Source organism: Trifolium pratense, linkage group LG7, assembly GCF_020283565.1.
Source record: "Trifolium pratense cultivar HEN17-A07 linkage group LG7, ARS_RC_1.1, whole genome shotgun sequence".
Classification (NCBI taxonomy): Eukaryota; Viridiplantae; Streptophyta; class Magnoliopsida; order Fabales; family Fabaceae; genus Trifolium; species Trifolium pratense.
In genome coordinates, this window is record NC_060065.1 from 28,236,541 (window position 1) to 28,288,660 (window position 52,120).

The 52,120-nt window shown below is 36.7% G+C and overlaps 5 protein-coding genes and 2 long non-coding RNA genes across 15 annotated transcripts; 2 read left to right on the forward strand and 5 right to left on the reverse strand.

Annotated features, from left to right (window-relative positions):
* Positions 1-11,396: 11,396 nt before the first annotated feature.
* LOC123898116 lies at positions 11,397-19,708 on the reverse strand. 9 transcript variants are annotated; one of them, XR_006805253.1, is made up of 5 exons: positions 19,408-19,708; positions 19,200-19,330; positions 19,009-19,121; positions 18,752-18,923; positions 11,397-11,609 (listed from the first exon to the last, which is right to left on the reverse strand). It is a non-coding gene; the product is annotated as an uncharacterized LOC123898116 (long non-coding RNA). The 9 variants fall into 9 exon arrangements; XR_006805259.1 differs by lacking the exon at positions 11,397-11,609 and adding exons at positions 15,127-15,183; positions 17,667-17,740 and having other exon boundaries at positions 19,200-19,708; XR_006805256.1 differs by having other exon boundaries at positions 18,752-18,888; positions 19,200-19,708.
* A 2,573-nt stretch (positions 19,709-22,281) lies between these two features.
* LOC123898160 (protein POLLEN DEFECTIVE IN GUIDANCE 1-like) lies at positions 22,282-28,501 on the forward strand. The gene is made up of 11 exons (XM_045949054.1): positions 22,282-23,074; positions 23,384-23,535; positions 23,797-23,900; positions 24,355-24,443; positions 24,562-24,635; positions 25,289-25,439; positions 25,556-25,723; positions 26,758-26,855; positions 26,975-27,097; positions 27,690-27,758; positions 27,859-28,501. The coding sequence occupies exons 1-11, from the start codon at positions 22,471-22,473 to the stop codon at positions 28,063-28,065; spliced, it is 1,839 nt and encodes a 612-aa protein (XP_045805010.1). The 5' UTR covers positions 22,282-22,470; the 3' UTR covers positions 28,066-28,501.
* A 416-nt stretch (positions 28,502-28,917) lies between these two features.
* LOC123898161 (phenylacetaldehyde oxime monooxygenase CYP71AN24-like) lies at positions 28,918-31,087 on the reverse strand. Its single transcript, XM_045949055.1, has 2 exons — positions 29,824-31,087; positions 28,918-29,541 (listed from the first exon to the last, which is right to left on the reverse strand). Exons 1-2 carry the CDS (start codon positions 30,760-30,762, stop codon positions 28,918-28,920), a joined length of 1,563 nt encoding a protein of 520 aa, XP_045805011.1. The 5' UTR covers positions 30,763-31,087.
* Positions 31,088-32,961: 1,874 nt separating this feature from the next.
* On the reverse strand, positions 32,962-34,530 carry LOC123898128. Its single transcript, XM_045949016.1, has 2 exons — positions 34,065-34,530; positions 32,962-33,985 (listed from the first exon to the last, which is right to left on the reverse strand). The coding sequence occupies exons 1-2, from the start codon at positions 34,410-34,412 to the stop codon at positions 33,377-33,379; spliced, it is 957 nt and encodes a 318-aa protein (XP_045804972.1). The 5' UTR covers positions 34,413-34,530; the 3' UTR covers positions 32,962-33,376.
* A 38-nt stretch (positions 34,531-34,568) lies between these two features.
* On the reverse strand, positions 34,569-35,953 carry LOC123896180. Its single transcript, XM_045946602.1, has 3 exons — positions 35,441-35,953; positions 35,122-35,347; positions 34,569-35,038 (listed from the first exon to the last, which is right to left on the reverse strand). The coding sequence occupies exons 1-3, from the start codon at positions 35,951-35,953 to the stop codon at positions 34,569-34,571; spliced, it is 1,209 nt and encodes a 402-aa protein (XP_045802558.1).
* A 7,849-nt stretch (positions 35,954-43,802) lies between these two features.
* Positions 43,803-45,962, forward strand: LOC123900145. The gene is made up of 3 exons (XR_006805810.1): positions 43,803-43,949; positions 45,236-45,290; positions 45,908-45,962. It is a non-coding gene; the product is annotated as an uncharacterized LOC123900145 (long non-coding RNA).
* A 2,401-nt stretch (positions 45,963-48,363) lies between these two features.
* LOC123896181 (high mobility group protein B1-like) lies at positions 48,364-48,893 on the reverse strand. The gene is made up of 2 exons (XM_045946603.1): positions 48,672-48,893; positions 48,364-48,480 (listed from the first exon to the last, which is right to left on the reverse strand). The coding sequence occupies exons 1-2, from the start codon at positions 48,891-48,893 to the stop codon at positions 48,364-48,366; spliced, it is 339 nt and encodes a 112-aa protein (XP_045802559.1).
* Between the last annotated feature and the right edge of the window lie 3,227 nt (positions 48,894-52,120).

Here is a 52,120-nt window from a genome sequence, read left to right on the forward strand (position 1 = left end):
ATGACCTCCTATTACTCATTCTATGCACGTTCTTCAACGGCTAACTTTCTTATTTCTAATCATTCTAAGACGTTACTACTCACTTAGCTTCATCTCAACCTCCAAGACTCTACGTTCTCGTTCAACATGTGACGTCAATTGTCCGGTCATTATCCAAATCCAATCACTTTTTCTTCGACAAGCCTCTCACAAAATCCTTCGAATCGTTATCCTACTTCCATCTTCGAATAAACTCGATTATTCATACAATCCTTACTTCCAATGATTCAACAATCATACTCATCCTATCACAATGCCTCTTAATTCCATTCTCATCTACTTTAAAACCTACTTCCCTTCATCGATTAATTAACACCAACAGTTCACTAATCTTCACATCTCTTTCTCTAAGCTTTTCAAATCTCTTCTGAAAATCACTTCACACACTAGACTTAGAACTCCAAATTGTTCAACCAATTCAACCTACTACCATATGCACGACTCACGTAAAACATCTTACTCAAGCATCTGCTACAACATCCGATCCACTTGGATGACAAGTTACTTCAAATCATCATCCTCTCAAGAATCCTAATCACTTCTTCTTCCTCATATTCGACTCCTTTCAATCAAACAGGTACTTCAACTTTGGTCCACAAAACACGCCTCCATACTTTTAGTGCAACACACGATCTCCAACCGTTCCGAATACTCTTCATCTCACTTAACCAATCTCACTAACGCCCCTACGGTGAAACACTTGGTCTGACGACTTCTCTTCTAGTAGTTTCTCACAACTTGTTGCTCCCATTCATTCCACTTCGAGCAACGTCACCACTTCCTGAATATTCTGCTTCAAGAACATCCCTACTCAACCCATCTTCTCACGTTCGAAACATCTCAGAGGTATATAACCTTCCCCCCCACTTATCTCAAACTCACCTACACTCTTCCACTAGAACTCTCGGTGCTTACACCTATCCGTTCTATCACCTTTACGCATATTCTTCCCAAGAAGAAACTAGTATCGACATCGTTTACACGCATGTCGCATACAAGGGACAAAACCCAACCCACGATACCTAAACACTTACACAAAATCATGCAAGCATCTAAGTAATCTATACTTCCCTCACTTCTCAAAGTTAGGAAATCAAAACAACACAAGAAAAATGAACATTGCAAAGCAATAATTCATATTCACATTTATTCTAGTCCTAACAAACACAAGAAGACAATAATCTCACATTCAATAAACTTAGGACAAGACATAAACAAAATAAAATTCTTGTCTGGCTCCCTCACTTAGCAAAAGCTAGCGAGCTCCCGGCGAGACAAGTCAGAACTTTCTCAGGATTTAGTGAGACTTAGCGAGATTCAGCGAGGTTCATTCTTCGCCAAGCGAGCACATCCAAAAATCTGGGTGCTCTGCTACGGTTTTGAACTTACGCTCACTAAACTCTCGTTTTCTCGACTCACTGATCCACAAAATCTATAACTTCAAGCACATAACATCATTATAGACTTGAAAGTACAATTAGAATCATGCATCAATAAGCACAACATAGAATTATGAGATCTTCATGTTTTTATTCATAAAACGCATAGCAATTCAAGTTCCTAGTAATCATCTAGCACATGTTATAAACAAACATATAACAACACACACTAGGATTCACTAACATCCTACTCTTCTCACTATTTTGAAAATTTAATTTTCACTTACTCAAAGAAAATAACTCTATATTTTCACCAAAATCTTCATCATCAAGAAATATCATTAGTTTTTCTTTTAAAATTATTTCAAATCATCACCACATGCAGTTTTATATCATGTCGGATCGTCACATCCAGTTTTATATCATGCCGGATCATCACATGCAGTTTTATATCATCCCAGATCATCACATGCAGTTTTATATCATGCCGGATCGTCAACAATTAACAAATAAGCATCAATCAACCAAGTTTAAACTACACAAATGTTAAACTCTAAGCATATACAACTATTATAAACATAGAAGTATAACACTCACACAACTACTCACAAAAAGAATGGATAATCTAATCCAATTCACATCACTCATAGTTCCTAAACGAACAACATGAATGATTTCACAAAACAAACAACATAAAATTGTTAGACAAACACGACTGACGCACAATACTCACTTGGTCTGACTGCACAGACCTGCTCTGATCGACACATAACCCACACAGTCCGAAGACAACGGGGCTCTGATACCAATTGTAACACCCAAACCCGTTATTTAATAAAATTCTACCATGATAAATCTTTTTCAAAATACGCGGCGGAAAATCAAAGTTTGTTATTATAAAAGTCATGGTTCGAGCATTACATTCTTCAACCAAAATAATACTAATGTAGTTAATTAGTAAAAATGTTTGTTTATACAAAATAATCCTCTTTATTGAAAGATACAGTTTTACAAATAAATACAAGAATGTCATAAAGACTCTATACTCTAAGTACACCCTTTTCCCGTGTCACAATCAGAGCGGAGCTTCACCGACGACTCGACATCGATAACCACAAAACTTGTGAATCTGGACCCCCAACGGTCCAGCACATAACACATAAAAGAGAGTTAGACAACATACTCAAAATATACAAGTGTAAGTAAATTATACTTAAACACTTCATCAACATTCATGCATATTCATATATCATGCATATACTTCATCAATCTCATTTAATTATAAACTACAAGAAGTTATAATCAAATATCAAACATAATCCTCAAGAACTTGAAGCCAATTACATTTATAATCATCGGACAATCAACACATACAACAAGTCTAATACACATAGACAATTATCACATATTCCAAACATATGTGTCACATATCAAACATCAAATAATGTACACATATCCTAATGCAATCTAATGCCACAATCTTCATGCTATGTCCCCTAGACATATCTAATGCATGTGGTACCATCGTCTTTATTAGAGTATCTCACCTCTAATATTCGTCTTTATCGGATAAATATAATCCGATATCCGTCTTTATTGGAATATCCAATATACATCAACAATTCATGAATGCATGTATGTAATTCATGAATTCACACTCACACAATTAGCATTTTGCTCGTCATTTAAAATGTGGAACACTATCTGACATTTCGTCTTTATTAAGATAACACTATACCTTAATATACTTCTTTATCGAATAACATATAATTCGATATACTTCTTTATTAGAATAACATACTCTAATATCCTTCTTTATTAAGTTGATTAACACCTTAATATACTTCTTTGACATTTAAACAAACATCATCAATAATCATCTTCCAAAACAAGATACACACACATAATCCAATTGCATACATCATCACAAAAGCATAAGATTAAGTCGTATTCCCAACACATATTCATGACCATCACAATCATATTTATTCTCTAAGATTACTCAATTAATCTCATATAATATGTTCATTATCCATATTATAAGCATATATGTGTATTACAACAATTAACATACATAATATAACATGTTAGAACCCTCAAAGCCATTCAAATTTCAAAACAGCAAAGTGCTGTGCTGGCACGGTGGCTTAGCGAGCTGTAGCGAACGGTTCGTTAAGCGAAGGCCTAGCGAGCATCAGCGAACCACACCAGTGGGACACTGGCTCCTGGCGAGCCATAGCGAGCCGTAGCAAAGGGCTCCTGTCATGAATGCTCAAAACTCACGTTTTTCACTCCAAATCACCCAAAAATCCCATTTTTCATGTTATAAACCCCAAATGAGTTTGTATTCAAGTGCAACAAACATATCTAAACACAAAAGGACGGTTCATTTCACCGATCTACCATTTTTACTACGAAAAAGTAAAGATTTAACACTTTTACTCAAAACTCTCAAGAACACAAAGTTCTTGAGTTTAATCATCCATAAATCCCGTTTTTATCCATTAGATTCATTCATACATCATGATAAGAGCATGTTAAACATGTTATGAACCTTAGAATCGATTTCCATTAAGAAAATTCATTCACAACTAAAACGAAAATGGGGTGGAGGAAGTTCGGGTGAGGAGAAATCGACATTCTCCCCTTCCTCGTATCACCCACGAATATGAAATCTACTCTCTTACCTTAGATTCGACGAAAGCTCGACGATTGCTCTTGATCTCTCTTGCTCAAGCATGCCCTAGCTCTCCTCTTGCTCTCCCTTCTCTGTACTTCTCCCAAAAACAAGAAAAATGAACTCTTTCTCTCTCTAAGGGCTTCATATAGCGCCCCCCATCTTAAGTCCAAGGCTCATTGGGCCTCAAGCCCAATAGCTTGGCCCAACTCGCGTTAACTCTCACTAACTCGCGCGTTAACTAAAACTCTCGATAATTAACTTAAAGTTACTATCTTACTTAAAAGCCATGTCACCAAATAAATAAACACTTACATGGTGAATAATAAATTTGGGTCGTTACAGCTTTCGTTTTAATTTAAATCTCATATATTGATTGATATTTTAATCTAAATAATATGTCTCTATTTTAATTGTTTTAGATGTTATTGCACATGTGATTGAAAGAAGTGAATTCAACATTATTATAATATAAAATACTGCATAACACCCGCCCGTGCGATGCACGGGTGTTATGCGGTATTTTATATTATAATGTTGAAAAATCATTTGTATAAATTGAAACAATAAGTATTATGAAGATTATAATAATAACATCAACAACAAAATAATAATAATAATAATAATAATAGTAAAAAAAGTGATGTAAATATAAGATAGATATTAAAGATGTGTTTATACATTTCGAAAAGATTACAATGGATCCTATTGCATCTACCAAAATAAGTTGGTAATCCATAAATTGTCATGTCAGTATAAAAACGGTTTGTGGTCACTGCTGTTCAAAAAAAGTGAGAAAACAACAAAATCAACAACAAACAGAAATAAAGAGCAATTTGATTGTAAAAGTTGTAAAATAAACAGGTAATTTTCACCTCTAAGTAGGGGCAAATTGGTTTTGAAAGAGCACAGAAACAAAGAGGGACAAAAGAGGAGAAAGTCGCCAAAGGACCGGTTGTGGGATGCAGAGGCGCGGTGGCTGTGCGTCGGAACAGAAGAGAGTGTTAGGCCTACTGTCGTATAAAAGAAATCTTTTGGTAATTCACCAAAAAAAAAATCTTTTGGTACCGTCTGAAATTTTTTGTGTACCCTGTGAATTTTCAAAAATACTCCTATCTATTAGTTAATTAGCAAATAATATTTGTTGTCTAAGTAGTAGATAGGTAAAAATATTCAATGGCAAGAAAGAACGGTCGAATCGAAGATATCACGCCCGCTTGAGAACCCTTGAAATTTATTTTTTTGCAAAATTATATTAGAGGTCCTTTATCTTATTTATTTGTAACACATCAATCCTTTATTTTTTTTTATCACATATAGGTCCTTATGTTTGTAAATGTGCACAAATTGGTCATTTTTTCCATTTTTTATTTAAAAAATATGACTTGACGTGTATTTTGATATAGTTTAATAAAGAAGATGATAAATAATATGAAAAAGATGATGAATGTTATAAAATCTGGTTTTTTTTTTAATTCTTAATAAAAAATTATTTTAAAAAATAAAATTTCCTACGTAGCTTGCCAACTCATATTTTAATTAATATAACAATCTCAATCACTATCATTGAATAACATTGATGAAATTGTTATGACTAACTGAAGACGACAGACTATGTGACCTTTTGCGTCTCAATTGTGGAAAGAAAGTGGAAGGAAATAAAATTACGGAAATCAATGAATGAACTTAGACTACTCTAGTCTAAGTTCATTCATCGATTTTCTTAATTTTCTAAAAACGGTTTTGGGTTATATATTATCAAGTTATCACTGCTGTTCAAAAAAATAAAAAAAATAAAAAAAAATCAAGTTATCACTTGAGTTTGGTCTAGATTATAGAATTTAAATAAAATATGATGATTTAGTGACAATTGTTTAAACAATTGTTTAGCAAAATATGATGATTTAATGACTATTTTCAACCATTATAGTGACTATTTGCTTCCATTAGTCCATACGTTTTTTTTCTTATATAAACATATAATCGAACAGTTTTTTTTATAGTGACTATTTGCTTCCATTAGTCCATATTAATGCATCATTACACATATAAATGTAGGTATGCAAAGTTGATCAATATGACAATAATGTAAGGAGAAATAATGTGACATTGTAAGTGGATGACATGGCTAAATGAAGAAATTTCATTGGTTTAAGTGGATTAGGGTTTACAGAACTAATAGGATAACTATCTAGGATTTATATATATAGATTATTTTGTTGTTGTTGATGACTTGATGTTGTTATTATAATTTTCATAATACTTATTGTTTCAATTTATACGAATGATTTTTCAACATTATAATATAAAAAATCCGCATAACACCCGTGCATCGCATGAGTGTGGGACTAGTAAGAACAAACAACTAAAGGATTAAAAGAACAATTGCTAAGCAGCAAAAAAAAGAATTTGAATTGGTAATTAGAAAGGAAATATGGGAAAAAGAAATTGTTCTTGAAAAATTGTAAAGGTGATTAAAGTTGAGGGAAAGGTACTTAAGAAGAGGAAGTCTGATTAATGTACCATAAAAAAGAATAGTCTGATTGATGTATCGTCAATAAAAAAATTTGGATAATCCTCTGTGAAATTTTTAAGTAAAATCCGACAAAAAATTAAATTCAGATTCTCTCAAACAATTCGTCTTTTTGTGAAATTTTTTATTAGTTAATTTATTTAATTTTTGGCATTAACCCTCTAATAGCTAGATAAAAAGGACTCTGGTAATTCATAGTTCAATCACAAGATAAAAACTCTAGTCCAAATTTCACCTAAAAATCGAAGTCAAATGTTCCCGAAAAATTCATCCTTTGGTTTTTATATACAAATTTTTTAAGATGAGGAAATGATATATGGGTTTATGAACCTTTAAACTTAAAGAACACTCATAAATAAAATTTATATTTACCCCGCTCTAAAAATACAAGTAGAACTTGATTTTTTATTTTTTTTTACAAAAAGTACAACTTGAATTTACAACCTATTTTTTTACCACTAAACTAAATCTTTATATTTCTAGAGATTTTTTGGGGATGCTATTCACATGAAGAATGTAAAATAATACTCCCTCCAGTCCCTTATATAATAAAACTTTTGTTTTATAGGTCAAATACATCGATCATTCTATGAATCTAAAAAGTAAATTTTTTCTTATATTAAGCAGACGCAGAGCCACATGTATCCGAGGGTGTGCAACTGCACACCCTGAACTTCTGGGAACTACACGTATAATCTCATATTTTTTGCATCTTGCACACTATGAAATTTTGATGTTGCACCCTGACCTAAGAGAATCACGAGAACAAAAGAAAAGAAGAAAAGAAATAAAGATGATGCACTAGTAAACATAGTTGCAGAGATGATGAAGATGATAGAGATGTAGACAAAGAGCAGAGGAAATAAAGAGAAAAGAAGGAAGCAGAGTGTGGCGGCCACTTTGTTTTAGAAGGATAGAGACAACGGTATATTATTTAGGTTTCCTATACCATTCTGGTTTCGACTTTTCATTATATATAGCCCAATTCCAATCTAGCCCAATTGCAGTTGAGTTTATAATCATATTATTTGGTCAGTAAATTTTCACCCAATTTTGGATATTTTTTTTTATCTTCTTTGACTCTAATAATCTCAAAGTTTCGTTATATATATTATTTTTTTTATCAGAAATAGTATTATACAATTACTTTATTCAAAAAAAGTATTAGTATACCAATACACTAAAGTTACTTCGTCTGATTTTGTCTACACTTTTTATTTATTTATAATTCTAGATTACATATAATAATTTTTGTAATATATAATAATAATTATTTTAAAAATAAAATAATTATTATTTATTAAAATTAAATGGCCTGCACCCCCTGGTCCAGGATCCTGGCTCCGCCACTGTTAAGAACCGAAGGGAGTATTTCACTTTTTTGTAAATCACCATTTTATCTTAAATAATTTGAGAATTTGAATCACCAAATAAACCAAATATTCACTATATGAAGAGGTGTCACATGTGACATCATAACTTGTCCATGTTGATGTCACCTCATACAAAACCTTAAACGCAAGTTTCATATTGGTTAAATACTAAATTTTAGGTAAATTCTAAAATGGAGCCCTGACACAAGTGGTCCATTATGAACCATGAATAAAAAATTATCCTAATGGTTGGAGGATGTGATGTCACATGATCTTATAGTACATCCTCACCATGCAATTATTTTTCTCCTCTCTCCACTATAATCCATTATTATATTATCAAATTACTTAGAAAAATGCAAAAAAAAAAAAAAATTAACATATATTTAATCAAAAATGTAACGTATTTTTTTGCAATAAAGAAAAAAAATGTAACTTTATCCGTTAAGAACACATGTTAGAGAATTCGTTTTGAAATTTTATCTTAAAAATTGTACATTATCCAAATATTAAAATTGTTTTCTCTTTGACAAAAACATAAGCAAAATTTATTTTTTGGTTCATTGCATAATTGATATATCCGGTCTATATTTTTTTTGTTACAAGAGAAAAAATCCAGTATATATTATTGATCATATACATCAATTATTCAACGAATCTAAAAAGAAATTGTTTATATTTGTCAAAGAGGGAGTATACCCTTAGGGTGAGTTTGATCCACTAAAAAAAAATAAGGAACTAGCTAGTCAATGACAACTTCTATTGTTTGAGATTGAACAAATTGAGGGCCAAATTGGACTAGACAAAAACTAAAATTTTGTCATTCACTTAATCACGTGGCAACGTTTTGTCCTCTGCATAAGTTATCTAAAACATCAAAATAATATTTTGTCCACCAATCATTGTACAAGACAAAATTTATTCAATACCTTAAACATTTATCTTATGTTATTCTATTGCGTACTGCTGTTTTGTCCAATATTTAAATTTTGCAGGACCAATTTAACCCATATTATTATTATTATTATTATTATTATTATTATTATTAAATATATATTTTTAGTCCCTACAAAATCACAAATTTTTATGTTTAGTCTCTCAACAAAATTATTCACTTTTAGTCCTTATAAAACCACGAGTTTTTAATTTTAGTCCCTAAAAAAAATCATTTCAGTACACAATTGCATTTTATAAGGACTAATTTGAGGGACTAAAATTATCAATTTTTTGTAAAAACTTTTAAAAATAGGGACTATTCTTACAAACTATAATATTATGGAGGAATAAAATTACCATTTTTTTTTTGTAAAATTTATTAAATGAATAAATTTGATTATAATTATCAATGACAATTATTTATCTAATTTTTATGTATAAGTTAAAAATTATAGTCCAGTGTATATTTTTAATAAAAAATTTAGAAATTTGATTAAGAATATTAAATAGAGTAACAATTAACTTTATTATTACTAGCGGCCAGACAAGGCGCTTTCTGCGCCTATCTGTGTCTATTATGTAAATTTATGACAAAAAAATAAATAAAAAAAGGCATGCATTATGTTATGGCGAGTTTGTTAACAAAATATTTTTGCTGCTAAAAATAAAGGTCAAGGGTACTGTTGATATCATGAAAAGTTCACACCAATTTTTTTTTATCCTCTTTATATATATATATATATATATATATATATATATATATATATATATATATATATATATATATATATATATATATATATATATATATATATATATATGTATTGATTATTAATAGTTACTAGTAAACTTGGTATAAATAATATTTATTTATTTATTTATGAAAAATATTGTTTATAATTCTATTTTTATATTCCTATTTTGATACGTATTTATCTTATATTTTCTATAATTTTTTGTATTGACTAAACTTTTTATAATCTTTTTATTGTTTTTGTTTTATTTATATTTTTATGCATAGATTCACATATAATTGATAAAATAGTAAAATTGATAGTAAACAATTTTAATATATTAAAAGTAGATAATATAATAATAATAATACAATAAGGTTAATTAGTATCAAATTTATCAAATTATCCTAAATATTCCTAAGCAAATTTCTAATTTATGTGTGATCCATGTTTTATACTTCCGCCGTTTCAAATTACTTGTAGTTTTGATAATAATAATAATAATAATAATAATAATAATAATAATAATAATACAATGACTTGTACGTATGCACGAGTTTTTAAACTAGTATATTAAAATTAATTACCACCAAAGTTACTACTTTATCCTTATTACTTTTAACAACGTTGTAAGTTTTATATTTTTTATTTTAATTTCACTATTTTTTTTTTTTTATAAAAAAATATAGAAAGATGTTATGCTTAAAAATAGGAACAAAACAAATTATAGATAAAAATAAAACAAAACAATTTATACATAAAATAGAAGAAAAAAACAATAAAACATAAAAAATTTAGCCAATAAAAAAATATAGAAAGATTATAGAAAAAATAAGAAAAAACAGCATATAAATAGGAATATAAAAAAAATCTACTGCTAATATATTAAAATTTATTACCACCAAAGTTCATAATTTATCGTTATTACTTTTAACCATGTTGCGAGTTTTATATCCTTCATTGTAATTTTAATAAAAAATATAAAATAAAAATATATAGAAACATAAATACAAAAAAAATGATATGCTTAAAAATAGGAAAAAAACAAATTATAGATAGAAACAAAACATAACGGTCTATACGCATAAAAATAGGAAAAAAAAAAACTATAAACACATTATAGAAAGTTTAGTCAATGCAAGAAAATATAGAAAAAATAAGAAGAAGCCGCATAAAAAAAAAGAATATAGAAATAATTAAAAAAATAATACTCTATAAAAAAATAAAAGAAACATAAAAAATATTTTTCATAAAAAAAAAACTGTGTTAAAAAAAAACATAAACAATATTACTATCAAGTTTACTACTAACCATTAATAATAATAAAATAAAGTTTTTTTTTTACTTAATATAATAAAGTTAATTAGCATCAAACATACTAAATTATCCCAAATATTCTCAATAAAATATATAATTTTTTATTAAAAATATGAACGAGACCATCATTTATCACTGAAACAAAAAAAAATTGAATAAATAAATCTACAAAAAACACAATAATTCAACTTATATTTTAGCCAAATAGGTCCTTTATCTTATATTTTTGTAACACTTTGGTCATTCAACTTTTTTTTGTAACATTTTGATCCTTTATCTTTTATTTGTAACACTTTGGTCATTTATCTTTTTTATTTGTAACACTTTAGTCATTTTTTGTGTAACACTTTGTTATAACACCCCATGTCAATTTATCTAGAATATCGACAAGAGTGTACATAACTGAATAGGAAACATTAAATTTTCATTACATATCGTCCGAATACATAAATAGGATTACAAAATCCAAGAGATTAATATTAAATTGAGCTAACAACTGAAAACATAAAGAAACTAAATCTTATACAAAATATAAGATAACATGACGTCAGCTCAACCATCATAATCCAAGTATCTGAACTCCATGCTCGCAGACCATAATATCTCGATCAACCTGTTTATCTGAAATCAAATAAGTGGGGGATGTAACACCCTCAACTAACTACCCTTAAAAACGTGATCTTAAAAACTTTTTAATGATAAGTAGCCGGAGCGCTACGGAAAAACATTTTTATAAAACGATCGTGCACACGACACGAAACGTCGCAGCGGAAAACATTAAGTAAAGGATTTTCAAAGCAATGAACAAAATAGTTCAAAAGATAAATCATTTACATAAAACATAAGTTAAGATGTTCACATCGATATACGACGGAATACAAACGATCCCCGACTCGATGTTACAACATACCAGAGCACTAATATACATCACAACCAAACTAACTTAACAAAACTATACAAAGGTAGCCTACACTAGCTCCTCACCAAAAGTGCTCCACACCAAAACGATCTACAGCTAAAGCTCGATCGAAACCTCGACCTGAATACCTGAACCCCCAAAGGTCCAGCACATAACAATTAGGTAGAGAGTTAGTAAACATAATCACATACATACGAATATAGAAACACACCTATATTCAACCTATCACGTATTACTAACTCACACACATGCCTCAATAAGCAATACACCAGATAACACATACTCACAAATACACAACCAGATAGTTTCACGTCGTTTCGGACAACACAAAGAATTCACATAACACATAACACCTAATTGCACATTTACTCAAATGCGACTAATGCCAAACATCAATGTCATGCCAACCTAGACACGACTAATGCATGTGGTACCATCTTCTTTATCAAGGAACTTACCATTGATATCCTTCTTTATTGGACAAGTCCAATATCCTTCTTTATCAGACAAGTCTGATATCCCTAAATAATGCATGAATTTATGAATGTCATGCATTTACCAAACATATGATAATCACTTAGCACGAAGCTACTGCTCACTACATGGATAACATAATCCATTAAACTTCTTTATCAGACAAACTGATATTCTTCTTTATCGGACAACCCGATATACAAAAACACATATACTTCTTTGACATTTTATATAAATGTCATCACACAACACGATTATTAAACATATAATAATTCAAAACCAAAACAAAACCATGATACAAGTGCCTAGATACACTTACAAACAATAACAAAAGTTGCAGGTTCAGTACTGTTCGCTAAGCGAAGCCGTAGCGAACAGGTAGCGAACTTATTCGCTAAGCGAAGCTCAGTTCGCTGTAGCGAACTACATCAGAGGATTACAGGTACATGGCGAACAGGTAGCGAACTTGTAGCGAACATGTTCGCTGCAGCGAACTCCTGGTCGCTAAGCGAACTATACCAGAAAAATATCTGTTCTTGAGTTTTCCAAAGGCGGTTTAACACTCAAATCCATCCAAAATACATTATAACATGTTATAAATGCATAACAAGTGATCAATCATGTATATACCATACATATATACATGTATTAACATTCACAAACACCAAAACACATCACACATACAAAATCATGCCAATTTCTTGCAAAATAAGCAAAGTTGCATAAACATGCAAAACCATCATCAAACATATACATATTCCCTCCTAGATGTTCATTAAGCATACTAAGATGAAAAGACATGTTTATGATAAAGAAACTTCACCCAAACCCCAAAGAAATTGGATGAGAGAGTTTAGGAATGGAGGCTAGACACCTCCCCTCTCTTGGATCACCCAAGCTTATGCTTAACCACTCTCACCTTAGATTGAATGATGATTCTTGGCCTCTAAATCTCTTCTCCTTGCTCGTGTTCTTCTTCTTGCTCTCCTAGGGTTTGCTCTTGCTTCTAAGCTTACAAACTCTAACTTCTCATGAAAAATGAATTGTGATACTATTCCTTGGTTTGACTTGCTACTTATACCACTCTCTATTGGTCATGAACCAAGCCCAATGGCTTAGGCCCATTAAGCCCTATCACACGCCCAAGCCCACTAACATGGCAAAGGTTTCGCTCACAAACTTATGTTCGCGATAAATAAATATAGGTCGCGTAAATAAATATTTAACACTAACCCAAAATATATGCAAATATATAAAATATCGATTTACTAAAAATCGGGTCGTTACAACTCTACCCCCCTTAAAAGAATTTCGCCCTCGAAATTTCCTAAGAGATAAAACAGAGAACGAACCCTCAACGCGGCATCTTCGGTTTCTTGCATACCGGACTCTTGTGACCTTCCTCGCCACAATTGAAACAAAACACTTTCACCCGACAAGCATCGGCCTTGTGCCCAAACTGTCCACAATTGAAACACTTGTCGCTTCTCCTCGGGCAATCATATGACATATGACCCCGCTCTCCACATTTGTAACAACTTCCACTTTCTTGCTTCTTCTTTCCACTTCCATTGCCCTTGTTCTCATACGGCTTACCACGATCCAAACCTTTCCCTTTCCTATCATTCAGAGCCTTATAGTAGTTGGTCTTGGCTTTGCTATCTTCATCACAAATCCTTGCCTTGGTCATAAGGGTCGGAAAATCCCTGATTTCAGAAAATCCAATCAAAAGCTTGATATCCGGACGAAGTCCACTCTCGAACTTGACACACTTATCCTCTTCGGCTTCCACCGTGTTGTAGTGCGGACTAAACACACACAAAGCTTCAAACTTAGCCGAATACTCGGCGACCGATAAATTTCCTTGCTTGAGCTCCATGAACTCGATCACTTTCTTATTCTTCACATCAGCCGGAAAGTACTTCCTTAAAAATTCCCTTTTGAAAGTTTCCCAAATGATGGCAACACCGTCCACTCCTATCCTGAGTCTCACATTCCTCCACCAAACAATTGCCTCCTCTCTAAGGGCATAAGTTCCCAAAGTAGTCTTGTTCTCCTCAGAACAACCCATTGCTTCAAAGATGATCTCAACCTCATCTAACCACTTGATAGCTCCCTCCGGGTTATAGCCTCCGGTAAACAGAGTCGGTTTATGCGACATAAACCTTTCCAATCTTTTCTCACTATCCCTTCCCGGGTCATTATCCCTTACCACCAATGTAGTCAAAGCAGTCAAAGCTTGTGCAATCTGAGCGTTGGTCCTAGCAGCAGCCATGATTCCTGAACGAATCACAACTCGACGTTAGAATGTATTAACAGTGTACCCAACACATGCTTCATACAAGAGAAAGAAAATCCTAATGGCTCACATGAACCGACCTGCTCTGATACCAACTATTGTAACACCCTCAGCTAACTACCCTTAAAAACGTGATCTTAAAAACTTTTTAATGATAAGTAGCCGGAGCGCTACGGAAAAACATTTTTATAAAACGATCGTGCACACGACACGAAACGTCGCAGCGGAAAACATTAAGTAAAGGATTTTCAAAGCAATGAACAAAATAGTTCAAAAGATAAATCATTTACATAAAACATAAGTTAAGATGTTCACATCGATATACGACGGAATACAAACGATCCCCGACTCGATGTTACAACATACCAGAGCACTAATATACATCACAACCAAACTAACTTAACAAAACTATACAAAGGTAGCCTACACTAGCTCCTCACCAAAAGTGCTCCACACCAAAACGATCTACAGCTAAAGCTCGATCGAAACCTCGACCTGAATACCTGAACCCCCAAAGGTCCAGCACATAACAATTAGGTAGAGAGTTAGTAAACATAATCACATACATACGAATATAGAAACGCACCTATATTCAACCTATCACGTATTACTAACTCACACACATGCCTCAATAAGCAATACACCAGATAACACATACTCACAAATACACAACCAGATAGTTTCACGTCGTTTCGGACAACACAAAGAATTCACATAACACATAACACCTAATTGCACATTTACTCAAATGCGACTAATGCCAAACATCAATGTCATGCCAACCTAGACACGACTAATGCATGTGGTACCATCTTCTTTATCAAGGAACTTACCATTGATATCCTTCTTTATTGGACAAGTCCAATATCCTTCTTTATCAGACAAGTCTGATATTCCTAAATAATGCATGAATTTATGAATGCCATGCATTTACCAAACATATGATAATCACTTAGCACAAAGCTACTGCTCACTACATGGATAACATAATCCATTAAACTTCTTTATCAGACAAACTGATATTCTTCTTTATTGGACAACCCGATATACAAAAACACATATACTTCTTTGACATTTTATATAAATGCCATCACACAACACGATTATTAAACATATAATAATTCAAAACCAAAACAAAACCATGATACAAGTGCCTAGATACACTTACAAACAATAACAAAAGTTGCAGGTTCAGTACTGTTCGCTAAGCGAAGCCGTATCGAACAGGTAGCGAACTTATTCGCTAAGCGAAGCTCAGTTCGCTGTAGCGAACTACATCAGAGGATTACAGGTACATGGCGAACAGGTAGCGAACTTGTAGCGAACATGTTCGCTGCAGCGAACTCCTGGTCGCTAAGCGAACTATACCAGAAAAATATCTGTTCTTGAGTTTTCCAAAGGCGGTTTAACACTCAAATCCATCCAAAATACATTATAACATGTTATAAATGCATAACAAGTGATCAATCATGTATATACCATACATATATACATGTATTAACATTCACAAACACCAAAACACATCACACATACAAAATCATGCCAATTTCTTGCAAAATAAGCAAAGTTGCATAAACATGCAAAACCATCATCAAACATATACATATTCCCTCCTAGATGTTCATTAAGCATACTAAGATGAAAAGACATGTTTATGATAAAGAAACTTCACCCAAACCCCAAAGAAATTGGATGAGAGAGTTTAGGAATGGAGGCTAGACACCTCCCCTCTCTTGGATCACCCAAGCTTATGCTTAACCACTCTCACCTTAGATTGAATGATGATTCTTGGCCTCTAAATCTCTTCTCCTTGCTCGTGTTCTTCTTCTTGCTCTCCTAGGGTTTGCTCTTGCTTCTAAGCTTACAAACTCTAACTTCTCATGAAAAATGAATTGTGATACTATTCCTTGGTTTGACTTGCTACTTATACCACTCTCTATTGGTCATGAACCAAGCCCAATGGCTTAGGCCCATTAAGCCCTATCACACGCCCAAGCCCACTAACATGGCAAAGGTTTCGCTCACAAACTTATGTTCGCGATAAATAAATATAGGTCGCGTAAATAAATATTTAACACTAACCCAAAATATATGCAAATATATAAAATATCGATTTACTAAAAATCGGGTCGTTACAGGGGATGGGAACAGTCACTTCGTCTCAGTGGATTCCTACTGCCCAGTTACTATTGGTGTCTACACCGGGGGCAACTGATGAACTAAAAGTTCCTTGATCCTGATTGTCAGTCTCTAACATAATTTCATAAACATAATAATACAAAGATGTAACACGAATTAATTATCTTGTTCATTTTAACATAACTAAGACACTCTGAGGTGAGCCGATCTCAGAGGCCTGACATATCCGTAGTCGATGATTATATGCATCGACACAACATGAAGTTCACAATCGTAACATGATTGGATTACTCGAATCCCATAACGTGGTACCAAAGTAACCACCATGATTAACCGACATTCATTAACTTAATAATCCTGATTTGTTATCATCAAGGTTGTCAGACTCGAGAGTCTACTCAGACTCGAAAAGGGTCGTAGACTCGACTCGTAGACTCAATTCGTAGACTCGTACGAGTTTATGGAAACCTAAAAATGAGTTTAAAAAGCCTATAAGTTACTCATAAATGACATATATAAATGACACACACACACACAAATATATATATATATATATATATATATATATATATATATATATATATATATATATATATATATATATATATATATATATATATATATATAATGGAACACCAATTAACATAAAATTCAATTTTCAAATAAAAATTCAAATTTCAAACTCCAAACAAACTTGTCAACAAAAAAACTCCATAATAAAACAAACAAAAAACTCCATAATAAAACAAACAAAATAGCAAAACTCCGGTAAAATATATATGATAATGACTTCAAAGATCAAAAGCTCCGATGACATCATCACCGCCAATATAATCATCACCATTACCTTCACCATCATCATCAAACTCTGCCCCAGATAAAACACATTCTTCGTCATTAACCAAAGTTGGATTGCTTGAACTTCCAATTAATTCAGCATTGCCGCCACCATTGCACAACATTGGTAATAATAACATCAGGTTCCTCAACATTGTTAGCAGTAACATCAACTTGCTCAACATTAACTTCAGTTTGCTCATTATTTTCTTCATCAAGGGTTTTCAATTTTATTTTTATTTTTTTTAATTTTGTGTTTTGGATGAGGATTTTTTAATAAAAAAAATTAATTTTTTTTTTAGAAAAATTTATAGACTCGTAAACTCGCCATAAACTCGCGAGTTTATATGAGTCTATGCGAGTCTATTCGAATCTAATCGAGTTTATCAAAAATCGATTCTATGAGCGATTCAATTCGTTTTTGCTTCCTAGATACGTAAACTCGTACGAGTTTAAGAGTCTACTCGCGATTTTGACAACCATGGTTATCATGCCCATGAATTCCCTCCCAGGGTATTTCTAGCTTGTCCTGATTTCCTGATATTTATAACTTAACGTGTAATTAACATTATAATCATTTCCTCTACTTACGGTGCTCATAGAAACTCTAGAAGGATTGGAAATATAAAATGAGTGATTTCACTATTTTAAAACTTTATGCAGGTTCTGATATGATGTTCTCGCTTAACGAGACATATGCTCGCTTAGTGAGCAATGATAATCAACCACCCTGACAGGCTCGCTACTGCTAACCCAAGTCAAAATGTTCAGATGTCAAAGCGAGCCACAATGAACAATCTCTCGCTTAGCGAGAATACCAGTTTAGCACATTGTTTTACGAAATTTCATGAATTATGCAGAAATCACCTACAATATCCTTTCCTACTAGCTATGCATACTGTTTATAGATTAAATAATCATAATGGAGTGGTACTTTGGGTTTAAGTCCCTCCCCTACACTAATTGATCCTAACTTATGTTATCATACAACAATTCATAATTTGGGGAACTATCATTCTATTGTTATCATGCATAATTTATTGGGAAACTAAAGTGCTAGGCTATACTAGAAGTTGAGCCTCTAAGGGAACCCACCTGAAATTGACGCTTGAACAGTACCACCGACATTTCCAAAACTCGCCGAAAAGCGGAATTTGCAACGAAACTACTTCAAACTTGTATGCAGATTTTTCTGCATAACTTCAGCATCAGAGTTCCAACTTCAAAAATACCTACTGACCACAATTCTCGTCCATAAATTATGAAACTGGGACCATAACGACTGTATTTGAGTTATCTTTCCATAGCAATCAGAATAAATCCAAACAGAGTTACAGAGAGAGATAATTTACCGTTTGAGTGCAGCCCAATCTCAAACACTTTCTGCATAAATTATGTGTTGAACTTTTCACTTCAAAAATTCGCAGAGACCTCATTTCTCCATTAAATCTCACTAGGCTGGTACCTAAATGACCGAGATTACGTTAGCTATCCAGAACATCAAGAATGGTTAAATTTGGACTAACACAGAGAGAGGTACGACCATTTTTAGTGAGGGTACATCCAGCATACGATTTTTCATAAATATTTCCAATCTTCTTGTTTCCTTGTTCCAACAACTCTCCTTAATTCCTCACAAGTGCTCCAAGACCAGAATTACAAACATGCATACACCTCAATGGTCAAAATCACAAATGGGTTTAGGGTTCATAAAAGGGAAAGAGGAATGAAACTGAAATTACTACTCTTACCTTAGAATTCCAATGGTCCATATCCTTATGATTGGATGAACAACACATGCAACTAAGAATTGAGAGTGAAATTGGAGTTGAGAGAGTGAGAGGATACGAGAGGCAGAGAGAAGTAGATGAAGGTGTTAAACGTTGCTCATTGCGTTCCTTGAACATCTAGCATTCTAATTGCAATGTTGGATTTGGTGTTAGGGAAAAGATTGGTTTATTGATGATGATGATGATGGTGGTGCTGATGAAGCGTAAGAGAGGAAAAGACATGAGGGAAATGTTTCTCTGAATTATTTTGTTTTTTGGAGTTTGAGAGAGAAATAGAAAGAATGAGCAAATGGCCGGTGGTGTGGCATATATAAAGATTTTTGTGAAAATTCCAACTATGCCCTTCACTTAATTCTTTAGTTATTTCTTCATACTTTGATCACTTGTTATTTAATTAACTCCAATAACCATCCTTAATTAATATTGCTTTATTAATTATAGTCGGAATGTTACAATTTTTGTCCTTATCTTATTTATTTATAAAAAATAAAGAACCTAAATGTTACAAATAAAAAATAATAAAGGACCATAGTGTTATAGAAAAAAGATAAAGGATCAAAGTATTACAAAAAAAATAAATAAAGGACCAAAATGTTACAAAAAAAAAGATAAAGGATCTGCAATGTAATTTTACCTATATTTTAACAATATTATATAACAATTTTTAAATATTACTAATAAATTTTCTACCTTAATATAATAACAAACTTAGATATCGAATAAAAGTTAATGGACTAGTGCGAATGCACAAGTCTTTAAACTGGTATATACACGAGACTATTTTCCTTATGACACGCCCGTTTCATAAAAAATATATATTTACACGAAACTATTATTTGCGACGGATACATAAAAATTTGAATAATTTGTCATTAATAATTATAATCGAATTTTTTCATTTAATAAGTTTTACAAAAATAGCACAATAGTTTCAAGTATATTTTGACAATATTATATAACAAAATTTTAAATATTTTATTGTAAATAAATTTTCTACCTTAATATAATGACAGACTTAGATGATCTGGTCTTTTTTCTGGGTTTCACCATCAATTTAATTTGATCCGGAGGTCAATTTTGACATCAAATAGTTTCAACTCATCCAAATCAAATGCAACTAGTATAATTTAAAAGAATTATTTTTTTGGAGTGTTTAAAAGAATTAATATTCCTTAAAAAAAAAGAATTAATATTATACCACAATAACATTTCTTTTCAATATTGATTTTATTCCTTTATTAAAAAAATATTTATTTTATTTTATTCCTAAATCTAAAAAAACTAGATCTGAGAAAAATACATTGAAACCCATATTCATCTTCAACCTCTTGTGTTCTTCATCATTTTTCAACGGAATAGAATATGTGCAAGAAACATACTCTAATCTGATTTTTTCGCAATTTTTTTCAACGGGGAAAGGGATTCACAAGCATCAATTTTAGAAGAAACAGAACTGAAAACGAAATCGAAAGTGTCTCCATGCTAGCTCTATAAATGGATGTCGGAACTGATTTTGTGTCTGGCGAATTGATGAATTTGGGGCTGGATTTTTTTCGGATTGATCTCTATTAACTCTGGATTGTTTTTATCTGACACTGTTTCAAACCTCTGATGTCTCCAGATGTTAGTTTTTTTGCTGCTAGCTGTCAGTTTTGATCGCAGATGCTATATCCTTGTGTTGGAGAAAAATTGGATTGAATTTTTTGTTGTTGTTGTTGTTGTTGTTGTTGTCGTTGATGATGATGAAGAGAAAGAAGAGGTTTTTTCTTAAGATATTTTGTTAACCCAAATGGATAATGTGATTTGGTTTGTAAAATTGATAAAGATGAGGGTGATGATGATAATGATGTTGTAGTTAGATTTATGAGGTTGAAGATAAGAAGAAAAAGATGAGTTGAGAATGATGATGATGAAAAACTCAGATCCGGAAATTTTGTATCTCCTTATTTTACATTTTTTTTTTCAGAATCATTTTTGTTTATTTCTTGATTTTTTTTACCCGTTATATGAATTTATAATTTTCTTTTTAATTATTTTTTTTACAAAATTATATTTATATACTAAGCCTTTTATTTTTTATGAGATAATTTGATTATAATGGAGAGAGAAGAGAAAAGTATCCTATGTTGAATATCCACCATTTGATATGAGATAATTTAATTAAACATGGTCCATATATATGGACCATTTGTGCTACATGTCCATGTTAGCATCATTTTATCTTTATGTTGTCAAACCAAAAAAACAAAACTAAATTTTCTAAAGAAAAAAAAAAGTGTTAGTTTTTAACTACGATGATTTTCTCAAATCTATAATTTTCTCGATATTTGTTATAATCACAAAACAAAATTATTCCAAATTTTATGGATATTGAACTCCACTCATTGGAATCCTAAAGTCAATTAACATCGATGAATGATTTCTTCTAATTTATAGACCCATCAAAATATTGGTTCATGATGGAGCTTTTTTTTTTTTCACCACTAAATTAGACCATCTCATCAAATTTTATCATGGTATGTAAAACACCAAATAAAACACACCCGTCTAACCAAAAATTGGATTTGTTAATCTCTTTGAGGGTAACAAAGTATAAATTTTTTTTTGATGTTATTGATATTTTTTTTTTATCACTAATTTAATCTAATTAAGAATAGGAAAATGCTAATCGGTGCTCCCGAGTACTAATTAAGGTAATTAAAGAGATTATCTTCAAACTTATTAAGTAAATATCTTAAAAATTTAAATTTTTATTTTTTGAATGTAATTTTTTTTTTTCTTTCCTTTTAGCACCGGTCAGCATGACCCTTGAGAATATACCAACCAATAAGGGGTAAAAAGCAAACAGTGGGATGGGAGAGCGCGAATGAAAGCTGGACTCGCAAACAACAAAAGTGATTGGATTCTTCTCATTCTCATCATCTCACAGAATCAATCACAACAATAATTCAATTCTCCAATCACATTTAATAAACCCCTTTTTTTTCACTTTCTCAACTCCATTATTTTTCTTCCTTTTTGCCCATGGCGTTTAGAACCGGCAACACAAAACTCTCCTTCGAGGTTCTCCGACGAACTTCAAACGTCGAACAAGATTCTCTCCTCCACCGTTCCAAATCGGATCCAATAACTCAAACCGATCGTAAGAAACGTAAGCACAAGAAGAAAAAGAAGCATCTCGATCCCGTTGATTCAATCGCCGATTCCAGCGATCCAAGCCACAAGATTGAATTGCCGCTCCAAAATGGATGTAACGGTTTCGAGCTTGATGCCATGAGGTATTGCGGTAATGGAGGAAGCGTTGTATGTGAGGAAGCGACTGAAGCGAGCCTTTGTGCTGTTACTGCGGCGCCGGAAACCGGTGCTTCTTTTCCGACGAGTGTTCGTGGTGGTGTGGAAGGGTTTAACTTCGGTAAATTGAGACAGAGGAATGTGAGTTTTGGAAGTTCTGATGATTTTGTTGCTTCTGTCGTGGGCGATGACGGTGGGATTGGGAAGGAGGACGATGGTGTGAAAACGAGTCCGGCGGTGGAGAAGCCAAAAAACGAGCCTGACAGAATTGTTCTTACGAAATCCGAAACCGTGGAATCTGTTGACTGGAAGCGGATAATGGAAGAAGATCCCAATTGTGAGTAGAAAATGCTCCTTTCTGCTCTGCATGCAACATTGCAACATGTTAGGAAATGTAAACTAATCTTGCTTAGCGTTTAAGTATTAACTTTAGAATCGTCCAATGGTTCAAACATTTGCATGTAAACTAAAATCCTTTGCCTGTTTCCAGCAGCTTATTTATGAACCAATACTAGTAAAATGGTCTCTTTGATGTCTTATGCGAAGCAATTTTTTGCTCAACTCTCTTACTTTGTCATTATAGTTTACCTTGTGCCGTGTGTGATATTTGGCACAATTAACCTTGTGGTATGTGTTTTGATGTCAGATGTGTTCACAGTAGATAAGTCACCTGTAGCATACTTCTTGGAGGAAATGTACAATGGAAATTCTTTACGAAGCACAACTACTCTCGGCAATGAAATAGAACGAGAGAAAGTTTATGACACTATCTTCCGCTTGCCATGGAGATGCGAATTGGTACATTACCTTTTCTCAAATTAAAGCAAAATAAATAAAAATGATTTTTGATTCTTGTTATATCATCTATGGACCTCTCTCTTTGTTTACTTTCCTGTACTTTTCCTTCAAATAATCAAAATAAATTCAGAAGTTTAGGGCAAAAGAAGTAAAAGTTAAACCTTCCACTTAAAGCGTAATAGCTAACTTATATTTGCATATTTCTGTCAAGGCATTCTACATTTTGTATTGTGGTATCTTAAACATGGAATGCAATTGCAGCTTATAGATGTTGGCTTCTTTGTCTGCTTCGATTCATTTCTTTCATTATTAACCATTATGCCAACGAGGATCTTGATGACCATTTGGAGGATTCTAAAGACAAGGTTTGCCTCTTTTCTTAAGTTTTTTCTTCCCTTGTAATAAAATGTTAGTTGGGCATAATGTGAGGATTTAGGTGATAAATTAATGTTACAGCACCAGTTTCTTTAATTTAGACTAGCATTTAAGCTGTGTTAATTGAGTACAATCTTACTAGTACTTTAGATATCATTGTAAATGTAAATCTTTTAACGACGAAACAGTGTGGTTTTCTTTGAACCATGTCATCCCAAATTAGGCTGTTAGTTCATTCTATAAGATACAGGTTTAGTTGTTAATTTATATACAGGCCGAGTTAGTTTATGATTCTCTGTTAGCTGAAAAATCTCTCCTTAAAACATGTTCTTGTGCTTTGATTTGTATTCCCTTATTCCCCCCAATCTGTATCTGTTATTAAAATTTGTGATAGTGTATCATGCTTACCAGTGTTACAATATGACCTAATCATGCTTGTGACAGACAGTTCAAGAGGCTCTCTACAATGGAGTTGTCAGATTTTGGTTGTTTTATTATTATGATCTGTGGGGTTGTTCTTTTGCAGAGAACAGGTACATTTGTTGATTCTCTATTCCCCTGATTGTATGTTATATCGTTCCTTTTTGTATTGATCAGGTCCCATGTTATACTAATTCTGTTCTATTCCCTCTTTCAAATTTTCTTCCTCAGATATCAGCTTAATATATCATATGATCCGGGGTCAAGGAACAATAAAATTGTATGTGGTCTACAATGTTTTAGAGGTGAGCACTGAGCATAAATTAATTTGTTAATCTGGATTATGAGGGATTATTAGTTCACCACATTGCAAAATTCAACCAGTGTATATTTATGTTATTGAGTTTATGTGAGCAAGATCTTGAAGTGACAAAGGTGATTTTTCTGTATATGGAAGATCCAAATTTTGTATTTTATATAATCATGAAACTCTTACATTTGACGAGGTCACAATTTGCTGTATCTGAAAGTTATTAGTATCAATGTACATTTCCAACTTTTTTAGTTTGTCATCACACCCATTTTATGCGGTAGCCTTGTTAGTTTTGATCATATAAAATAGTAAGCCTGAATTAGTGACAAAGAATAGGCCTATTCATATTGCCTTAGGTGAGATCTGGGACAACCCCAAACCCAAAGGGAAATTTAACAAGAGGAGTGGGACTAATGGATGATATACATGATCTTATGATAGTTTTTTGAAACATCCATGTGGGTATTCAGTGGCCTTTTGGTGTTTAAACAGTTCAGTTAACAAGTACTGAAATTGTAATCTATGCAGCTAGGAATTTTACTTTTGGTTACGTACTTTCTGTTAATATCAAAAGTGTTTTCATAATATCCATGATGAGACTTATATTATATGCTTTCTTGTAATTGATTATTGATGTTCTTGCAGATATTTGATAAATTGTGTCAAAGTTTTAACGGGGATGTGTTGCAAACATCATTTCATTCTGCTGAAGGACTTGCAAGTTGCCCCCCAGAAAATTTGAGATTCTGGCTTTGGAGATTTGTTTGTGACCAAGCTTTAGCTGTGGTAGCTTCAAATATCCTTCTTCATTGGGATGATTTGTCTGCCTCACTAGTTGTTTGGATAACTATCTTCTTATGTAAAAATGAACAAACTTCAGGATCTGTGATTTGGTTCCTTAACCAGTCTTACTTGTTCATTCTTTTATCTTATTAGCTCAGGCAATCACTTTATCCACTTGTATAGTTGCTCACAACAACGCATTGTTAGCTTTGCTGGTGTCAAATAATTTTGCTGAGATTAAAAGCAATGTGTTTAAGAGGTACAGCAAGGATAATGTTCAAAGTTTGGTTTACTTCGGTAAGTTATCTTTCTTAACTATAGATTATGTTTCTTGATTTCAGTTTATATACTACACTCAGTCAAACATGGAAAACAGCTTCTGTAATTTGTTATGGCCTCATTGTCATATTACTATTTGAGCCAGTCTTGTCAATAGATGTTAAGGAACCAAGGCTTCTAGTTAAGGTGTACAGTAGAAAACATAATAAGCAGTAGGGGATAATAACCTGTCAAGAGCTTGTGACTGTTGTAACCTCTTACTAACTAAGTAAAAGTTAGTTAGTCAGTAGTTAGAGCTTAGAAAATATAAATACAGATTAGTTGGTGTAAATGGGTATCGTTTTTGTAAGATAAAATTGTGGAATCAGAAAGGGAGTGCAAAGTCTTTTAATGGAAATGACAATTTTGTTCCAATATACGGACACTTAGGAATGTAATTGTATTTATTCTATATAATTTTCATGTTTGGTCATCAGTCATGGAATAATTATAACTATAAATAATGAGGATTAATACTGAAAAACATTAGCTTATTCCCAGCCACTTGCTGATTGCATTTCTGTCTTTTTTTTTACACAATCAAAAATTGAAATTGAGTTGGTCTTTCCCTTGTATCAAACATGCTTGTGCAGAGTTTATTTGTCTTCCTTATGTCAAGAAAGAGACAAATGAAATGAATGGCACTTTAGTTTGAATTTAGTTAAGGTTTGACATTTGTTTTTCTATCAAAGTATAGACATGTAAATAATAGTTGCTATAAATTGTATGTAGACATCAAAAAGTGTTTGAAAACCTTTTTAAAATATGATACAACTAAAGCTCACTTTTTATATATTTTTTAAATATAGTATTAAGATTCCTTAGTTCATGGCATCCTATCAGTCACACTCAATTGTTTTTTATATAAAAGTTGGCCAGTTTTTATAGCAAAATTTATTTTCAAACACTCTGATGGTGTAAACTTCTTCGTTCAGTGGAAGTGCTTCTAATATTAAGAATAAACACAACTTGTTAATTTTTTATTTTCTCCCATTTCTTATGGTGGCAAGCAGATTCTGTGGAGAGATTTCACATTTCAGCATTTATCTTATTCGTCTTGGCTCAGAATATTCTTGAGGCAGAGGGCCCCTGGTTTGAAAGCTTTCTTATTGTAAGATTTGGAAATATTTCAGCTCCTACAATTTATTGAAAAAGTTTAGTTTGTCACGTGGAATTCATTTTCTCTTCTTGCATTAGTCTTGCTCCTGACATATATTTTGTTTGGTGCAGAATATCCTCTTGGTGTATGTATGTGAAATGATTATTGATATTATCAAACATTCATTCATTGCTAAATTCAATGACATTAAGCCCATTGCATATTCTGAGTTCCTTGAAGACCTATGTAAACAGGTATTTCATCTGATTTATGTAGATATTATGAATGCAGTATGTTTTGAACGGTATATATACAGCTGGAACCACTTTGATAAGATAATGCGGTATCTTCATTCGAATTGCTACATAGAGCTGATGGCCTTATTGGGTTTTTGAGCAACACACCTGAATGCACCAAAATCCTCTGCAAATTTATTTCAAATGCCCTTTGGAATTACTTGCCACAATGATCTTTATTTTTCATCTTTCTATATTAAAAAAAAAAATTGTCCTTTTTTCTTAATTTAATTAATTTGAGTCTCGTTGTCTTTGATTTAATTTTTTAACTCATCCCCCACCCATATAGTATTATAGTGTATTTCCGTAATGTTAAAAAATAAATTTCTTTTACTACGTAGCAGTTTCCTATACAATATTACGCATTAGTGCATAGGAGTGTTTTGTGTCAAAACAAAAATATGACCTTTAGTGGACAACCTGAGAAAGCTATTGTTACTATGTTAAAAATGATGTATAATTTTGGATCTTTATATTATGACAAGAACATTGCATTAACCTTATAGTGTGTTAAGAATATATGCTGACCTTGAATGTTCACTTTATGCAGACTCTAAATTTGCAGACCGAGGGTGTAAAGAAAAACCTAACTTTTGTCCCCCTTGCTCCGGCGTGTGTGGTAAGCATAAATGAGTTTGAAATGTTCATTTAGTTTTTCTGGTTTTAATGACATTCGATTTAATGTCTCTATATTTTTTCCTTTTATTACTTGTTCTTAGGTTATTCGAGTGCTAACCCCAGTATATGGTGCGAACCTTCCTCAAAATCCTCTTCCATGGAGAATTTTCTGGATGCTGCTTTTTTCAACGATGACCTATGTTATGCTCACAAGCCTCAAGGTTCTCATGGGCATGGGACTTCAGAAACATGCCACTTGGTATATCAATCGTTGCCGGAGGAGGAAACACCACCTTCATGCAGATTAGTTTAAGAGGTCAAATATTTCTGTCTTGAGTTAGCGTGCTCTGCTGCCCAAGGAATCCTACACATGTGCCCGAAGAACATTTACTTGCATGGAGACTTATGAAATGCCTCGATTCTTGAATTATCATTGGTGAGTCACATATGAAAACGACTTTATCCTTCTGTTGGTTTATACTTGAAGGCAAGCCTGGAGATGGTGTCTCCTTCCAATTTTGATAGCAAGATATAGTTTGATGGTTACACAATAAGGATAGGAGTTTTTTCTTTTATAGAATAAGTATAGAAAGTTATAGGCTGCATAGTTGTCAATGTCATTGGTTGTAATCAATCATGCCTCCATTCCCAGTCCAATTAAATTTGGCCAACTTATTAAAACTTGAAAAAACCACACCATATTTTTCTTTTTATTAAACAGTTACTTCCTATTCGTCCTTAAAATCGGGTTGGTTCCAATTCAAATTTGCAATGCAAGTTGTGTTGGTTCCTTCAGTGCTCAACGGGGTTCCAAAAGAGACACGGGAATGCATAAAAACAAATACTAGCTAATTGCTATTCGACAGTGATTTGAATCAGTCCATTTCTCTAGCGCTGGTGTGTCTTGAAGCGATTTAATGGAGAAAGCAGAAAAGAGTGAAGACGCATGAGACAAGCCAATTTGCCTGCATGACTGTAAGTCACTAACCACTTTTTTGAAATTTTATTTGCATAAAAAACTTATTCACTACACGTTCCACTAAGCATAAAACAAATCTACGGTGATCAAAATATTTAAACTTTAAAGATGAGTACCTTTATTTTCTCTCCTATTTTTTACTACACTATATAGATGGGAATGTATAAAAACAATTGTGAAATTATTCTACGAAATTATTGTATGGTATTGGTTGGAGACACAGAGGAACTTTCTTGTTGACAGTGATCCCAAATTTCTCAGTCATTTCTATGTCTTGAAGAGATGCACCATTTGTAGGTATCTTCCAGTCAAACCAATACAAAAGATTAGCCACCATATACTCGGTTGAAGCAAGCCCAAACGCCATACCAGGGCATTTTCTTCTCCCAGAACCAAACGGGATAAATTGAAAGTCTTGACCATTGAAATTAACCTTGTTGTTCTCAAATCTCTCAGGTAGAAATTCTTCTGGCCTTTCCCAAAATTCAGGGTCTCTCTGGATTGCCCATGCGTTGACATATACCAAAGTTTTATCAGGAATATCATACCCTCTGAGTTTAACACTGGATGTTGTTTCTCTAGGAGCCAAAAGAGGAGCAGCTGGATGCATCCTCAAAGTTTCTTTGATCACACATTTCAAGTAGTCCAGTTGATCGATATCACTGTCCTCTATTTTTGATTTATTGCCTACGATTCTCCTTACCTCCTCCCGTGCTTTCTTCATTATGGCTGGATTTTTTGCGAGCTCTGCCATAGCCCACTCTACTGTTGTAGAAGTTGTGTCACTTCCTCCTAAAAACATGTCCTGAAATTTTGCAAACAGAAAACAGTTTTATTCTTATGTAAAGAATAAATTCTTGCAAGATTATAATATGCTAATATAAAAACAACTTATGTTTTTATGAATCATTATCTTAATATATTTTGAGCTTTTAATTAGTTGAGAGTACATGAACCAATATTTTAATTGTCATTGTGACTTCAAAAACCTTGGTGTCGTCGTCACAATCATGGTCGCAGATATTTGAATATAAAAATTGTCAACGGATTTGTTTTTTTATGAGGATAAAGGGATAGAAAGAAAAACCATTAAGAGTGCTTTTAAGTCATTTTGTGTAAGGTCGAACTCTGAAAGACCATCATTCTGAAGTTGAAGCAGAATGTCGAGGAAATCTTTCATGTTGGGGTCCCTCCTAGACATTTTATGCTCTACAATTACACCATCAAAGAAATCATTCATTTCTTCAAAAGTAGCCTTAAATTTTTTAATTTGCCCAATGAGAACATCAACCCAACCAAATAAAGGAAACAAATCTCCAATACTAAAATCTGAAACTTGAGTCATTATCTTCCTGCCAAGCTCTCCGAATCTGCAACCATCAACATCATACTTCTTTCCAAATATACACCTACTGATTATGTTATTTGCAGTTGCAAGCAGCATCTCACTAAGGTTCACAGTGCAACAACCATCACTCGAACTCGTCACTTTACGGATTTTATCAACCAATGCCACGGCTTCCTCTTCTCTGATAAACTGCACTGATTGAACCCTTTTCTGACTCAACAATTCAATCACACACAGTTTCTTTTTCTGCCTCCATGTATCACCATAACATGCAAATGCTATGTCCTTACATCCGTAGAGTAAGGCTTTTGTTGATGTCAGACATGGTCGGCTGGCAAAAACCGTGTCATGTGTTTGCATGACTTCCTTAGCCATATCTACTGAGGAAACCACCAACACACGAAGCTGACCAAGATGTAACAGCATTAGAGGACCATACTTTTGTGAGAGGGATTGAAAAGAGCGATGAGGAAGTGTTCCTAGTTGAAGGTAATTGCCAATTATTGGCAATCTTGGTGGGGATGGTGGTAGATTTATTTTGTTTATTCTTGTGAACTTGAACACCAGCAGTATGCTGATGAATAAAGAAAGAAACGTGAAAAGGGCAGTGTTTAGGTCGTGCGACACTTGCTTCATAAATGATGATGGTAGATATTGAAACATCTTTCCTTCCAACATGTTGATTGATGCAAAATATTTATGTTTTTTATGGATGTATCTTTTTTGATGTATATGTTGTTGGTTTGTTATGCTTATGCCTGTGTTTAAATAGTGAGAAATCAATCTCTGCTACACAACAATAAAACAAATAAATAAAAAAAGTGAGGCATACACCATAATTCTGTGAAGCCCTAATACTCCAAAAATTGCGAATTACCGTGTCCGATGCATATCCGATATTGATACACGTCTGATACGTCCTGATACACGTATCGTAGAAGTATCAGGCAGTTAATATCATTTTTATAAAAAAAATTACCGATACATGTCACATACTTCTCCGATATCGCAGAAGTATCAGACAATTAATATTCTTTGAAGATGAAAACGGAGGAGAGGAGACTGATACAATTAATGTTAGAGTATGATGTTTTTTATGGATAATCAACTATGTCATTTTTGGATAGTATGATGTTTTTTTTTGGACAGTATGTCATTTTTGTGTAGTATTTAACTTAAAGATATATAATTGTCGATTATTTGCTCATTTTGTGTAATTTGAATATTAATTTATTATTACTATTAATTTTAGTTATGTTTATATATTGTGCATTTATATATTTAATTTTTAAGTAATGTATCATGTTCGTATGGTATCGGAAATTTTGAAAATTTTCCCATATCATCGTATCGGTATCGTATTATGTATCTTGGCTTCATAACCGTAACTTGATAATTTGAAGGTAGAATTCAACACAATAAGTCACATAATATATTTACTTTTATTTCACATAGCAAACCAACTTTTAAATTGTAACCAACTTTTAATTTTATTTTACTTGTATATGATTTGTTCTTATTAATTATTAGTTAAATGCTTTCAAATTATCAACAAGATGTCCAAATAAGAACATCCACGCCCAGACTGATAAACTATTAACCATAGATAATCTCTTAACCATCCCATCAAAAGATTCGTTAAATTGTGAAACATTACCCTGCCATAATGTAATGTGCTTCCAATGCCAATAAAAAGTAACCCATCCAATGGTATTTAACATCCAGAAAACTGCTAAATAAAATGCGTCCCAAGCCGAAATATCACAAGTACCACCTCGTCCCGGACCATCGCAAAGTTAACTTAGAAAAAATCAAAAAATAAAAGATACGTGTTGCATTTAGGTGGTAGTGGTGGCGCCATTCTTCTGATAAGACCTATATGGAGAATTATAATGTAGGCATAAATTTAAATAAAAAATATTTAGACACACATAATTGAAAAAAGTTAAATATAAAATAAATTAGTCACATCATTTAACATCACTTCATTATCATTTATATTAATTTAAAAAAAGATATTGTGTGTCTTAATATGAATATAAAATATTTAGGCTTGTGCCGAACAAGAATAATTCTACCCATATAATACAAAATCTTTAACTTCAAACAAAAGGATTAGAATTGGGAACAGAGTTTTTGGCTACGTATCATTGAATCGAAGAAGAATGATACACTCGATCCTACAAGAGAGGGAGTAAGACATTTATATCGGCGTGTCGGTAGACTTCTCTCATATCACGAAGCACGTGGAATCCTTTTCTTGTTTTTCTTTATTACAACGGACATGTTGTATTTTTAGAACCAGTAGGACTCTTTTTTAACATTCCAAAAGTTTAATAAAATTTTAGGTTCCGTCTAAAAAATTAGCGCCTGCCATTCTTTGTTCTGTCTTGCCGCTTAAGTGTTAGCCGCTAATTCTAAAGGTAAATTAGAGACCCACCACCGTTTACAATCATGTGTAAAATTGTGACAGTAACAAAGCAAAAAACCTGACTCAAAAGGGCTCACATCAGGTTCAGCAGAAAAATTAAAATGTTCAGCATAATGAAATTAAAAATATATCATAGTTTTATTATACTAGTTACAAGATATGCACCAAAGCCAACAACAAACAACTTTTTCTTTTCTTTTTTTGTTTCCGAAAATAGGAGGTCATTCAAAGGAGAAAGGGGAGATAGATTGAAATCCTAGACGGTGTAATTGAAAGAATGGGTCTTGAATTTGAGGTGAAAAGAAAATGAAACTAAATAAATGAGTGACTGATGAATGTTAGGGTCTGTTTGGTTCAAAATAGGGGGAGGGGAGGTGAGGTATTTTTATAGGGGGGAGGGGAGGGAAGGGGAGGGGAGGGAAATTTTTTAATTACATATGTGTTTGGTTCAAAAGAGGGGAGAGGAGGGGAGGTGATGTATTTTAATTAAATATATGTTTGGTTCACAAGGGGAAGGGATGTATTTTAAAAGCAATTTACCTTTTTACCCTTAAAATCTTATAACACTCATATTGTAAAAACTAATATCTCTTTATTATTACATCAAAACAAATAACACATACTTTTCAAAGAAAAAAAATATCACATACAAGAAACTCACTACCACACCAAGAAATTCACGACATAGACATTAAAACAAAAACTTTGATTCAATAAAACACGGAAGAAAATATTCAAACAAAGTACATCGTACAACCTCCAAAATATTCGTAAATATTCAAACAAGTGTTCCAAATATTAAAAAACATATTAAAATGCAAATAAAGTATTCATAAACATCATAGCACCATTATAGGATGATTAATCAGATGAACCAAAGACCAGTTGCATTATCACAGCTTTGCGTGCTTCAAGTGGACATTGGAGAATCATTCTAAGCTTGTTAACATCGTTCATGACAGCACAATATATCTCAGGCAATGACGCTGCCTCACACCCGCAACCCTCTATTAAATTCCATGTTTCTTGACCAGAAATTGGAGGCAGATCATATTTTTGACGTTCTCTCATTATTTCATTTCCTTCTCGTAGTGCCTCAGCAACCATATTCATTGACTCTTTCATTTCAATCATTTCATTGTTTGACTCTTTATTCTTAGCCACTTTCAATTTCTTCTTTTTACTACCACTTGCTATAGGAGAAGGGTCTGATGATTGTGTTTCAGGTACAGTAAAATCAAAATGAGGAGCATCAAAACCCTCCAAATTCACCTCATTTTGAGCAACATGACCATCAATGTCTTGAATAGTTTCTACAAAGTCTTCATCGATGACCGATGAACTTTGTTTTCTTGTCTCCTTTAAAGTCCCAGATTCATCGCCATCAGCTCGGTTGGGTCCATAAAGTGTCACCATCTTCTCATAATTTGGAAGTGGAACATTTCTCCAATATGCCGCTTTTGGTTTTGACTGAAAAATAAGTTTCACAATAGTTATACAACTATTAATTAATAAAAATATTGCAAAATACAAGATTTATAAAACTTACCGCAATTAGAGCATCCCAAACTTCTGGCTCAGCATCCCATAATTGTGTAGTTGGATTCATGGAAAATCCACTCATACCACCTTTAAAAATGTCGTAATATTCGGTGAAGTTTTTTTTCAAAGTTTTCCAACGGTTTTTTATCTTCACCCTATCAATTTTTTCCCCAAATAATGCACTGATTTCAGCTGTAATATGGTCATATGCTGTTGATGTGAAGGTACCATTAACTTTGTTACCATTTTCAAATTCATGCATGAAAGCATCAACAAGAGCATCGTCCATGGCTCTAGTCCAACTCAAAGTCCTAGAGTTACCATTGTTGGTTGATAATTGCTTTTTCGATGCCATAAGCTATAAAAATGATCAATTATAACATAACAAAATTAAAATATATCTTAATATGAAGTCTCAGTATCATTCGCTAAACATCATAATAAACTCAGTACTACTTTGACAAAGAACATCAAACATCAAAATAATAATAAAACATACAAGATAAACTATTTAGGCAAAAACTTTATTTTCATAATTTAACCAAATTTCATGTGCTACACTATTTTTTATAACCCCGCCCAAAGCAACTTCGTCCCTATCACTTGTTGAAGGTTGATGATTTTCTTGAGATAGATTTTGATTTGCAAGTTCAGCATCTACTTCAGCTATAAGGTCTTCATCTGGGTCTGCGCTCATTAGATAATTGTGAAGAATACAACATGCAAAAATGATTAATTTTTGAGCTTTGACTCCATAATTGGGCTCTGTTGAATTAGATATAATCTCAAATCTTTTTTTCAATACACCGAAAGCTCTTTCAATTGCATTGCGTAAAGATGCATGTCGGAGATTAAACAATTCTTTGTAATTTTGGGGTGGATTTTTTGCCGAATATTCTTTCAAGTGATACCGAACTCCTCTATAAGGTGTAATAAGTCCACTTGTCAGCATGAAGCCAGCATCAACAAGATAATATTTTCCTATAGTAAAGGTAAATATTAAATGTGATAGTTTGAAATATATCATATAAATAATTATAGGTGTATGGTGATTCTTATATTACCTTGAGGAATTTTAAGTTTATCTTCTCGTGTTAGTGCATTCTTTATTATTCTCGAGTCAGAGGCAGAACCTTCCCATCCCGCGAGAACATAAGTGAACTTTAAATCAAAAGTACACGCTGCTAAAACATTTTGTGTTGGATAGTCTTTCCTACCACGATATCGAGGGGCATCTTTTGCAGATACTTTGACTCGTATATGTGTTCCATCTATAGCACCAACACAATCCTGACACAATATCATTTTTTTTATCAATATATATAATTTATTCAAGTTTTGTTTATATTTTATTGTAGATAACTTATTAATAAAAAGGGTTACCTTAAAATATGGGTAGAATCTAGAGCTACTAGAAATTTCCAGAGGGACCGTTGAGCCATCAGGTTGTACAATAAATTTTTCTTCCAATTCAAGAATAGCTTTTAAAACTTGATGGAAATGACGACTAATTGTCTCGCCCGAACGCCGAAACCAAAATTTGACTTCACGATTTTTAACATTATGGGTTAATATGTAAATTGTTTTTGCAACTTGTTCTTCCACGCTTGACCATCGTGTAGCCTGTAAACCCCCCTCTCTTTCTAACATATCACATAGCCTTAAAAAAGTTTGAGGGCTCATTCTCAATAGATTTCTACTAGTTTCACAATTACTAATTCGATACATTATTTCTTCACGCACCCTTTCTCTCTCAGAGCTCATGCTATAACTTAATTTTCTCTTACGAGACATCCGAACATAAAGGTAAACAATTGCACACATAAGTTGAGCTACAGCTCTACGACGCAGATCAAACCATCTATTAATAACAATTTCTCGATCCTGATGATCCATCTAATTCAATAAAAAAATTAAAAAAATAAATAAGCAAGCAGTATACAAATAACACGTATAAAAATATGTTCAATAGTGAAAACGTGAACAGAAGAGCAAGCAGTATAAAAACATCACGTATAAAAATATGTTCAATAGTTAGGATCCATCTAATACAAACAACACACATGAAGAAACATCAACGTGATGAGCAGAGAAGCAGTAAAAAAACAACACGTATAAAAATATGTTCAATAGTTAGAAAAAACATACACGGGTACGAGCAAGCAGAGGCAATGAGGATGAGCAAGCAGCCGTAATGATGATCAAATTGTGACAGACAAGGAGTATAGGTAATACAGACAACAAAGACCTAATAATAAAAATGGTAATAAGGATAATATTGGAATTTTAAAATATATTGAGGATAATTTTGTCAGTTTAATAAACTTTGAAAAAGCTTCCCTCCCCTCACCTCCAAATCCCCCCGATTTGGGGGGAAGCAAAAATTGACTTTAGGAGGGATTTTGCTTATCTCCCCTCCCCTCCTATCCCCTCCTAAAAATTGAACCAAACACAAAAAAATTAAAATATTACCTCCCCTTCCCTCACCTCCCCTCCAAAACCCCCGAACCAAACAGACCCTTAGGGAAATGAATTACTCCATCCGTCCCAAAATAAATGACCTATTTTTTATTTTGTAAACTATTTATATGATCTCTGTTCTGGACTGGCCCAAGAGTTGACCCAATCGCTTCTTCCCGACATTTGGGGCACGACCCAATAAGGCGAGACTTCCCCGACACGCCAGCCAATGACGTGTCCTGCTCGACATCACGGGTAAGCAGCACGTTAAACACGTGCTCATCTATCCACGCATGTTGATCCATTCCTCCATAACTTAACAGCTAAGCAGCACGTTTAGCACGTGCTCATCCATTCAGCCACACTTGTCACGGAGCTTATCCCTTACCCGCGAATAGCGGAACGGCTCCAACCAAGATAGAGGCAAATAACGGTCTCCCCTACGATACAGGGACTATCTTGGCAGTTGAGTCTATTGGGCCGGTTATCCCAGCCCAATAGACCAACATTTGGCCCAGCGCTGGGGGCAACTATATAAGCTCTCCTAGACAGGAGAGCCAGGTATTCTGATTCATTCTATACCTTACTTTCTCTCTCTTCTCTTTGTATCTCTTGTTCTCTTGCTGACTTAGGCATCGGAGCACCTGCAGGTACAAACCCCCCCTTCGGTGTGGACGATTGCTCAACGGACCGGCCATCAACCTTTCTGATCACCAGGTTAGATCAGTGGCGCCGTCTGTGGGAATCTGAGTTCTTCCCCATCTTTACTCTTTCTCAAAGAAACAAAGATCAAAACCAATTCTCTTTCAACCAACAACTTCATCATGGCTAGTTCATCACATCAATTCAATACCAATACCGGCGACGAGAACGTTCTCAATGTTCCAGGCTCTCCACAGCCAGAGCATAACACTGTTTTGTCACCGGTGCGTGACAATACCACCACAACACGTGGTCCAGAAAGCGACCCCCGCGACGGCCGGGAAACCTCCGTCTCGTCCGATGAAGAGGACGTTGAGGTCTTGACCGAGCGTCAAACGGGCAAGCGCCCGCAGCTTAAACAGGAGACTCCAGCAAACAACGCCGGGCAGGTCGTAACTCTGTCTAATTCTGAGATCACAGCCTTAATCGCTGCCTTAAAACAAACAACTGAGTCTATGCAGGCTCAAGGTCGTCGACTAGACGAGCAGAGTGAAAGAATAGCCGCGCTGGAAAGGAGCCGGCGCCGCAGAAAGACCAACTCTCCCCCGCGGAGACACCAGGCTACTCCTTCCCTTCCCCGTCCGGCGGCTGTCAAACATCGACGCCCCGACCTAGAGAGGGTCGAAGTTACTCCTCGGAAGAGAGAGCGTACTCCTCCTCATCGCGAGGGCAGGCTCTCCCCGGGCAAGAAAGGGAAACAAGAAGCTCCGCGCAACCATTCACCTAAAGGGTTGGCGCTGATGACCAAGAAGGGCGCGTCGGGCAGCTACCATCCCCACAACTACAAGTCTCGTAGTCCAACGCCCATGCCCGGCGACTATTTTCCCCGGTCATCCGAGGACCATTCTCCCAACCAATGTTTTAAGAACCGGACCGGACCGGCCGGTTCGACCGGTTCGACCGTGAACCGGACACAGTATCGGTCCGGAAGAAAGGCCAAAACCGGTAGTCAGTGAAACCGGTAAAAAACTGGTATGAACCGGAGTGAACCGGTGGGAACCGTCAAAACCAGTGAACCGGTCACGGTTCTGGAAAACCGGCCGGTTCTCACTCAGTTTAAAAAAAACGATTTTTTTTTTTTTTCTGTTTTCATTTTTCTTTTCACAGGAAACACTAAACATGGAAGTGAAACATTTTCTATGTTTTTTTTATTTCCTATGTTTTTTTTATTTCAGTTTCAAACAAATGGTTACTTTTTTTCATTTTTCCATTGTTATTAAGTATTAACTTTTCCTGTGTACAAAAAATGTACCGTTAACTTTTCCATTTTCTTCCAAGTTTTTCATGAACAAAGAGGCAAATTTATTTATGGAACACAAGGAATGATGAAGAAGAAGAAGAAGAAGAAATGAGAGGTACACAAGAAACATCAGAACAATAACAATGACATAACATGAATAAATTAAATCAAAAACTAGTAATTTGTTTTCCTTGAAACAAAAAAAAAAACGTGAAGAGAGAGGGGGAGGCGGCTGCTGACCGCTGTGCATCTATTTTTGTTTTTTAGGGTTTGTGTTACTAGTGTGTTATTATAATACATATATATAGAAGTAAATTTGGGCCATAGAAAGTTAGAAGTTTGATTTTTAAAAAAGCCCAATATGATTTATTTTTTTTTAAGGAAAAAATCTTTAGATTTCCATATATAAAACAAGTACAAGATTTTTTATTTTTATTTTTTTATGGTAAAATAAGTTCAGATTTCAAAATTATATGAACGGTTTAATGTAAATGGTTTAATAACGGTTGAACCAATCCGACCGGTTGAACCTTGAACCGGAGGTCACAACGGTTCGACCTCCGGTCCGGTTCTTAAAACATTGCTCCCAACGGGAGTGACGAGGGCGATCCCCGATGCCCCGTTTCCAAAGGCATCTTGAAGGCGCATATTTCGAAGGGCTTCGAGAGACCTCCTACGCTCCCCGCGTACGATGGTTTGACCAACCCCGACGATCACATAGCTAATGTCAACGCTAACCTGGATTTCAGGAATATCAGCGGTGCCATTAGGTGCAGACTTTTCCCAACCACACTGAGGAAAGGAGCAATGACATGGTACCAAAGCCTGCCTCCTCACTCTATCCATTCGTGGAGGGACCTTACATACCAGTTCTCTAGACACTTTACAGCTTCCCGCAAGCATCCAAAAATTGTGCTTGCTTTGGAGGCCATATACCAAGCTGAGGAAGAAACTCTCCGAAATTTTGTCGAGAGGTTCAATAAAGAAGTCGTGCAGGTCGAGACGACCGACGACATGAAGAAGTATTTGCTGCAGAGGGGCCTTCGCCCGGGCAGCGATTTTGCCAAAGCTGTTGGCATTGAAAAGCCACCCACCTGGGACGACCTCCTCGAAAAAGCTCAAAAGTACATTCAGTACGAGGAAGTCCAGGCAGCTGATGTCGCCCGCCTTGCCCGACCTGGAAGCAGCCACCCTGCCCGCGAATCCTCCCATAGGAGCGATGATAGGGGCGGCGACAGGGGAAGCGACAGAGGCGGCGAAAGGGGGAGAGATAGAAGGAGGGGCGAAAGACGAGAACCTTGTGGCCCTCCAAGCACGTTCAGCACTTACACCCCCCTCATCAAATCACGGGGAGAGGTATTCGCTGAAGTCCACACCTCCGAATTCAACAGAGCAGGAGTAAAGTGGCCAAAGCTAACCCCCCTGAAGCCTGGCCAAGACAAGAATAGGTATTGCAAATACCACAAAAGTTATGGTCACAGAACCGACGACTGCATCCAGCTGAAGGATGCTATTGAAATCATGATCAGGAACGGACAGCTGAGAGAGTTCGTTAAGAGAAACAACGATCCTCGACCAGAGGCCGCAAAAACTCGCGCGGTCGAGGAGGTAATTCCCCAGCCAGCCGGGCATAACAGTACCAAGCAGATCGCTATGAGCGTATCCTGGCCAGAAGACTTTGCTATCCCCAGCTGTTTCGGGGACACTTATACTGGTCCTACACTTAGCACGTGGGACTATTTTACAGACTCATTCGTCATATCCGGTGGTCGTATGGACAAGCACACCATCGGATCAATAAAAAGAAAGTTCGAGGAGCTCATTGATATGTCCTCAAACATGAGCGCAACGCTGGACAAGGCGAAGGGGCGATCAATGCCTTTAGCCTTCTATCTCGAGGAGCTGCCCGGTGGGACAGCCAACTTTCAAATTCCCCTCCTCGTCTGGGCAGACATGGACAACATGGACGTTCGTCGGTTCCTCATCAATCTGGGGAGCTCCTGCGACATTATGTACGCCAGTCTTTTCAGGACCTTGCAGCTGGACGAGACACATCTCACCCCATACTTGGGCTCAGATCTCACAGGATTCAACGGGGCAACTACTAAGCCTTGGGGCTATGTCGACCTCATCGTCACTTTTGGCTCCGAGGAAACTACCAAGTCGATCAAGGTCAAATTCTTGGTCGTGGACTGCCCCTGCCTCTACCAGTGCATCATCGACAGCACGGCCATAGCAGACCTGATTGCTGTCCCCTCCACTGCTCACCTGAAGATGAAGTACTATACTTCCAAGGGGCAGGTTGCTACTCTGCACGGGGACATTGAAGCTGCGAGGAGGTGCTTCGATGCAGCATCCAAGGGCAACAACTTCGTTAGCAAAGCCCCTGAATCAAAGAAGCCGAAGCCTTCCCCGGAATCACCACCAAAGCTGCCCGCACCAAACGTGAGCTCTATCGATCTCGACAGCCGCACCTCCAAGAAAGAGCACAAGGAGGAGAAAAAGTTGCGGAAGGAGGAGAGGGAGTCTGATGAGGCGAGCAAAGAGCATCACCGCCCCATTCCAGATGGAGAGTTCGAGATAGTCCAGTTCGGCGAAGATCCAGGCAAAGGAGTTAAGATTGGTACAGGGCTCCCCGACCTGGCGAGTAAGCAGCTGAAAGCCTGCCTTAGAGAAAATGCTGATCTGTTTGCATGGCACGCTGCTGACATGCCTGGGCTGGATCCAAACATCGCGTTTCATCAACTTACTGTCGACCCACTTGCTAGTGCCGTAGTGCAACGTAGGCGTAGGCAGTCTCCCGAAATAGCGGAGGCTACTGAAAAAGCTGTAAAAGACCTCTTAGAGGCAAATTTTATTTCTGAAGCCAGATACACTACCTGGTTGTCCAACGTTGTACTCGTTAAAAAATCTAATGGAAAATGGAGAATGTGTGTTGACTATACCGATCTTAATAGGGCTTGCCCTAAAGATTCTTATCCTTTACCTTGCATTGATAAACTAGTTGATAATTCTTCTGGCTTTAAATTATTGTCGTTTATGGATGCATATTCAGGATATAATCAAATCCCAATGGTTGTGGCCGACAGGGGAAAAACAGCCTTTATGACTGAGTCGGGCAACTATTACTACAACGTAATGCCCTTCGGTCTGAAAAACGCTGGTGCTACTTACCAGCGCATGATGAACAAAGTATTCCGGGGAGAAATAGACGACATGCTCGAAGTTTACATGGACGACATGATCGTCAAATCCCACGAGGAAATCGATCATACCGCCCACCTACGTAAGGTCTTCGAGCAGGCCAGGAAACATAACATGAGATTCAATCCGGAGAAGTGCACCTTCGGGGTACGAGCAGGAAAATTCCTCGGATTCTACCTAACAGAACGAGGAATTGAAGCCAACCCCGACAAGTGTCGTGCTTTTACCGAGCTCCCAACTCCGAGCAATAAAAAATCGATCCAAACCCTGAACGGAATGCTGACCTCATTATCTCGCTTCGTAGCGAAATCCGCTCAACACGCATTGCCCCTCTTCAAATTACTAAGGAAAGAAGCTGTGTTCGAATGGACGGACGAGTGCGAGCAGGCCCTCCAACATCTGAAGAAGGCCCTGTCCGAACCCCCAGTCCTCTCACGCCCGGATGTCGAGGAGGTATTATACATTTACCTCTCTGTCGCATCTGAGGCCGTCAGCGCAGCTCTTGTCCGTGAAACAACGGAAGGACAAAAACTAGTATACTTTACGAGCAAGGCTCTCTAGGGGCCCGAACTCAGATATCAACAAATCGAGAAGGTGGCCCTTGCCTTGACAAACGCAGCAAGAAGACTACGTCACTACTTCCTAGCACACACAATCGTAGTCCAAACCGACCAACCCATCAAGTCACTGCTTGGTCGATCAGATATGGCGGGCAGGATGCTCAAATGGTCCCTCGAGCTTTCCGAATTCGACATTCGTTACGAAAGCAAAAAAGCACTAAAATCACAAGTCCTAGCAAACTTCGTGGACGAAATAACGAGTCCATCCTCCACGACAAGCGAGGCAGACAAATGGACAATATTCGTCGACGGAGCATCGAGCGCCACGGGAGCAGGAGCAGGAATTATCCTGGAAAACAAGAACGGGATCATAATCGAAGTATCCCTAGCACTATCCTTCCCGACATCGAACAACCAGGCCGAGTACGAGGCCTTCCTAGCAGGACTACGGTTGGCCGAGGACATGGAGGCTAAAGAAATAAAAATCTATACAGATTCACAGCTTGTCGCGTCACAAGTGTTGGGAGAATATCAAGCCAAAAATGATAATCTCTCTGAATATTTAGCATTAGTGAAAGAAAAAATCACTAAGTTCGAGTCCGTGGAGGTGCAACACGTTCCACGCGAGCACAACAAACGGGCAGACATCCTGTCCAAACTGGCAAGCACAAAAAAGAAAGGCGGAAACAAATCCGTCATTCAGGAAATACTCCCTCGACCAAGCATCGAGAAGTGTAAGACCCATAATTTCATTGTACATTAAGGATATTAAGTGTTCGTTGTATTTGGAATAAAATGAATGTTTGGTTGAAGTCAATTGAGTCGTTTTTCAAATTCGTAAGCACGTTGCGTTGAAAACAAGTGTAGAAAAACTGTTTTGTGTGAAGTCTGAACGTATACGTGCCTTTTTGCCCCCTTTGCGTTTTGATTTGGTTTTTATGGTCAACATGAAAGTTGTAGATCTCGTCGTTAGCTTTCCAACGATTATTGGTGCGTCTCAATTGGACAATCGGAACTCAAGTTATGATCGTTTCCGTAAGAGGCGGATTCGCAGAAATCGTGCTTGTTTCGCGCTCGAGTGTCGGAATAGCATGAGGTTGGTTTCATTAGTCTTCTTTTATGGATGAGGTTGTTCCTGCGACTTTAGAGATCCATTTTTCGAGTTGTTCTAGTTTTCGAGAAAACGGGCAATATTTTACCCGCTGTCGTAAAATTTTACGGTTTCGGAATTCAGTAAAATTTCAGATAGAAGGTTTATATATCTGCGCGAGTTAGGATATGTCCTGAGATTAATTTTCGAGAGCGTGGAAGAAAATTACAGTCGCGAAAAAAAGATTCGGCGATAAGTTTTGGAAATATTTTGAGACGGACGTTCGTTCCGTAAGTTTTCTGTTTTTACGAATTTTGCTCGTCGCGGCGCGCGAAGGTTGTGGGGCGTGTTAGAAATATCTAGATATTTGTGTAAGGGAATTGGAGGGCTAGGATTGGCCAAGGGAAAGTGCTTTTGATCAAGTGGTCATGGTGGAGCAAGACCACTTGTCATAGGTTTTGTTTGGTAGACTTTTGGGACTTAGAAAAAATTGTGAAACCTCACCTTCTCTTCTCTCACAAACCGTCCTTCTCTCCCTCTCACACAAAGCTTCATTGATTTTTCATTTCTCACCCATTCAAGCTAGGAATTGTCTTGTTGGATCAAGGAACTTGCAAGGATATCACTACTCATAAGGTAACTAACCAATTCCTTACCTTTGTTGCTCTAATTCTCCTAGTTTTAGAAATTGTTCTTGAGCATGATTCTTGAGAATTTTCTAGGATGTTAGTTTTGGTTGATTGTGGTTTTAGGGAAGTGTTTAGGATTAGTATATAAGCTTGTTTAAGCTTGGAAAGTTTGGATTCTCATGGTGATTGAAAGTTTCACAAAATTTTGTTAGGTTTTGAAGAAATAATTTTGAAATGGTCATAACTTTGTGAAATTTTGTTGTGCTTTTATTTTTGAGGTTGTATTTGAGCTTTGTGGCAAAATGGATATTGGATTATGGTCTTGGTTTGGTGATACAAGAAAAATAATTTTTTGGTGTGTGTTCTTGAGGCATAATGAACATATTTTCTTAGAAACTTTTGTTTTGATGCTAAGTGGTTCAATTGATCAATGTAATGGCTTTGTGAACTAATAGAGGATTGCTAGGATGTGGCATTGTAAAAAAATTTGAGTGTTGGCCTAGTTTTCAAAACTTTTTCCATGAGGAAAATTTTGAAAAGTGAGGAGGAGTTTTCAAAAATTGTTAAGGCTTTGGGGGAGGCACGATTGTGGCCTAGGGCGAATTACCATGCAAAAAGATTTGGGTAAAAATGGGGTAAAAATGGTTTTGGTGTGGGTTGTGTCTCAAAGAACCAAAAATTTAAAATGTCGTAATTATAGGCTTTGCCCGGAAAATTTTTGGGTGCTTGGATTAGTGACTCGGGGGTATTATGGGATATTACCAAGCTCTCGGAAGCGGAAAATTTTGAGCGGAAGTGTGATTTTGGTTTTTGGGGGCAGCCCCTAAAAGGAAAAAAAAAAGGGAGGATTTCCAAAATTTTTCTAAGTCCACAATGTTGAAAAAATGATCATGTTTTTGATGAATGATCTTAGGTGTGTAAAAGTATGATTATAGGATTGTATTTGGAAAGAAAAACTTGAAACTTGCGACGCAAGAAAAACTCGATTATTTTGTCGAGACATTTTCGTAAAATTTTTAGGTTGTTTTCAAGTGTTTTGGTAGTGTGTGAAAGTGTCCTTTGAAGTTTAAAACCATAGAGAGCAATGGTATGCTTTGAAAACGAAAATGTGTTTGTTTTGTGAAAAATAGTGTATTTAACTTCGGGAATTTTTAATCACCATGGGGAGGACTCGAATATAATATCCGAGAGTGTTAGGAAGTGCCTTAGATGCCTCTAGACCTTTGTTGATAGGTTTAGTTTCATTATAATACTTTGGGCGTGACTTATGGATTGTACGCTCCACTATTTTAGGGCGCACGAATTGTTGCATAACTCGGAATCGTTTGTAATTGGAAGTTTCGCCGAGGTAAGGGCACCTTTTTATTTCCGTCAATAGCATTAGGGTATGCTTGTGGTTATGCTTGTTGTGGTTCCATGCTTGTGTGCTTGGTTGTTTTCGATGTTATTTGTCTTACGTATAGGTGGGAAGTATATGTGTTGACATGTGGTTATGAATATGTGTATGTTTGTTGCATTAGTATATGTAGGGACGTATGCTCATGCAAACATTGTCGGTATTTGATCTGGGTGATTGTACCGGGTGATACTTCCGCCTTTAACGGAGACGGTATTTGATCTGGGTGATTGTACCGCCGTTAACGGAGCCGGTATTTGATCTGGGTGATTGTACTCCGGAGTATCCACCAATTGAGTTGGCATTTGATCTGGGTTATTGTGCCGGGTGTAATCCACCTTTTTCCGGAATTCATGCATGTGGCATTCGATCTGGGTGATTGTGCCACAACCATTCATTAGAGGTCTTGCATTAGGGTATGTGTGCACTTTATTTATTCTTCTTGGTGTGAGGATGTGATAAGTGTTTACCGCTTTCTATTCTGGTATGTGTATTCGGTATTTTATTACTAGTTTCCAGTTGGTGACCCTTATTTTGCATGCCATATCGCGGGCTCCTCCCACCCCCAGACGATGGAGCGCCATCTGAGACCGTAGGCCGTGTGGACGGCGAGGACTTCGTGGACTATCCCGGAGTGTAGAGAGTAGCGCTTGTTAGGCTACATTTTGGTAGGCTTAGGACCTAGGTTATATTTTGGGATGACTGTATGTTTTATACATTATACTCAGACATGTTAGTGCCGTTGGGCCTTATGATATATTCGGTTCATGACTCGTGTCTTTTTGGTTGATGAACTTGCTATATCCGTTGTATGTAAATTATTCAGGTACACACTTTGCTTCGAGGAAGCCCTGTAATATAATGTGTTGATGTTATATTTATTTTCTATTGAATGACGAATTGCCGAGATAGCTGCGGGCGTTCACGCGCGCCATTTTATTTAAGCGTGTTGATTTTTTTTAAAAAAATAATAATACCCCTTTTTATGCTTTGAAAAACGGGGTGTTACAAGAAGCTGACCAACGTCCTCGACATAAATGTCATCGGCGACAAAAACTGTTGGATGACCCCCGTTTACAACTTCCTCGCGAATGGAACCCTTCTGGCCGACCAGAAGGAAGCAGCAATCGTTAGACGTCGAGCATGCGCCTACGTTATTCTCGACGGAAAGTTATACAGGAGAGGATTCTCGATCCCGCTCCTAAAATGTGTCGACGAGGAAACATTCGACTACATCCTGCGCGAGGTACACGAGGGGATCAACGCCCAGCACCTGGGAGGAAGATCGCTGGCCAGGAAATCCCTCCGAGCAGGATACTACTGGCCCACCATGCAGCAAGACGCCAAAGACCATGTGAAAAAATGCGACAAATGTCAGCGACATGGGGACATGCACCTAGCTCCTCCCCACGAGCTCAAATCTTTGTCGTCACCATGGCCCTTCGCTTGGTGGGGCATGGATATACTTGGCCCCTTCACAAAGGGACTACACCAGAATAAATTCTTAATAGTCGCCGTGGACTATTTCACCAAATGGGTAGAGGCTGAACCTCTCTCCGACATAACGTCGTTCAGAATACTCCGTTTCTTCAAACGAGACGTACTCTGCCGATTTGGAATACCACAAGCCGTCGTGACGGACAATGGGACTCAATTCACGGACAAAGGATTCCAAGACTTCCTTGCTGCCCTGGGAACCAAGCAACATTTCACTTCAGTTGAACATCCCCAGACAAACGGGTAAGCCGAGGCCGCCAACAGAGTAATCCTGCGCGGCCTACGAAGAAGATTGGACCAGAATAAAAAGAAATGGGTCGAGGAGCTTGAAAGCGTCCTGTGGGCCTATCGCACAACACCACACTCCACGACCGGGGAGACTCCATTCCGAATGGTATATGGAACAGAAGGAGTCATCCCCGTGGAGGTTGGCGAGCCGTCTCGCCGAACCGAGCAACCGCTCGAAGAAGAAATGAACGACGAAACTCTCCGTGAAGAGCTTGATCTCGTCGAAGAGATTCGTACGGGGGCATCCCTTCGGGAAGCCACCCTTAAGCAAAAAATAGCTGTCCGACATGACATAAAAGTCATCAAAAGAGAATTTAAAGTGGGCAGCCTCGTCCTAAGACGAAATGCTAAGGACACCCAGGATGGCAAACTCGCAGCCAACTGGGAAGGACCATATCGCGTCATCGATAAAACAGAAAATGGCGCATATTATCTCGAGGATCTTCGAGGAAAGAAACTTCCTCGACCTTGGAACGCACAAAAATTGAAACAATATTATAGCTAAGATATCGCCAAACTAAAAAACACTACTAAAAGGCTGCTCGGATCCTCAAGCAACGAGCCCGACACCTCGACAACGGAAAGCACGCGGGCACACGTGTTCGATCCAATAATTGAAAAAGAGATACTCTGGCTCAGGAAGGGCAGAGCGTCTCCCCGACTGGGATGACCTTTGAGACAAGCTCCTCGTCTTCGTGCCAAGGCTTAACGCCCAGATCGCGATGGGAAGTTCAAGCCGCGGGGGCGGGCACACCAACGTGTCGGCATCCGTTTTAGCCTCAGAAACAACTCTAGGCGCTTAGACAGTTCCCTAAACTATCTAAGTTAAAACCGAGGACGACCTCCTCGACGAAACGCGCTCGAAACAAAAAACTTGCAAATAAGAAAAATGGTTTTGTCGAGCAGGCATACAACAATGTCGAGCAAGCACACAAATATCCACCCAAAACCAAAAATTTGTTAAGTTAAAAACGGGCAAGCATAAAGACATGCATAACAGCGATACATTACGAACAGGCATAGCTTAGCAGAAACAGAAACAATAATTTAAACATACACACGAGGAGGATAAGATTAACGGGCAGATGCCCAACACTGTCATAAATAAAAAACGGGGATAAAAACCCACTTGTTCCAATATTACAAAACCGGGCACGTAGGCCCCCAAAAATTGTTATAAAATGAAACAAACAAATACAAAGTCAATGGCGCGCAGGCCCAAATAGCTTGTCGAGGAGGCTCAGTGGCTTTCGTCATGACCTTCTTTGTCCCCGTCGGGACCCTCCTCCTCGACTCCCTCATCCTCGCCATCCTCCTCATCATCATCCTCCTTCTCCTCCTCCAAAGCCATCTCTGTCTATACTCCTCTGGAATGAGAATCTGGCCATTTTCAACTTTTTTCAGCCGGTGAATCCCCTCGGTAATCAACTCGTGCTCGGAATTCATGACCTTCAGCTGAGCCACCGCATTCTTCCACCCATGTACCATGCTCGCCAACATCAGGCCCCCGAGCCTCTTGATTTCCTTGACCAGGTCTGCTCGACTTACCAGCCTGGAAGTTTCAACGGCCTCGTCGGCAGCAGGAGCCAACTTGGATTGCAAGTCCGCAATTTCCTCCTCCATCTTCCTCTTCTCCTCGGCACCCTGGGTCTTTACCTCCTCGAGCTCTTTCTTAGTTTTCTCCAGCTCCTCTCGAGTAACCCGGGCTTCTTCCAACAGATTCTCATAGTTCTCTTGCTTGCCCCTAAGGTCAATGAGCTCACCCTCCATCTTCACAATACGCCCCTCCAGCTTGGCATTCCGGGCAGCCAACTACTCCACTTCATGAGTTGGCCCCCCCTCATTCAGTACCAAGGCCGTCTCCGCCAGCCGGATGACAGCATCAATATCTTCATTAAGCTGGCTCCGTCGGGCAGCTGAAGAAACGCCCAGGACATAATTCTTCTCTGATGCAGGCACCTGGAGGGGGTTGTTATCAAAAAAGCTTCGGTTGCTCAAGCACGCGGGGAGGACAAAACCACCGTCCCTCTCCGACAAATCAACGATAGGCGTCATCTGCTCCTCCCGCTGCCTCTTTGTACGACCTCCCGGGGTCCCCGCTGAGCTCAACACGGGCGAAGACTGACCGATGCTCCCCGAAGCAGCCTGCTCGGCGACTAGGACGTTCCTCACGCCAGGCTCCGACTTCCTCGCCTTTTTCTTCGATTTCTCCCCCTTTTGCTCAGCAACTATCCTCATTAGCTCAGAAGCAAGATCAGCCATTCTACCTGCAAAGTAAGAAATATGGTCAGAAACACGGGGAGAAACACAAAAAATCAAAATTGCTGAATATAACACAAGTAAAAAAAAAAAAAAAGAGCAAAAATCAAAATAAAATACCCAGCAAAGTGTTCTCAGCTGTAGCAGTCTTGCACGACAACAACAATTTGGTATTCACAAAACGAGGTTCGATCCTCGGTTTACCATGCTTGTCTAATGCAGCATCTCCTAAACTGGTTATAACCCTACAAGGCTTAAAGCCATCCACGTGAACCTTCAGCTTCTCAAAGCCTGCCATCTCCGTCGGGGTCAGGTCCTCGGCAGCCGTCAGATATTCGTCGGTTCGCAGTACAAAGTGTTCCGACGACCACGACAGTGGGAAACAAAGGCCCTACTCTGTTACCTGCTCCCCTTCCTCGTCCAACTGAGGAGACCTGTCCTCGAGGAATACAGGCATGTCCATATATAGAGAGTTCAAGGCAAACTCCGTCACCGGCTTCACCACATAGTACCTCTCCTTGAAACCCCTGGCAGACTCCACGAACATCTTGAAGATCTTGCTCGACTGGTGCTTCAAGGAAACCCAACCTTGCTGGTCCTCGACTTTCTGTCGTTGTATTTTGAAGATATAGAAAAATAAGGAAACTGTGGCCTCCACCTCCAGATACCTACAAAGGATCTGATATGCCCGGATGAACGTCAGCGCATTTGGATGAAGCTGGGAAGGAGCCACCTTCAACCGACCAAAAATTTCAGCTTCAAGGTTGTTAAAGGGCAGTCGATATCCCATCTCCTTGAACGCCATCTCGTACATGGTAAATCCACCTTCCGTGTATGACGAGCAAATCCGCTCCCCTTCAGCAGGCATGTGAACCTCCCAGTTAACCGGGCCAGCCCCCTCGACAATAGTAAAGAGCTGGGGATCCTGGGCAGTAATCGTCGACGCGATGCCCCGCGGCTCGGGCGCGACCCAAGCAAATTCTGGATCTGTTATGGTGTCGACCAGCTTGTGTTTTGACGCCGCTTGGCTCCCCGTAATCTCCTCTGTGTCTGACATTTCGAACACCTGAAAAGCAGCGAAAATAAAGTGAATTCGACAATTATCAAATCCACCCTTTCACCGCAGATCAAGTGAAAGGGCGTAGGATAGGGCGAGGATGCTGTCCCCGACCAAAAGCCCTTATCAAAATGGCAAAACAGAAACACGAACAGAGGAGACAAGGAGAACTATTTAGCAAAGCCAAAAAACGGGGAAAAGGTCCCCGACACAGGCTAGCAACATTGCTCGACATTTAGAAGCAAACTTCATTTTGCACAAAGTCTCAAAGTTAAAAACGGGGAGAAGCTCCCCGACATAGAGTTTATACAAACTCATTTTTCAGCTAAATTCTTAAGTCAAAAACGGGGAGAAGGTCCCCGACATTCATATAATTCGCAAAGACACTTAAAAGATTCGCGAAGGCGAAAACGGGGAGAAGATCCCCGACGCAAGGTTTAACTAACCTAGCTTTTTGCTACAACAAACGGGGAGAAATAACGATTCGATTCTCCCCGACGAAAAACGCATAGAATTCCAGAAATTGAAGCGATATTCATCGTGTTCTTCGCAAATTCCCAGGAACTGATGAACATTCATCAACATTCTTCATGTTTTTCCAGAAAGTCATGCGTGTTCATCGTTTTTTCCAGCAATATTCATCAATGTTCATACACTGTTATGGCAATATTCCCAGAAAATAAACTACGCCAAAAATCATAGCATAAAATTGGCATTTAGCAGTGATTCAACCACTACCAAACACCAAAACACCCTAAACTAGTGGGTTTCACAACTATCAAAGCACCAAAAGCAAACTAACATAGTAAAGGGACACAAACAAAAACACAAACAAAGTGGGTACGAAGAAACAGGATGAAATCCACAGCAAAACAGTTAAGAACAAGCGAAATACATTACCTTTTACAAAGACAAATTCGAGATCTGCGTAGGAAAAGACTTGAATGACGTTGGAAGCCTGTGAATAGCAAGTAGCAGCAGCAAACGCAGAAGAAGCAAAACGTAAAGAAGAGAAAAGTACAAATGACCCTTATTTCTCCTATTTATAGGCCTTAGAAGTCCATACGCCCTACATCGCAAACCAACGCACCCTAGCGCGTTGCCACCGTCGATTAAATCCAACGGTTATGATAAGAAACCATCAAATGGCCAAGAATCAATTTGATCAAAATTGAAACAACGCGATGGATCTAACGGTCGACAAATCCCCTCGTAAAATGAAGCAATAAAGAGCCGTTTCCCTAGGCAATTATTGCGTCTCTTCATAGCCCACACACGTGGCTTGAAAAGACGAAACACTTGTCTTTTCAGGTCACTTCGAACTGACGATGCGTTCCTCGAGGAACTCATCGTTATCCCCACACTACTAGAAAACTCGGCTTTAGCGACCGATTTAGAGACCGATTTTCATCAAAATCGGTCTCTAAATCCGTTAGCGACCGATTTTGCGACCATAAAAAATCAGTATCAACGACCCTGGTCGCTACTCCGTTGTGACCAACCTAGCGACCGATTTGGTAGCGACCGAAGTAGTGACCGATTTTAGAGACCGAAATAGTGACCGATTTTAGAGACCGAAATAGAGACTGAATTTATGTCGCTGGTTGCGACGCGTTTTGCGACGCTATAGCGACTAATTTAGTGACTGATTTTAGCGACTAATTTAGTGACTGATTTTAGC

What these genes read in the sequence shown, in the direction of transcription:
- LOC123898128 (XM_045949016.1), bottom strand. Translation starts at nt 34,412, where the DNA reads ATGGCATCGAAAAAGCAATTATCAACCAACAATGGTAACTCTAGGACT. An exon ending in TTTGGGATGCTCTAATTGCG is followed by an intron (nt 33,986 to 34,064) that starts GTAAGTTTTATA and finishes CTTATTTTTCAG; the next exon opens with TCAAAACCAAAAGCGGCATA.
- LOC123898161 (XM_045949055.1), bottom strand. Translation starts at nt 30,762, where the DNA reads ATGTTGGAAGGAAAGATGTTTCAATATCTACCATCATCATTTATGAAG. An exon ending in ACTTAAAAGCACTCTTAATG is followed by an intron (nt 29,542 to 29,823) that starts GTTTTTCTTTCT and finishes GCAAAATTTCAG; the next exon opens with GACATGTTTTTAGGAGGAAG.
- LOC123896180 (XM_045946602.1), bottom strand. Translation starts at nt 35,953, where the DNA reads ATGGATCATCAGGATCGAGAAATTGTTATTAATAGATGGTTTGATCTG. An exon ending in GATTCTACCCATATTTTAAG is followed by an intron (nt 35,348 to 35,440) that starts GTAACCCTTTTT and finishes ATATTGTGTCAG; the next exon opens with GATTGTGTTGGTGCTATAGA. An exon ending in TAAACTTAAAATTCCTCAAG is followed by an intron (nt 35,039 to 35,121) that starts GTAATATAAGAA and finishes CCTTTACTATAG; the next exon opens with GAAAATATTATCTTGTTGAT.
- LOC123898160 (XM_045949054.1), top strand. Translation starts at nt 22,471, where the DNA reads ATGGCGTTTAGAACCGGCAACACAAAACTCTCCTTCGAGGTTCTCCGA. An exon ending in TGGAGGATTCTAAAGACAAG is followed by an intron (nt 23,901 to 24,354) that starts GTTTGCCTCTTT and finishes TGCTTGTGACAG; the next exon opens with ACAGTTCAAGAGGCTCTCTA. An exon ending in TGTTCTTTTGCAGAGAACAG is followed by an intron (nt 24,444 to 24,561) that starts GTACATTTGTTG and finishes TTTCTTCCTCAG; the next exon opens with ATATCAGCTTAATATATCAT.
- LOC123896181 (XM_045946603.1), bottom strand. Translation starts at nt 48,893, where the DNA reads ATGGAGGGTGAGCTCATTGACCTTAGGGGCAAGCAAGAGAACTATGAG. An exon ending in CCGTTGAAACTTCCAGGCTG is followed by an intron (nt 48,481 to 48,671) that starts GTAAGTCGAGCA and finishes AGAGGAGTATAG; the next exon opens with ACAGAGATGGCTTTGGAGGA.